The sequence below is a fragment of the Ptychodera flava genome, chromosome 15 (genome assembly GCF_041260155.1).
Source record: "Ptychodera flava strain L36383 chromosome 15, AS_Pfla_20210202, whole genome shotgun sequence".
NCBI lineage: Eukaryota > Metazoa > Hemichordata > Enteropneusta > Ptychoderidae > Ptychodera > Ptychodera flava.
Window position 1 is genome coordinate 37,655,755 of NC_091942.1, and position 63,771 is coordinate 37,719,525.

A 63,771-nucleotide genomic window follows, 5' to 3' on the forward strand; every position below is an offset into this window, starting at 1 on the left:
CGAAAATAATAATATAAATAATCCTAGAGAAGAAACACTCAAATCCTGCATTCAAATGTATCAGCTAGGAGTTTTAGTAAATAGATGTGTAATATTTCCACTTGTAATGATAAATCTTACCTTTTACGACCACAGTTTGTGCAGGTTGCTTCGAAATCTAAAATGACAACAGATTTTTTAAACGTGAAGGAGGGGGTTATTGACAGATAATTACAATGAGAAATATCAGGTTATTTTAATTTCGATGTGTGACATCTAAAAGTAAACTTGTATAATCGGATTAACCTGTTAGATCTGATAGTGGATTAATAGAAGCGTAACCTCCAACGTATATTGTGTGTGTGACTAAAACGACAACGACTAAAACAAATGTCAATAATCGGGAAAACCGTGATCACCTAGTAATAGCAAGGAACAGCATTCCATACTGTTGTTCAAACCATGGATATATCAAAGGAACACCCAATACATCAGTTACAGAGCTGTCGATATTTCTATCCTACTCAGGTTGTAACATGATGCAGTGGCTACTTAGTTGTCAACGATTGCGTAAAGTTTTGTTGACAAATCAAAATTAGCCTTGACGGAGTATAGGCGAAGTCTGCGGACGGAAAGTGCGATTTGAAGCCGATGAGCCATGGAACACGCGTCGCACACATGTGAGACAGAAATAGAATAAAATACTTAAACTGACAAAAGTCTGCAAGTTCACGGCCGATCAAGTACACACAAGGAATACAGCAGACAAAGACGATTACAGCAATGCTGAGATGGACGGCGTTTCGGCTATCTGATAAGAAACAACGTAGTTTTAGACTTTGGACCGCTTTGAACTGGAATACAAGGTGATAGTCTATTGAGAAACACGCAGAAATAACAAAGATAGAGTTACAGAGGAGCAAGAAACCCACATCCACATAGCCAATTAAACAAGAAAACGTAACAAGATCCAGTCAGACAAATATTTCTCGCTTGCAAATCCGTAGCGTTCAGAGAATCGCCAACGTTGGCATATCACGTTCAAACTGTGCCATTTATTTTTTCGAAACATAACATGGTGGAAAAACAACAAGATGTATGTAATATATATTATCTTTCAATCTATGTGTCGCCATGATGCATGTACGTTGCTAGCCGACAAATACTGTGTCATCATAGATCGATGGCAATCGATATAGTCCGGCAGTTGTTACTCCTTTGGATTTCAAACATTTTTACAAGTCATTTCGTCCGTGTTTACCTGTCTGTGAACGTGTCTGAAAAGTATCAGGTCAGTTTTAGGAATGTCGAGGTTAAATGTATGTACTGCAGTGGTTTCATGAATTTAGTAGCCATGGGAATGGCTGAAGACGCCCCTGGAAGAAAAATAGCAGATGTATCCATTAGTGGGTAATGACGTCACCGTTTATCATAATATTTGGCCAAGTCGCCGATTTAGCCCCGGGTAAAATTGCTAATGAGGAAGGCCACACCTAGATCTACAGACTGATGTACTGGTTATTGCCATAGCGTCAGTGCTGACATACACGGACTCGCATATTGATAGTAATAAATGTCGATAATGTTCTTTCCCCGAGTCGACATATTTGTCCTCTTGAATCTTAGGATGTTTAAATGTATCAAATATTTATTGATATTTTTTTGCATTTCAAATTATGTCAAAGAAACACGTGTTCCGTGTCAACAGTGGCAACATGAACCTGTGGTCTGATCTTCTGCACATGGTGCAACAACTGTTACCCATATTTGACGTAAGAACACCAGCCACTAGGGTTTAAATCTGATGTCGGGCAGGATAAACCTCATGAGAGCGGAATTTTCTTGTTTTTAAACGTTCCCTGTGAGTATTGCGTACCAATTGTGTGCGCAAGTTTTCCTGTGCAAGAACAATCACTACATGATGTTATTTGTACTGCGTATAGTACTGCATACAGAACAATATTGATCCAAAGGCAAGAGAGTCTGTGAAAAATAATTTGATATACTTGTATTCATACACTAAAAGAGAATAGGTTTAACATCGTACTACAGACAATATTTGTTCTTGAAATTACCGGGTCGGAATTAACACGGATACTATAAATATACTGGATTCATTCTGAGACACTTATTTAGTAAAGTTACTATTTTTGTCTTCATTGATGTAGGATTTGCGTCCTTTACAATGGTTTTACTTCCAAAACATACGAAGGAAACAAAATCAGGAGGTACTTTACACGATTGGGTGTTAACAAGATTACATAAAAAAAAACAGGAACATGACTAAATGTAAAATTTCGAGGGCCACTGTTTCTCCTTCAAACGAAGAAATAATAACGTTTTTGAATTTTGAATTGTATCAACTTAGTAAGTCAGAACACCGAGGTAGCTGACAGTTGCGAATATTTTGGAGTCAATCCTTTGGATGGTTTGTAAAAGTTTGAATTTCGACATCATATGAAAAAGACAAGAAAGTGAACTTAAGTTGACGAAAGGCTGCTCTGTCCAATGTTACTGTGCAAATATGGACACAGTTGCAATATATATCACATGTCGCAAAATGACAGTTAAAAGAATAAGTTCCTTCATTGTGACAGTCTACAAGTGCACAAGGCCTTCTTCAAATTCGTCTTCATAGGTATCTTCTTCGTCTTCCGTTCCAGATTGATCTGTTGTTATAGAGTCATCGGCATTTTCATCACATGGCAGCCTCTTACCGTTCAGTGCTAAGTCATCTGCGTTTGCGTTCATGATCAAACTATGACATTCTGTCATTCCTTCTTTTTCAAAACAAACATTTTCTGACATATTATCAATGCCAAGGTCATCGTCATCGCTGTCACCACTCAAGCTATCACCGTCTGTGATATCGGTTTGATTTGGTGTATCAGCCATGAAGCTTACTCGCTTATCAAGTGATGCCCTGTGTTCAGATTCGAAGTTATTGCTGACATGGTTATTATAGTTACTTTTGCCTTTCGTTAGGTGGCCATTTTCTTGATCTGAGATTTCAACATTTGTCGGCAAGCTTAAACCACTCTCTTGCAGACATTCAACGTCATCGGTGTTATGGATTTGCAGCCCACAATTCAAAGAGTCCATGCTGCAGTTTGATGTTGTACGCAGTGTCGGGGGAGGAGTGGCCGTTTCCCGAATTCTCCTATCTGTACAGAGATACGACGTCGGTCTCTCAACTCTCATCGATGTATTTGAACATGAACTCTCGTTTTCTATGTTCAGAGTGGTTTCATTGATCGTAGTGAGCGCCGCTATACGCTGTTCAGCATCATTACCCAAGTGCCTTTCTCTCGACGAACCTCTAGTAAAAACACTGTTAGAGTTCGAAGAGTGATTGTTGTGGTTAACGTTGGTACTCCTAGATGGTATCTCTGTCATTTGAATTTGGCGCAAACTCTCCCTCTCATTGTGAGATTGGTTTTTATCGGCGTTTCCTTGGCAACAGCAACATTGACAACAAGTACAAGTAGTTATGCTTCTCCTTGTCTCTTGACCCATGCACAAATACGAACAGATACAAATTTCTAGCAAAAGGAGAAAAGTTCCAAATGCAAGACAGACGGTGCTGACGATAAAAAAGATTATTCCGTGTCCAATGAACGATGATTTGTCGGTGAAGAAACCACCTATTACTAGAAAGATGGCACCAAGGAATAGCGGCAGTCCAACACACCATTTCGGTGTGGTGTCCAAGCAAGATCGAGGTCTGACTATGACGTCACGATTTACGTCAGGAGACCATTCGAAGTGATGATGGAGTTCCACATCGGGTTGATGATCAGGATGATAATTACCACAATCGCAAAGTCGACCTTCCTCGACCAATAGCTGATTCACTGAAGGAGGTTGCTGCGTAACGTGATTCCCATGGAGGTGTCCGCGAGGTGACATCACGCGGGGTGAACCCGAGAGCATTGCCATCCTACGATCAGATTCGCTGACGTTGTTTCCCCACTGGCTTTGAATTGGGATAGAGTAGTGGATATGTTGAGACGGGTAAGACTGTTGCAAGGGCTGGCGGCCATGGTATGGGGACGCTAAGTGCCTATGGTACCTGTTCATTCGTGGAGATGGTCTATTTCGAGACCCTGGGAGCGCATACCTGCTGTCAGGATGATGGTTATATCCGGAACTAGCCCTTCCTCGCTGTACCTTGCCAAGGCCCATCGCTTATCAGCTAAATGCGTTTAAACTTTGAGAAGGATTCGATTTGTGCTTTATCGTCTTTCTGTACGGCCACACCAACAGCGATACTTCAAAATTGAGACAGCCCGTCACATTAGTGTCACGAACAAATTTACTCCAGTATGATAGAGGGGTACTTGTGTTGTAAAACGGCACGTAGTACGGAACACGCTCACATATTCCAAAATGTCATTTTAAAAGTCGATGCCGTAGCATTCCAGACAAGATTTAAAGTTAACAATGCTCTCGGGTATAGAACTAGGCAATTCCAAATCCTGAATAAGTAACCGATTTGTCAGCAAACTTGCCCCCGTTTCTCAGCTCCCCATGCAATTAGTTCGACCGGAGTGATGTATCTACATTTATACATGCGTTACTATTTACTCGACGGCGAGCGTGCCCTTGTCTTCGTTTAGCAATATCTCACCAAGCCTTTGATAAATGTGCGTTCCCTTTTCTCTTCACGCTAATGGTCTGCATACTGACCTCCAGCACAGAAACACTCATTATTTACGTCGAGAGGCTTGTCAGCTTGATGCAAAGTTCCCTCCAAAAATCCCACGCCAAAAATGGAGACCTTTATGTACACATTGACGTTCGTGCAATGTTGTTCTTATATCTGATTCATATCTTGTGTTCCATGGCGTTACCTGAACACTGTTGGATTGTTCAGAGTAACCGCTGCTAGACTGCACTGCTACGGCTTTAGCATAGGCTACGCCTATTCACTCTCACTTTCTCACCTTCATAGGCTTCAGTACCGCTATTACAGGACCATAAAACAATCAACGTCGTCCAGTTTACGAGCCACGAAATTATGACCGGTGTTTACGTAGCGGCTAGTCAATGAAACGGTGTTAACTGTGCGGAAAAAATAACTCAGTGGTAATCATTAACTTGCCGTGACCTCCTAACTCAGCTTCCGTACTCCAGCTCCAATCTGGTGATGTTGGATCAAACTTAGACGTACAGTTGGCTTTAGAAGTGAGATAATATTTGCCCTCTGAATTCTCCTGCTATACTGAGGAAAATCGAGACCTTGCGTTGTTTCCGTCGGGTTCAGCCAAGGGGCGGGAGATCGGACGAAGAGCACTGTCCCAAAGCTGCGACATATGCTTCTCACATCCACTTAAACGCATCATGTATATTTCTCTGTTCAAAGTTCCTGACAAAAAATCAATTGGTTGCCGAGTGACCTGATACGACCTCTAGAACGTGACCCCCTAGGAGAAGACGGGATTGTATTTCCAGCGCGACAGTGCTATAGTCCCCAGGCGCTGCCTATACGGAACCAGTAACAAGCGCTTTTTACTATTACAAATAACTTTCTAGTTTAAGTGCTCCTTCAGTTGGAATAACCGCACCTTGATTTCAAAGCGATCTTAATCCTTTAAAAGTTTCTCGGATTAAAGGCAGGGCATAAAAGAAGACTCTGGAGTGGCTACTCAGTGCACCATTCTAGCAAAGCCGTGTCTACCACAAGACAGACCAGTCTCAGCTTATTTAAGAATGATCCAACATTCATGAAATTCAAGAAAGGGACGTGTCCAAAAGAGTATCTACATTTCTGTGAGATAGCGTGAGCTATTTCATCCGCAGATACCTAACAAATCAATTATCTCTTTCAGAGTTTTTATTTATTGCTTCCCACTAATACTGCAATCAAATACTAGATAGAAAGCCCCCACGCCGACATTGGATTAAATCTTCATACGATTTCACGGCAGCAGCTTTCAGTGCATACTAGTGTACTAGTGTTGAATGCTATGGCAAAATAAATTGGTACCCTTTCCTGTGTGGAATTTGAAGACGTTTAATCACAATACTAAAGCTTGATAAATGAATGCAATAAAGCTGACAAAGGCAGTCGATCTTGCATTGAGTAACATGCATATGCTAGTATAACAGCCACTAATACCAGTGAGCTGTAACGTACACACACACACACACCACTCTCTCTCTCTCTCTCTCTCTCTCTCTCTCTCTCTCTCTCTCTCTCTCTCTCTCTCTCTCTCTCTCTCGTAAAGTCGCTACACATCGCCAGGAGTTGCCATCAAAATAATGTGGCTATATGACCTATGCATGAGTAAGGGCATAAAATCTATGTTACAACGGCAACAAGCAACATTTCGCGGAAATCATAATCCAATGAATCAAAAAAAGCCAGAGCACGTAATTTTACACCGTCTGAATATTTTGATGTACTAAGAGGATTGATTGATGACAGTTGAACATTCCTCTCCTAAGTCTTGCTTGTTGTTGAATTATGCTGGTTTGTATGCATTGGCTGATAAGGAGTGAATAGCGCCATCTCGCTTTGGTTAAAGTACACAGATCATTCGGAGAGATAAGCGCGCACCTGGTACGTAATTTCCATCACATTACAACATTTTCATTTGAATAATTATTTATTGACTGTATTCACATGTCTCCAACTATCACATATAATTCTGTTCTAGAAAATTGAACGTTGACAAATCTACCGATGCATAAGTATGATATTATCATCGTTTCTAGACCTGTAGCTGTCTCATCAGTGAAGTACTTTTGTAAAGTTTCAATATAAGTCTGCATTTTAGTGCGTTTTATCATTTTGTGTTGTCAAGATCTAGAACCCCGTGTTTTATTTGGTGCTGCTTGGCGGGTGATAATTGCCAAATGACAAAAGGTCTATCACCTAAGGATGTGCAGAGATTATTGCTTGGTGCGAACAGGTGCGGTCAGTTTTCTTTTTTTTTTTCCAGTTCAGATTTATAAATCATTTAATTTGAATAACTATTCGGTAAGGCAAATAAAACGTGTGTATACTCATATAATCACCATAGATACCGAGATAAAATGGTGAATGTATACTTGATTTGAAATGTGTGCAAATAGTCCAGTGGATCATGGTACCATTGAATCACAGCCCCTCCATTCAAGGCACTCTACAGCTGAAATGACCCTCTATAAAATGGTATTATCCTAGCATTCGGAGATTTCTTGCTGCAGCAGCAGATATTGTATTGAAGTGAGGATTATGAAATTGTCTCATAAGGATGATGCAAATTACAGTTATACGCCAAATCACAGTGTTGTTAACATCGTATCAGATGAATTGACAATTCAATTTCAACGCTGAAGCCTGTCATGGACTTTGGACTTTACCATGTCTATATCTACAGATCTAAATTGAATCTGTTGACAGGGTGCAAGAAACAAAACATATTTCATGTAACTGAGAGACTGTTAAATATTCAGGTCGCTAGTGCGAGAGTTTATGTCGTTTATATCTTCATTCGGGTTTCGTCATCAGGTTTTCATATCGTATTTGATATGTGCAGCAGCCAACCATTGCACTGTAAACAAACAATCTGTGCCACACTACGGCATGACAACAACTAAAAATAGATTCCATATCTTCCAACTATGAACTGCAAACATAACAGTCAGAATGTGTGTACATTCACGCGGCAGTTGTTAACTCATCGCAAAGTCATGCGTGGTTTGCAACAGATGACAAACTGACACACATTGTCAAGAAAGTTTATGGCTCGATGGAAAAGGATAATCGTCCTGCACTGATCAAGGAAGCCATAAAGAGACGAAACACCAGGCCATTTACCATTCAGTCTGCACTATCTGTTTGGTAAGGATAAAAATGACTTGAAGTAACTAGGTAATGGTCATAGTCGTTTGTTCAGTTCGGGTGTCGACATCACGCCATGTCAATATTGGAATAACACTGTGACAAGCAAAATTGATAGAACAGGGGTAAATTATACAACAGATATTAAACAGAGAGTACTGTTGTGTAAAAAACTATTTTTATAGTTAAATATGGAGAGATGGAGTGCAAGCGTAATAGTTAGGGTGTATGTATGTATGTATGTATGTATGTATGTATGTATGTATGTATGTATGTATGTATGTATGTATGTATGTATGGATGGATGGATGGATGGATGGATGGATGGATGGATGGATGGATGGATGGATGTGTATAATATATATATATATATATATATATATATATATATATATATATATATATATATATACATACATTGTTCATTAATTAAGAGCGATGATTTCATCTGGTTCTGAATTTGGGTTTGTTGGATCTTTTAGATAGTGTAGAACTTTATGAATGATATCAGTGATATGAAATATGAAAATAGTTTGTAAGCTTATGTGTAACTGCTTAGAGGTAACGACGCGAACATTAAAAATCATAAATTGAAATGCCATGTGCCTAAATTTCATAATATTAATTATATGCCCAGATTTCATAAACATAAACTTTCATAGAATTAAATAATGAAACATTCATTTGTGTATATTTGAGTAACCATATCAAATATACCTATACGTCCATGTGGTATTGGTAAAGCCTGGAGCAAATACTTAAATATGGAATTGTAGTCTGACATGAACATGAAGGTACTGACTGCGACTGTTTTGTGCGTTTTAGTCACGTGATGGCTTAGATTTGCATGTATTGTGGGTAATATCAACACTTTCCGCAAACATTAACAGTACCATGATCTGATTTGCATTCTTAAGTGATTGTCATTAAAATATGTTTTAGCGAACTGTGATAAAATGTGATTTAATTCACCAAAACATATCTCTGGTTTATGCCCATTTCTGAATAAATACTATATTTTCTGTAAATAGCAACGGCAAAGGTATTTACATAATCAAACAGAATGACATTTGCAGTAATGATCAAACAATTCCTTGAGATATGTAGATTGATATCTGCTTTGACGTACACTGAGCGCAACCAGAGCAGTAACATAAATCGTCAATATTTGATCTAACTGAATATCTCTAGTGTAGCAACGCCGACTCAAAATGTCCTACAGCTAGATAGAAATAAACGTAACACGATTGACGGGTTGATTTACGGTAGATATTGTGTTGACGTATTGAACCGAAAAAAATACGCAAAAATAGTTGGAAATGTAAGTACTTTTCATATATTGCCTGTTAATTTCTACGGTGTAGGGTGGACTTCAAAGGAATTCGAGATTCGAGCATTGGGTGGTTAGCCTAGGAGATTGATATCATCAATGGTGATTTTTTTCAGCAGAGCCTATAAAGAAACCAATTTATTCCAGGAAATTTTGTTTTCGTTTCTGTCTGAGACAGGTGATTTCATTTCCCCTCGGGGTCAAAGTTTACAAATAAAGATCGTATAGACGAAAACAATCAATTTCAAGGTTCACATTATGCGTTCGATGCTATAACGTAATCTTACCGTGACGACATTTGACTGTTACTAAAGACATGTATACCGTAGTGTGAATGTGGTCTTGAATGGGTTTGACTCTCCATACGATTTCTGGACGTAATACAGTTATGGCAAAAACTTTGTCGACTTTAATAGAGTGGTTGAGTAGCGGAAATGATTGTGGGGTGTAGCTAGCTGCACAATCATGATTTGTATACATGGTCTATTCATGATCTAAAATACGGAACGTTTTTGAGAAGGCAAGTGGGTTGCCTTTGGAATACTCTTCCACTGAACGAAATTACCCTCTTAGAGTTGTTCATTAAGGCTGAGGGATGTGGAAACACTTTGACATCACCAATTTGTACTGAAACATCACGCGTTTTGTTTTTCAAGAGTGCAAGAGTCTAAAAGGAAAAGCGATGTGCAATTATTTATTAAGTGCAGTACATAGGGAATCTATATATACACAATGAAGTTGAAACTCTTCACATTGAGAAAAAAAAGAGGAGACTGCACTACCTACCAATTTATTTATTTATTTATTTATTTATTTATTTATTTATTTATTTATTTATTTATTTATTTATTTATTTTTATTTATTTACTTACTTACTTACTTATTTGCATACGAAAGAGGAACATAATAACAATAGTAATAGTACTGAAAAGACTCACCCAAATAAGGTCTGAAGTATTGGTATATCAAAATGGTTTTCAGTAATCGATAAATCTAAATACGATAATGCATGTACACGCTAATGAACAATCAGTGTCTAATTATAGGAGATGAATTTACAATATAACTTTTGATATTTCGAAGTGTTCGGGCTGAAGGTCGCCGGGAACGATGCAACATTATGTTGTTTGTTTTTGAACAGTCGTCTTTAATATCAATGTAAATGAGGAGTGTGTTTTTTGTTGTCATGGTTAATGGCTTGTTGGGGAATAAAGCAACGCAATTTAGTGTTATATACACGTGAACATTCTAGAGGGCAAATTTTGTTCGCCAAATCTTTACTTCGAAAAGGCCTTTTCAGAAATCATGATAGAATAAAATGTTATCAGAATACAACACTCAAAGGCGTGGGCAAAATAAGATGAAATGCCTTTATTATGAAATCACACCCAAAGAACGCCCCTCAAATAATATGATATGCCTATAAGAGATGATTAATATGTTCATGCATTATTTTTTTTCATTTGTATCTCCGTATTATTTTCCTTCTTTTGTCTAGTGTGACATTTTTTTCCCAATAAGGCCTCCTTGAATCCCTCCACGAAATATTCCATCTCATCCAGAATATTAAATGCCCAGTCCATTCTTCAGTATATCATTTGCTAGTTTCCTTTATTCTGTGTACCTCCTTCAACTGTCTTTCCTGTCCGCTGGTCCTAATAGATCCCATACTTTGTTTATTTTCTAACAGGACTTTGATTTATATCGAAAGCGGAAATCTATCGAATTACACTTATATACTTTACAATACTATATAGTGCGTGCGCATCCTATTTCTTGGTAAACTTTGAGAACAAGTCCCCCTTTCCATTTGGCACTCGTACGACCAAACTACATATATAACAGACCATTATGTTAAAAGGGCGTGCCGTATCTCCATTTTTCATATCCTAACCTCGTTTTAAGTTTGTCTCTCTGCAATCTTCCTATTTCTGCTACATAAGCCTCTATTGGAACCATTCGCGCTTTCCTGTATGCAGGACTAGCATTTCCTCGAACGAGGACATTGAACGCCACCCCGTACAACACGAGATGTCTTTCGCTTCCATGTCTTTTCAGGTTAGTTCATTGCCAAGACAACAAGTCACTCGCTACGACCTTTGTACGTAGTTGCAATCCCCACAACTGCCCACATTTCATCGTTAGCAAAATGTCTTTGGGGCCAAAGTTCGAAGCATGAGAATCCGCTCAAGAGGCAAAATATGCGTCTGGGGTACTAGTGCTTCGATTTGTGAAATGGGCTGTTTAGAATAGATTAGCTGACAATTAGTCTTACCTCACTAGGGCAGAGTACACAAGCTATGCTGATTTATTACCAAATACCGGATCAAAAGTCGTTCACACTACAACAATATTTCAGCATCCCGGAGGCACACATTTTGGCTGCACACAAATAAATCGTCTCAGAGAAAGTTTACCTTACTGCCACTAACGCTGCACATGTTGTAGATGTTAAAAACAAAATCTCGTTTTTATGTCTAACAGTGCGTATTTTATGAAGTAGTTCAAAGAAAACCAAACAGCCTTAGATAGTTCATCATTAGCAAAATGTCAGATAAGTGTAAGTAATTATGCATGCACGTGAGAGACAATTTATTCATATCAACGGTCGAGTTCATGAGCTGGTTGCCTCATATCCTGGACATAGGTTCAAATCTATACCAGCTAGCATAAAGCTAAGCTATTAAGTGGGGATTTAATGTCTCTCTCTCTCATTCATATATATATATATATATATATATATATATATATATATGTATGTATGTATATTGGTCATAATAGACGTGCCAATTACGCAGGACAGTCATACGGTTGACTTAACAAGCATTACTTGCCTCGAGCAAAGATGCTTTGTTAGATTGGAAAACAAAAGTTGACAGACCAGTCAGGCGAACAAACAAATTGAAAGGAAGGACAATGACCTGCAGAGACTTGGAAATTATATCGATAGAGTTAGCACTTTGCAAAGTCTTGAACACATATCGTTCTGCCGTCACAAAGATTTACAACTTACAAAATCATTCAATGACTTATTTCAAAATTATACATCCGACTTCGGAGACTGCGACTTGGCTTGACGACACATTTACACTATTTATTTTATGAAGGCGAAAAGAAAAACAAGAATCTTTCGTCAATAAAAGACCATGAATTTCCGCCTGCACACAGCGCCAGACCAAAGCATGACTTCGTTTTTAGCGAGTTGGTTTTTTTTTTGTATGTGGGCGTGCGTTTTGATGTAAACGTCAGATGGTGTACTCATGCGTGTCCGTGGAATGTCGAAATCCTGTAGCCAGATCCCACCCTGCTGCCAGAGCTGCAATAAACCTTTCTTCTGTCTTTAGGGCAAATTTTCAGAGTTTGTTTAATATCAAGCAGAAGTAAGCTTATTTACAAACAGTACAGTTGTCATATCACGTCTATTCAATATCCCGTCGGCTTCCTTTGGCATTTTTTAGAGTGTTCAAGAAAATATCACCTTTCATATATACCCCTTTCTTGAGTTGAGTCTGTGTCCTGCCACCATGGTCAGTGTTTAATAGCGCCCTCTTGTTGCCACGTAATTTTCCACCGGCACATTCGAACACATATTCACAAACGCATATTATTGTCTCCTTACACAAAGTGAAGTGATGCGTCCAAACATACACACACACACACACACACACACACACACACACACACACACACACACACACACACACACACACACATATATATATATACATATATATATATATATATATATATATATATATATATATATATATATATATATATATATATATATATATATACATATATATATATAGAAGAAACTTGGGTTGAAACACACTACCACACCTGGTTGTTAGGTTCCAAACGTATTTATTATACCTCAAACACAACGTTTCGCTCTAAATTTAGAGCTGAATTCCTACAGTTTCTTATATATATAATATATATATATATATATATATAATATATATATATATAATATATATATATAATATATATATACACACATATCAAGTTATTCAAAGAAATACACTGACTTTATTTAAACTTAACCTTTAAAGGTGTCCGTCGTTTCCCCAGAACACCATGTTTATATTCTTAGATGGTTACGCAGTTGTCAGACAAGTAGGGAATAAGTATATTGGTGACTTAGGGGACCTTAGATATAACTCACAGGCCGATCAGTGGAATATACTGATAGCTTTACAAACAAATTTGAACTGTATGTGACCACAAGCGATTCTAGGAATCATAAGAATGTGTTTTGTGGACCGTGGTGGCGCTATAGAATTAACAATGTCACTGTACCTCGTTTTGACACACAAAGGGTATGTCAAGACAAGGGATGCAGCAAATGCATATGATCTGTGAAGATGACACCCTTGTCGGTACATGACCCTAAATCTAAGACTCAAAATCTTCATAATGTATTTGTTTTGTATGGACACCCCCCAAAACCAGGTTCTTGTCGAAAAGTCCGAGTCCAAAGTATGACACAGTGGAATATCTAAACTTAGAGCATCATAACTTTTTACATGCTAAGATGCCTTGAAACCTGGCGACTGAATCTAGAAAATAGTCATCCCTGCTCGGGAAATTGATACCTTCTTCATTTGTGTGTGTGTGTACCCGGATGTGTACGCTTGTATAGGAGTATTCAGCAGCACAAACCTCGTTTAATGTGAGATGAGCCTGGCTGAATGAGAGCAGGGCTATGATTTATTTGACAACAGTGAAGTAGCTAGGAATCATCCTTCCTTTCAACAATCGTTAAGAGGTGCTCGATAGTTTAATATCCACTAGAATTCTTCTCTGCACATCAACTTCTGATCTGGCTTTCCGAATCACAGAACAGAACATGAAATAGTTGTTGTGCAAATCAAACCTATGTACTATATAATGAATGCACGATCCTTCGTGTGTTGTTTTCATAAATGAACTTCATAAAATCTGGAATGGGATGATTCCATCGTATCTCATAGCTCATGATTTTTCAATATCACATAAAAGATTCTTCATATAGGAAATATCACAAGTTAAACGAAGCCGTACGCCGGGCGATGTTTACAAGCTTCTGTAGGCCCACAACAACGAGTGATATTTCCGACTTACACCAAAATATAATCAATTTCAATATTAAATTGTCATTATCGTCAATGACAACATTATATTCTTCAATAAATACTAATTTACATATGAATCAGTGGTGCCTCGAGAAGGAAACGTGCATTATAAACAATGCTTTTGTTCGGATTGGTCAATCAAAAACATTCACACCCGGTAAAATTTATTTGGGATGTTGCTGTATGGGATTCGTAGGATTTCATGACAAACAGATATTAACATAAAACTAATTCGGGAGTGGAAAGCTGTGAATTAAGTACAGTCATGCTTGTTCTTAGTCTTACTGCAGATATTGAAGCATGCGAGTCATCTCATCGAATCTCTAGTTTCGAAAGATAATGCCGAATCTACAAGTGATGGTATTTTTATGCGGAGGATGTTTCAAGAAATATGACCCCGTATATATATATATATATATATATATATATATATATATATATATATATATTTTCTCTGCACATAAACTTCTGATATGATTATATATATATATATATATATATATATATATATATATATATATATATATATATATATATATATATATATATATAGTTTAATTTATATATATATAGTTTAATTTATATATATAAGGTTTAATTTGCACAATTGTTTTTGTGTCTCTCTAAGCGAGTAATAGTGATGTACGACTTCTTCGGATACAGATTTGTAAGTCCGAGGTCCTTTTATAGATTAAAGTCTTCATACTTCATGATTGAGAAGAACTGCTTTCAAGAAACATTTCATGTAAAGCAATAAAAATTAAATCCTTCATTGTAACGTAAGTTTTTTGCAGAAGTCAAAATGGGTTAAGTTTTCTAACTTAAAACTGAGTTTAAAACACACTTAAATATACAGCCAGAACAATTTCTTCATTATTTTCATGACAATTCCTGTGCTATGTGAAACAAATGGGATTATCGCCTATCAGAAATAGTCGCGAGTTTAATATATCGCAGGTCTGTCAACATGGAGTTTCAGATCATATTCAATGTGTCTTCTTCATAGTCATTAAAAACATACAGACAGCGGAATTTGTAAGAACGATTCATCAGGGCACTTTTTTCTAAAGCAAAGTCAATTCAAGTAAAAAGGAATGCTCAAAGTTAAAATAAAAAAAAAACACGTTTTGTCTTTTCTTTTGAATAAAACAAATTTATAGCTTCCGATAAAAAATTGACTCGGCGGCAGACCTTCCTGTGACGTGAATAGAGTGAAAGAGGACACCCAGATAATTTAATGCAAATAGAATTAACATCAAATAATACACAACCATATATCACGACTAAATAATTAATTACGATAATTTTAGGTGAGCAGTTTTAGAAATTCAGTTATTATAGAATACTGCCTTTTTTCTGTTCCAATTCATTTTCCTTGTAGTGACTTGAAAAGTGGTTCATTTTGCGATTGAATAGGCGTAACACAAGTGGAATTCTTTTATTGACTCTACGTAATAACAAAGGCATAGGCGACATTGCAACGTTAAATTGGCAATGTCCTCCTTGATGATGGGACTATGGCCGTGAAAAAAATTGTTACCCATCCTTTAGAAATTGACGGGTACCGGTAGCTTAATGTTGTAACGACGCCCGTGTGACGTGTATGAATTTGGCTCCGTCCTTCCAACGCCCCTCTGTGCATTAATTCGTTCAGGGTAATAACCCAGTCAAACCAGAACTTATTTGGACAAAAACCTAAGAATAAGAATAATGTGTTTGAATGAATATGCACATCTTCTTATTTCGCAAGAATTTATTATGTGGCGATTATTTTCAAGCCTGGGATGTCATTAGGTAGATAGACTTGCCTCTAATCTTGCTACTACAAGCATGCAATTTTGATATACTTGTGGTAAAATATTGACACTGAAACCTTATCTGTTATACCTGTCAGTGCATTTTGACACCGTAGCCATCGAAACAACAATTCGGGTTCCTGTATTGTTTTATATAACAAGGACAATGTACTAAAGCATAGATGTGATACCACCTGTATGAGTAAACCACAGCCTGTCAAATCAGCATGTTTAATGATTCAGTATGTCGGTATCATCTTAGAAATTTTAGAATGTTTACGTCTTCCGGATGCTTCAACGGTAATTGTGTCATTGACGATACTGCTTGCCTCGCCGATGTCTCATGGGTAGTGTTCTCGAAGAATTTGAAGAACAATATTCACCAGTAGGGACTAATGTGTGAAGCCGCACGACAGTCAGTGTGTATTTACCTACATGTGAAGACATGTGCTAACCAGATATGAACTGTAAATGCTCACGTGTTTCATTATATATTGCAGTTATGTATAAATTTGAACATTTGCCACATGTTTGCAACTTCATTGAAAGTATTATGATCAACATAATAAACAATATTCACCACAGATTAACTCTATAGGTCATTAAGAATTAAAATGTGTAATTAACTGAAATAAAAATTATTAATTTCTTTGACTGCTATAATTGTATCACCACTTATATAGCAAGTGTAATTGCCTTTGGTCAAGTCCTTCAAACTATATATTCCAAACTTTGAAAGCTCATTACATATGCAAACTATTGATTAGCTGACATGAAAACTTAAGTGCGAAATGACTTCCAATATTGGTATAAGCTGGTATAATCATCAATGTCATAGCATGTTATGCCAACTTTGATCAAATAAATCCAAGAATATATCCCTAATTAGGAACGTTAATTAAATACACACATTAGGAATTGGCTGAAGACAAAATGCTTAATGCCTTTCAATAATGTTAGCTTACATAATAGTATCTTAATGTACATAGCAAGTTCATCAATTTTGGTCATGTAAATTCAAATATATATCCCTAATTTCAAAAATTCATTAAATATGCAAATTAGGAGCTGGATGAAGTAAAAATGCTTAATGACTTTCAATAATGTCGTATCGTAGCATCTTTAATGTACATAGCAAGTTTTGTCAACTTTTTCAGTCAATACAGATAAATATCCCTGATTATGAAAGTTCATTAAATATGCAAATAAGGAATTGGCTAAAGTTCAAATGCTTAATGATTTTCAATAATGTTCTATCATAGTATCTTTAATGTACATAGCCAGTTTCATCAACTTTGGTCTCGTTAATTCAAATAAATACCCCTAATTAGGAAAGTTCATAAAATATGCAAATTAGGAATTGGCTGATGTAAAAATGCTGAATGACATTTAATAATGTTCTATCATAGTATCTTTAATGTACATGGCAAGTTTCATCAATTTTGGTCATGTAACTTCAAATAGATATCCTTAATTTCAAAAATTCATTAAATATGCAAATTAGGATTTGCATGAAGTAAAAATGCTTAATGACTTTCAATAAGGTTAAATCATAGTATCTTCAATATGCATACCAAGTTTCGTCAATTTTGATCGAGTATATTCAGATATATACTCCTAATTAGGAAATTTCATTAACATGCAAATTAGTAATTATCTTTCACGTCAGCCCTTAATATCTTTCAAAGCTGATATATCTTGGTGTGATCAACATTTGTAGCGAATCTCATCAAATTGTGTGCTGTCGTTGTCAATATATATCAGTTTTTTCTAAAATCATTAATTATGCAAATGAGCAAAAAGTAAGCAAGCCACACCCACCAAAAACTAATCAGTTCTTGCCATTTGCAAACTGAATATATGTACCACATTTGATTCTGATCTGATGAGCCGTTTTTGAGATATTGAGTACACAGACAGACAGACGGACAGACACACACACAGACACACACACAGACACACAGACATCGCTGCGACATATGCCCACGTGTGTCAACACGTGAGCTAAAAATTCATTGCATAATATTTTATAGAGTATAGCCTTGAATGTCATTTGTGAATTCCGAACGTAAATTGGTTGAGTAGAGTATGTGACGAAAATTGGCCGGGGGAGGGTTGTTACAATACCAGTTTCATTGCTGGTGATGTTGTGAATTTAATAAGTTCTTGTTGTTGTGCTGTTCCTGAGCCCTTGGGGAAAATTATACCCTCAGCTGTCTTCCAACTGATGTTGCTGAGACGCGAATACTCGAGTTCCGTGATTATGTCAATATACCGACTGCGTGTTCGATCATGTGGCTGAATAACTCTATGCTCTATGGTATAAAAGCCCCACATTCAGAAGGGGGTAACAGCCTACTTGAAATGGGTAACTGTCCCCAGTGTCCCCTTGAGAAACGATAACAGCCCACTTAAGGAAGGGTAACTACCCTCTTGAAAAAGGTAATTGCTTGGTTGAAAACTTGGAATATAAGGAGGTATACACTTCTGAGCGACGAAGCAACTTTTCAACTTGAAAGCAAACATCGTAGCAGAGAAACTCCATGGAAACACGTTGACTTGAACCGAGGTAATTATCCATACGAAACTAAGGTATCCAATCTCCAACATCAATAGCCTACGTGCTTGCTACTGTTTTTGTTGAACAGCCTCTTCTGTCGTGTAGTTACCTTAGTAATCCTGTGAAAATACGTTGTCAAGGTACCCGGATGATGCAACTGTAAGATGTATTCAGGTCAGCGAACTTTAGCTAACAACGTAGCCCTCTTGTTTGCCATGATCCTCAGTATCCCATTGCATTCGCTTACTTTTATTTTGATTTTTTTAGACTAAAAAATACGTTTCCCATGTAAATCTTCAAAAATTGTTCTCTTTCTGAAGAAAAGAATGAGAAAAATGAACACATGTATGTACGCCCGCAAAACGTTAATCGCATAACTTACTCGCTCCGTGATATTGAACCAAAACTCATTGTATCACATCAGACCTTTGGACCAAACGTTTCAAGATGACATAGGTTGCATACCACAGTTACGTGTGGTTCGATACATAGCGGCCGCCGCGTGGTATGCTCTTTTTCTATGCATACCGCGCGGCGGCCGCTATGTATCGAACCACACGTAACCGTGTTGCATACCTTGATCAATCGAAAAAAAAATCCCATTAAATTCTGACAGATAACAACGATAATTGTGTCTTGGGGTTCTATAAACGGTGATTGAGGTGATTTTAGATGGTTTTTATCCAAGTATTGATGGCGTATGTTCAAGGAGATAAATCAACAGTATAGGAATTGCTCGAAAAGTAAAAAGTACGCTTTACGGGATAAAGCATTGACCATGAAACGGTCCAGAGATGCTCTATCCTTTACATTCTTCATAAATAGAAGTTGTAATATCGAAGATAACCTATTGCAGTCGGATGTAATCCCCAGACGATCATCAACGACATTTTTTACATATAAAAATCGATGAAGAATATTGATAATCTTCAACTGAATATGTTGAAAAAAGAATAATTAGGCGTGGGTTGGGTTGGGTTGGTGTCTTGGTATACATGTAGACGAAAGAAGCTAATATAGCGCATCAAGGAAGAAGTAATACAATTAATCATAGAAAACGATTTTGTTTCATAATTATATGACTTTGCAGAGCCGAATTAAGGCAGCAGCTCTGATTTATGGAATTTGTACTATGGTGTAATTGGATTATTATCAATGAAATACTTTTCTTCAGTAATCAAATCTGGCCGTGGTTGTAGTCGACTTCGATGTGCATGTGCGTCATCGTTGAAGGACCCTAATGGATCCTAGGATAGAATAAGAAATAATATATCGCAGTTGTTACGAATATTCAAACTATTATGTCGATATTCCGAGGAAGGGTTTGTAGCATATCCTCCTCATTATACTGCTTGAACAGGTACCCGACGTATACGTAAGTTCAGGATTTACCCAAGCAACCTGATTTTAACCACTAACCTCCCACCCCACCCCACTTCGGAACACGACTCTTCCCGCATTTTCTGAATCAACGCGATTTCTTGTACGTGTCGGAGCGGTATCGCATAATATATAAAACTCTAAGGTGACGATTATTCTATTTATGAAGCTATGATGGCCATAGTTGAACAGAATCTGGTCGATTTCGTGTGTTACTTTTTGCCGTCCAATAAGTAAAATCAATTCTTTAACATGCAGCAAAACACACCTACCCTTAGAGAAATTAAAACCTGTCCAACACAAAACGATATGTTTAAGTCTTTGAAACTCTCCAGATGCCACTGTGAGGTTTCAACATTGCTTTTCTCATATCATGGACCAGGGAGAGGGAATATTTTGAAAAATTACTGTAAGAACATATGATAACAGAGTATAACGTTTTCAGATCTTTCAAAATTCTCCCAAATGTCAGCTATCATACAAATTAATGCAATTTATTAATATCAGTGATACATACAAATTGCATGATGAGTATTTAGATTAATTACATGTATTGTAATAGAAACTGATAAAATGTATTCTTGATTTAATTACACTCTACATTCTATATACAATTTATAAGCTATTCATCACAGTACAGACATATTCGCCTTTGCCTGTGTAGAAGCACTTTGATGATAACATCCAATATCTCTATGTACATGTATATGAATCAAACTTGAGTGGGTCTTATCCAGGGAGTACAGGCCTCATTTCAGTATAACAGAGCAGTGTAAACAGAAATAAATACACATGTACACAAACCATAGGCAAACCATAGGCATTCCCATGGGCACAAACTGCGCCCCACTTCTTGCAGACTTATTTTTATATTCGTATGAAGCAGAGTTCATGCAATCACTTCAGAAATCTGGGTGTAAAGGATTGCCAAGCGATTTAACACACCCACAGATATATTGATGATCTCATCAGTTTAAACAATCCTGGTATATCCAATTATCTACACCCATCTACCCGGATGATTTAGAAATAAAAGAAACAACTGAAAGTGTGGACTCGGCATCATACCTAGATGTATTGTTTGAAATTAGACATAATACTCTATATACTAAGCTGTATGACAAAAGAGACGATTTCATTTTGAAATCATAAACTTTCCCTTTTTGTCGAGCAATATACCATCATCTCCAGCTTATGGTGTGTATATTTCACAACTCCTCAGTTACAGTAGAGCATGCCATTCATATGAAGACTTTCGAGTTAGACACAGCCTATTAGCTCAAAAGTTAGTGAGGCAAGGATTCTCAGAAAGTAGATTAGTGAAATCATTTAAGAAGTTCTACGGTAGATACGGAGATGTTGTATCCAAATATGACCTGTCTGTTTCTCAAATGATGAGTGACAGCATACCAAATTTTGACTCACAAAAGTAATTTGGTGAATTCACCAAATAACAATGAATTTGTCGCTTTTGGTCAATCTTGACGGGTGCGGCTAGCTGGCAGGGTACGCTTACCCATTCCGGACACCTGGTACCACCACTATTTCGTGGTTCAAGATGGCCCCATTGCCTTTAAATTTGTCATCATCTACATGTTCCTTGGACCTGGTAAATTTCATAGTTTACCTTGAATGATAACGATTATTGGACCTGATTTGATGTCTATGTACACAGAATATCCATTACTTGAGTTTCTTGCAGTTGCCAATTAATCGCAAGTGTATGAAACTGTGAATGTGGTTGTGTCTGTCTGTCTGTGTCCCATCCGTACATACTGTATCTAGTATTTTTTGTCAAATTATCTTTCAAGACATATGATATTACCAGATTTTGTAAGTCTTGGCATTCTTCACCAGATAGAAATATTTCTACGATAAGATTTCATATCACTTGCAGTTATCTGTGGGATATAAGTACTGAGAAAATGTTACTTCTTAAGGTAGTATGCGCCTTGAAAGTGAAACACAAACTTTTGCTAAAACTTTCTTTAAGAAATCTTTCAACAATTCTCTTTCAAAATCAAGAATAAAACGCGGGGTTCACCGGGCAAAATTTGGTACTAGAGACAAATAACCCAAGATTTACCGATATTTAAAATTCAAATGGCCGCCATCCCTGTGTTAGTATATAACTCTATGTAAATGAAATTTTAGAATTTTAAAAGACTAAGCCGGTGAAAAGTTTTCTTACACCAAGAGATTTAAAATGAACCCCAACAAGTGGTATATCAGAAATGAATTGTACAAGTTTAAGAGTGACCTAGCATTTAATATTTGCTTGAACGAGGATGTCTTTTATGTTTTTATTCCTTTTATATGTATGACACATTTTTCTGGAAATGTTGTGGCCAGTGTTTGATCGCGCTGAACCCCTTAAAAGTGCATATTTAAAAATAAAAATATTTTGAAAAAAAAATCCCTGCCGATCTACCTACTCTATTTTTGAAAACCATGTTATCGGAACAGCACAATTTATTTTTTTGGCCTAAGGCTGCGTTCACAAATAACGATGGGGGGGGGGCGGAGGAATCGCGATTAAAATTTTTTTTTTTCAGATTCCCCTCAATACCCTACACAAAAATTCAAATCCCCCCTCTACATCATCAAAATTGCTCAAGTCCCCCCCCCCCCCCCCACTATCACAAGCCCATATATCAGTAAAGAATGTGCGTGCAGAAAAAATACATTTACCGCGCCATTCCGCTCACAGATGTTCAACACTACCTGTTATTAGCAGTTTGGAAAGTTCTTAAATTGATTCATTTTAAACGCATCAATGAACTTTTTGGTATTAACAGTCCAAGTCAACTTGAGTTAATCCAACTCTGAAACTCTGAAATTTTGGGTGTAATAATGGCAAATTTGGTTAAAAATAATTCAATTTAGCCACATACATTCTTTACTATTCAAAGTTTTACTTTGTATTTTGTATTATGAGAATGTAAAATTTAGAAAATCAAGCATGGTGACCCTATCTTTTTCCTTTAATATTTGATTATTCTCATATGATAGAATTCAAAAATCCCTGATAATTTATACACTTCATCAGTCTCCTGGTCTTCCATGTGTTACTCTCTGGCCTGATTTTGTGTAAGTATGTTTCACTGTCATGAGTGTTATTAGACCCAAACTTCTTCAACTACCGTGTACATCAGAGTCAGAGCTACACTGTATCTGTAACACTGCTCAGGTATGCAGTGACAGTGGCATTGCTGTAGCTGGTCAGTACCTGTTAGTGACACTACCTGTAGGGAGTAGCTGTATTAACTTTGATAATTATTTTGACAATATTTTTGTTCAATTTATACAACTGTGTTCTTGTTCTACTCCCTACAGCATGTTGAACTGTCCAGTATTCCGCTTGCTAACACAGCCTGTGTATGTGTACCATGCATTTGTATCATTCACTGACAACTTACTGTCAGTCAGTCTGTGGACTCTAATTAAATTATCACCTAATACATATTTATATTTAGAGGCTTTGTGGACAAACTGAATAATTTTGAACGTGCTGTAGGGAAACAGCAGATAACTGTAGTTGATATATTGCATAGAAATAATGCAAAAATCATCAACAGTTGCAGCGTCTGCCCTGTTTCTAGGCTAGTTTGGTTTTTTACGACAAATCATACATGTTTAGATTTTTTCAAGATAAAACTTATGAAATGTGACAAAATGGTTCAAGATTTTGTTAAAGCATTATAAACATTACAACAATTGGATAATATAAAAATGGTATTCATTTTTCATTGAATTACCTGCAAAAACTTGGAATTGGAAAATTTAAAACGTAAAAGGAAATTGAAAAATTTTCAAGTCCCCCCCGCCATTATATAGGCAGAGCAAAATTTTCAAGTCCCCCCTCCACTACCCCCAAAATTTTCAAATCCCCTAACCATTTTTTGTGAACGAAGCCTAACCATAATCACTAACACACAACAACAGATACATCTCTACAGTAAAATAATACTTCTTTATTCCAGAGATTGATAAGGACTAAAGGACATACAGGGTACACATGTATTGTAAACTATAAATGTATCAAATATGAATAAAATGAAACTAGCCTTACTTCTAGAATATTCCAGATGATGTAATTTACAGCCATTCAGCAGTGAGGTTTGGAATTTCATACAGAATCACATACAAACATTAGCTAATGTTCATCATACTGAGTATGTTAAGGCATGACTCCCTGTATATGCAAAAAATACTTGTTTTCAATAGTTATTGTCAGATTTGATTGAAATTTGGTCAACTTGTTCATTATAACAGCTTAAATGTGAAAAATGTTAACAAGTGTGGCCATGCCACCTAAAAATGATATTTTCTGCCAAACTGCATTACTAATAAAAAGGTAACATTCCAACAGCTAAAAATAAGTGTTGTCATTTCTTCATATTTGGAAAGAGTGAATGCACTCTATCACTAATCTCAAAAGACATTGGACCATAAAACAATATGATTTGACATACATGTATCGTCTTAACATCTAAAAGAGTCATGTGAAGGTGTAAAAGTGCAAGATTTTTCAGGTTTTGGAATACAAATATTGTTAAAATTTAACTTATATAACACAATGGCTGTTACGCAAACTTTAATGCTATTTTTACATCAACAATAGGCCTTTTAGTTTGAATAAGTTTGTGTTTAGCAATTTAAATATTTTATTTTTCAATATATGTGATTTTAGCAGGAAAATCAAATCTGTTAGTCATGTGACTTGGTCAGAATCTCAAAGAGCTCAGCAAATTTTTTTTTCATACTAAGAAATGTATTGTAGCCATACTTCACATCATTTGGACCAGAACTGACTTCCTCAAAATTGACCCCTACCAACTCTGAAATGTTAAAAGTCTCAGCCCCAATTGCCTAGTAATTAACATACATGATGTGCTGTCTATACTATGTGTGTGTGTGTGTGTGTGTGTGGTCTGGCGTACTTTATTTTCTTTCCAACGTAATTGCAAAGTCATTGCTCAGGACATGCAGTTTTATCATTTGTCTTGCTATGGAGAGACCGTAAGATTTGTGATGGTGACGAACTGGTCTTGACAAGATAATGATGAGTGTAATCCAGTACCAGTCTATGGTGTGCATTGCACTGTGATGACACAATACGGATTCCCCGGAGAGCATTAAAATGAAATATGAAGTACCAGCCAAGGAATGAGATGGTAATAAGAGCTGTGTTATTGCTGATATCAATGACCTTACTTGCACCCAATGCCACTGGGTTTCGTTCATGTGTTAGTCTGGCCTGGAATTTCTTTATCAAACTCACAGATAAAGGCAATGTCTGAACCAAGCAGATCTAAAACTCAGCTACATGTGATAAGATGGCTGTGCATCCATCGAGCACGATACTATTAGATGGAAACATTATTGGATGGCTAAGACATGCAGTGTATATAGTGACTGCAAGCATGGAGGCTGTTGAATGTAAAATATGTCCTAATTACTGTGTCCTTAATTTTACTTGATAAGCTGCAAAAATTTAGCAATTAATCAACTGTCAGGTCTTCCCTCTAGACATTGTCTGTGATATATAGTTTGTAATTCCACAGCCCCTTTGTGGAGGGACCAATTGCCCTTAGTGGTAATTCTACTGTAGGTGCAAAACATCATTAGGGACTGGTCAGTTTCTTCGGCCTGGGGGGGCCGGTGGATTATTTTTTGCCGACGTCAAAAAGTGGCTGACCCCCCCTATTCCAAATTTTGAAAACAGGGTGACCCCCCCTATTCCAAATTTCTAAAACAGGGTGACCCCCCCCCCCCCCGGGCGCGACAAAGGTAAAACAAAAGATGGACATAAATTTTATATATATATATATATATATATATATATATATATATATATATATATATATATATATATATATATATATATATATATATATATTTTACATATATTTATATTTTAAATAGTCATTCTATGTTTTAGTGAAATTGTTGACATGTCAGTTGTAAGATAGGAATTTCAAAGTGTCAATCTTAAAGTTTAAATACAGTACATTTTGAATGAGCTGTATTTTGAATGAGCTGTGAATGTATTTCACACTTTCTCTGCTTAACCAGATGTCCTGAACTGTTGTACAGAAATGGATGTCAATCATTAATATCAAAGAGGAAAAAGCAGTGAATCAAAAACTTTGATGGGTGTTAAGACTTGCAAACCATTGTCCAATTAAAACTACTGAGGAGCCATAGAGAGCTTTTTTAGCCAAATCTGATGTGTACAGTGTCTGAGAGGACCTTTTCTTGTGTAACATTGAAACCATAAAAGCACAGCTAATAATGACAAAAACTGCCTTTTTTAACTGTTATTTTGTTCATAAAAAAGCATCTTTCTACAGAAAACCTATGAAACAAAGAAAATAATTGCATCAATGAGAAGGAAAGATATCTTGTCATTTTTCTATCTCTAAAAGAAGTCACTGTATCAAATATATATTGTGAAATATTTGTGCATGTTGCTTTCTCATACTGAATTCTCACAGAGAGAACAGAAAAGTATCAGGAATTTGTCATCCTTTTCATATGAAATGCAGATTTATAATGGTACACTTTCACTTAGCAAACATCAAGATATCTCTGAAAGTATGGCGCCCGAAGGGCGCGCCAAAAAATATGAAACATCCTGATATCTCTGATATATATGCCTTGTATATTAAAGTCATGCACCTGAAGGGCATGCTGAAAGATGTATGATATATTAAAGTAATGAGCTTGAAGAGCACGCTGAAAATATATTGAACATACAGATATCTCTGATGTATGTATGCTTGATATGTTAAAGTTGGGCGTGCTGAAAAATATGACTGATTATTAAAGTTACGCGCCCGAAGGGCGCGCCGAAAAATACAACTGAATGATGAATTTTGTGGCTGACACTAGCATTTTAGGCAATGATGAGCCTGTGTCAAAATTCAAAAACACACTGACCCCCCTATTGGGCATTTCAAAACATGGTGACCCCCCTATCACCAAAGTCAAAAACAGGGTGACCCCCCCCATGAATCCACCGGCCCCCCCCAGGCTGAAGAAACTGACCAGTCCCTTAGTGTGACTGTACATGTTGCTTTCATGATATGTGATGTGCAAACAAAATGGGCGCCAATTAAGACATGAAGACTGACATGTTGCCAATCTAAAAAAAGTCCTCTAGCATCAGAATGGCAAATATTAATTTATATTCTGCAGCTGTGTTTCAACCACGTTACAGCTGTGATGAAGTCTTAAAAATTTATGGAAGGTTAGTGTTAAATGATTATCAGTTAAACCAATGCTGCTATAACATCAATATTCCTGACAGTTTGAGGATAATACAAAAATTCATCGAAGGATCAGCTTATAGTTTGGCTGAGCTTGAAATTTACATGTGTGTATCCTGCACAACTTACAGGACTTCTTACTTCCAACCAATCAAAATATAAGTTTCTGTCTCTCCACAAGTGCTAGGAAATGATAAGAATAAAAGTGAACTATTGAATTCAATTTTAGTGAAAAGTACAGAGCCGGTGCACGATATGGTGATAACTTCAAACCCAGTGTGTAAAAACTGTATAATTGATGAATCAGAAATGATCTACATGTAAAGGAACTTCCCTTTTGACCTCAGTGAGGTCATGTCAAGAGTCAATTTGAACCAATCAGTTACCAGTATGTGTTATATAAATGCCCAATCTGGCTACTGGACATGTGATCAAATGATTAGAATACAACGCTCGACAATGATGCAATATCATTTCATAGAAAAATAATACACTTAAAGACCTGCCCTAATAATGGCATGGTGTCAAAAATATACACTGCCTTTGTAAAGAAGTTTATAAGTACCTGGTATGAAAATAGCCATAATGCATTCCACATGTACATGTATGTATATACCATATGTGGTCTTCAAAGCATACACACTTACAGCAGATCATAACCAACACATATTTCCATTTCAAAATATTTGGAGAAATTTTTCAATAAGCCCTTTTTTTCACACAAAGTATTTCTATTCTCAAAAAATACATAAATGTCACAAACACCACACTTAATATGATTTGTTTACAAAACAAGAAATCAGAATTTGAAGACCAATTGAAATTATTATCAATACTACATATGTCAATGAACATATTTCTGCAATTGATTAAGATGTTATAAATCAACATGAATTTCAATCAGTATCTTAATTTACAGATCTGCACCAAGGGTTGATGGTTCTTGAACAGACAGATGAAGCAAATTTTTATTTTATTTGTTGCGTACTGATCTGCATAAAAATATCAAAAGTTTCCTTCTTCTTGAACAGCTTGTATGCTGCATTAATTGCACTTCAAAAATGATCATAAATGATATTTTGTTATGAACTGGTGAATATTACTTTTGCTGACAGTTAATAGTGTTCTTGGGTACTTTGGCATGATAAAACCCTAGGGAACAACATTCAATGCATTCAGATTGCAGTACAGTAAAACTTTAATGTTTACTTAAGGTAGAGAACTACCCATAGGCATTGCAGTGTGTTAGCACAATTCCATGATTTTCATGAACTAACTTGTATTTAGTGTAACAACATGGAACAGCATACTGTCATTTTCTTGAAACTTTCAGAAAAAATTCGCTACTAGAAGCAATTTGGAAAAGTGCATTTAATAAAAGGTGTTACCATAGTTACAATCCAAGATAAATTGGTAGGATTATTCCTTTCCCTACAAAAGACCAGATGAAAAATGCTGACTCAGCAGTTTACTCAGTGCTGGTTGTGAATGCATCATTGTTTATCTTCGGTTACACAATGTAGAAGTCATTTGTAAAGGAATATTTATTTTTCTATAAAAGGACACAGCCATGTGTCAGTTTTAATCAGTTCCATGCCGCTGAAATTTATCATTTTGCACTGAATGTCAATGACTTAAAATCTGAGAAAATCCAAGGGTGTGTTGTATTTCTACATATTGTATCTCAGAAAGTAGCATAAATATACTGCTGTTTTTCACTATATCGTTGTCAACCGTGACTTACTAATCATGCAATTATAAAGAAAATGACAATATTGTTCCTGTACATGACACAGTACACCATGAAATTGTGATGTAGCCTTCATATTCCACTCAAAAATTACAATTTATTAAAATAATGAGTGGTTTTGGATACAAGCATATTACAGTACAATGGAAAGATATCTCACAGAAAGTTCCCGCTGCACTGCATGTGGTCAAATCATGGTCTTTGCATCTGTAAGTGACAGAATTTCAAAATATCATATCAATGTTTTCTATTCTTGATATACAATGTAGGCACAGGGAGTGTAAAATAGACTTGAACTCTGAGGATGAAATAACATTTCCTGAATTAAAGGGATTATGGGTTGACTGTACTTCGATGTACCATCTTACCAGTCATCTTTTCAACTGAATTTTAAATCCTTTCAAGCAATTAGCTTTGTGTCGCATTTCATCAACAATACACCCCCTTTAATTAGTTTCAGATTGGAAATTTGGATCCAATTACTAGATGTGAAAGTAAATGGAATAGTCAATCTGTTAATGGTTTTACACTATTTTGTGAACACCTGCTAATTTTGGGGAAAATGACGACTTATGCTTTAATTATTGCACAAAAAACCAGTGGCTTTACACTACACTGTAGATACAACTTGCCTATATGCAATTATTTTGCACTGTAGTGTATTCAAGATAATCATGTAATCATGTGAGGATACAATCACTTTTATCACCTGGTGCACAGTGTGACCATCAAGCATGGAAATTTTACTGTCTGTTTATTTGAGTGATCTATCTCAAATACTCTAAAAAATAAACTTTCAAAGGACTCATTGAATATGACAAATCAAGCAAACTTACAGTTAAAACATGATTGCCCTTAGTTTCAAATTCATGGACATAAACTGCATGCACTCCAATTACTGTAAAACATGTCTTTTTTTGCTAGCATCTTTTAGTGAAGTACATGTAGCTACATGTCAGTCAATTTAGTAAAAGATGCCACTAATTTAAACTTTCCCTACAATTAATTTGGTATAGGGTTTTTTAGCTACATTAAAACCTTCTGATTGCAATGAAAAATCCGAAAACACTAAGAAACATGCAAATTCAAAGTGTTTTTTTACCATATTCTTTTGCTCTAATGGATAAAACAGTCAAATTCTTAAGTAAAATAACTTTCACCTGACAATACGGCTCCTCATTTCCATGGAATGTGAGTGTCTGTGGTTGAATTTACTGTCTATGAATATCAGGTGTCTCTGGCTGGATTTACTGTCTATGAATATCAGGTGTCTATGGCTGAATTTACTGTCAATGAATATCAGGCATATTGATGTTGTGGTTTTTGCACAATAATCATCTGCGTGCTCAATACTTTTTCAAGCTCCTTCGATGAGCTTTTTCAAACACAGACTTACAGAAATGTAAACTGAAAGTATGATTTCATCAAGAAATCAAATTAATATTGTTCCAGTCAAAGATATTTGTAGGTAAAACTAAGAAAAATCTACATCCTTAACTTGGTAAAATTACAAATTTGAAATTCTTTGACTCTAATATTATATGGCCAATCACTTGTAAATGAGTCTCATAAGGCTAAATAAATGTACAGACATTTTACAAGGATATTAATGTATGGCTACAACTAGACCTATAATGGCTGCATGTACAAATGAATTCAGTGATTGTTTGCTTACATGTACTACTTTAGTGCAACACTGTTTTTCGAAATTGTCACACTCAAAAAAAGACCTAATGAATTTCTCATTAAATGATTGAGGAATTTATTGCTGTAAGAAAGGTCAGTGTAAATTCACAAAAAAATGACAGTGAAAATGCTTTTACTATCAGGAGTCAATTTTTCAACTTGTGATGAATACGATTGATATTCAGAAAAAGTATCGTCACCTTGGTTACAGATCCAGTCAAATATTGTTCCTTGGCTGGAATGAAAGAAAAAATTTGTTTGTTTTTCAGAAATAATACCAGCTTGATTTAAGGTACAGATTTGGGATTGTTTGCAATTTTTCTTACTCCTTGATAAATTCACACTGTTATTGATACGATACACTGAAACTCTTCCAATTTACTGCTTGCAAAATTAACAATTCAAAATCACTCATGACAATCAAAATAATTTGCCTGTTTATGAGGCCGACTTAACAAAATCATGCTTTCCAGGAGCAGGTAGAATTCTAAAATTCTATTGCATTTCAATGAATGTCACCAAATAGCTGCAAATAATTTGAAAGATATCTAATGAAGTAAGATGTACTGAACTTAAAAAGTTACTGAAAAATTGACATGTCCTATACTCTTTCCATTATGCACTATTCATTGTCCTTCCATGTACAAACTTTGTCCTTCTTAACTCCTTCTATTTGGTAAATACTTGAGTGGAGGCATAAAATCAATAATTTTTCATACCTTTGGAAGGGGCATGAATTATATCGAAGAGTTTATGGAGGGAAAGTGAAAAGTTTGAAACAATTAGAAACTATGTTTTAATAACACTTTACATGTTGTATTATTCATGAATCATCTATCCTTGGTACACAACTTGACAAGCTGTCCTTGGTACACAACTTGACAAGCTGTCCTTGGTACACAACTTGATAAGTCAGTATGTACCTCTACCAACTCACAATGTGATAATTAAGCTGACTAAGTATTGCATCTTGCTCCTGATCATGTGAATTCCTATGTGACATACCACAGAGAATGATGGAATAAAAATGTTTTAGAAAGTGAAAACTTTTATAAAGCACTAATAATAATAAATATGCAGGATATCTGTCTTTTACTTTAAATGATTTTCATTTTGTTTATTGCTTCTTGCAATTCAAATCGATTGTTTCAAATGACATACTAGGTTTCATCAACTATACAGTTTTGCTCATAATTCATTCTCTTAGGATAGGTACATTTTGCAAATGAAATCATTTTATTACCTATAGCATTATTTGTGCTAAAATCTAAGATTTGAATTTTGGTTTTAAATTTGGACTAATTTTTTCTGAACAGCAGATGTAAAAGTTGATTATGCAAATTCCCATTGATTATTCAAGACACAACCATAACAAGTAAAACATTCCTCCCATTGGACAAAAGTATCCAATTATAACGGACTTTTCATATCAGTCAGTCAGTCATCCTTGATTTATTGATTAAACAAACCACTTGAACTCACATAAGTCACAACATTTTCCGTTCCAAAGGCCAGTGTACTGAAATTGATGATATCTATAATTGATAACGCCAGACTTTGAGTACTGCCATGAATTAAAACAACTCCAAGCTGCACTTTCAGGATTACCATTAAGTTTTAAGCCCCACGGGATTTTCAAAAGCTTGTGCGATGACTTGGAAATGATAGCAATTTGTTTTCATCTTAAATATGCCTTTGTGGTGAGTGAATGACTGATGCAAAGTCAATTTCAATGCAAAGAAAGAAATCATTCAACAGATTCAGTCATTGTACACAGTCCTGGTATTAGTAACATTAATCTCACTTTTCTCACATACAGACATCAAAAGTTGATTTGCATGATTGCATGCCCTATGATCATTTATGATCATTTAAGTTGGCAAAATCTTATCATATATCAAACGGCTGCTAGACCACCAGACGATTTTCCTTCAAATTTCTAAACACAAGACCGAAACATACCTTTCCTTTAAATGTTCATAAACATGAATTGATCTGAATTGATAACATGCATAAATCTAATTTTTTGGCCCAACATATTTCATAAGATGATAATGCCAGCTTGAGAAATACAAAATATGATAAAACTATGATGCTTCAAATACTGGCTGAATAAGTTTGAAAATTCAAAATAATTACAATTTTCTTAGCAGATAATATTTCAGAACCAACCAATCGTCTATGTGATATTGGTATCTTTAAATACAAAACAGAGAGTGGTCAGTTGTAATATGCAAATATTTTCAAACTAAACAGCATGGAAGTTTTGTTACGTTGCCCCATCTTCAACAACCCTGTATTCACACTGAGTCAATGACATACATGCCAACCACCATCTATACCATCTCTTTGGAGAAATTGCCTACTTGAAGTCTTTAACTTTTACCACAAGAAAGACAACAGTATCTCATGTAATGTCATATACCTTTCATTCTCTTTGCTTTCTGTATTCTATTATTGCCATAGGAATTGAATCCTGTTTTTAACCTTTGACCAGAGATGATTGCTTGACGTCACTGTTCACCGTATACCACCTAGCTGGTAAATGCTAGTCTCAATCACTGATAGAGTCAAAGATTCACAGAGCATCAATTCTCTGTTTTCATCTCTGCTCACGTTTTCTCTTCACTTATCTCAATTGATATTTTCTCTTTTTTATCACTACGACTGCCTAATTCACCCTTGTCTTCATCCTGTTGTACTTTTTTCTTCTTAGTGTGTCCAATTTCATTGACTCTTTCAATGGAAGCCGCTCTAGCTTCTTTTTCAGAGATGGGAAATGCTGGTCCCACTGGTTGAAATGGTAGTCTTGGTGACTTTGGAGATGCAGCGCCCCCATCTGCCGGTGGAGTCACAACTACCATTGGTTGATTTAGTGATACACCATTGCCTGGACTTTGCGGTGTGCTTGGTGTAGAACTTGCTACACTGAAATCCAAACAGTAAAGGAAAATAAATAAGTGCAAGAAAAAAATTTAATCTCATTTATAAATACATGTACAAAGTTGCAATTAGCCTGATAGTAGTCTGGGAAAATGGCAAAAAATTTAAAATATTGCCAAATTCCAAAATGTCAGTGCAGCATGCTCTAAGATAACAAAATCTTAATGGTCGGGTTGTCTAAATTTCTATAGTATCAGCATTCTTGTAAGCTATGCAAATACATGGACACAGTAGTTCTTAAATCTCTCACTGACTAAACTTTGACACATACTTTCCTTAGAGGGAAATCAGTTATTGAACCACTCTTTTTTGAGAGTGGGGAATTGCCAGGCAGAGCAGTTTTGTCTGTGGCTTCTCCACTAGGTGACCAAGGTGTCATATGTTGTGAGTTCAAACCTGATTGAAAACACTGTATTAACTACATCTTTTGAAAACCAAGATAAAAGACATTTTGCTTAAGGGGCCTGGCACTGCACCCAACACAGCAAATTTTGCTAAAATATCACTTTTTTTGCAAATATTCATGCAATTTTAATTAATTTGTTAACCCAAGATTAAAATATTGGTTGGGTTCACCTTTTAGGTTGTCAAGCTGTCGTAAGTTGTGTGATATAAAAGTGTTAATTTGTGCAAATGTATGCAAATCACAATTTCTTGGTTTCTTTTTTCTCCCAATTTCAAGAATTCCAAAGAATAGAGTCCACTATGGCTGGGTCAATTTTTCCGAAATTTTCATAAATACTATATAACAAAACGACTTTTTTTTTTGGCAATAAAAATCTTACATTTTGAATAAGGGGCATTTTAATTTTGAAATTCATGATTTTAATCACTTTTTGGAACGTTTGTCATTCAATCCAAGCCATTTTAGAATAATGATAGATAATGCAAAATAAAATAGTCCTTTTTTCTACATATACTGTTCTTTCAAATAAAATATTACATTTCAGAATATAGTATCAAGTTTTTGACTTAAATTAACTTTTATCATTAAAACCAAAATTAAGGTTTTTTACCCCGAATATACACACCCACTTCATCCATAAACAACTTCTATCATACTAATCCTTTGAGTCTATGCTTTTTGAAAATACATAGTATTAGAGGGCGCGCTAGCGCTAAGCCTTGTCATCTTTGATGAGAAATACTGCTTTGAAAAAATCTGTGTTGGCAACATGCAGCTCTACCTTAACTCATCAGACACTATCAAGACTTCAAGAAAGTTTTTTTTCATTGGCAACAATGATGAAAACCTTTACAAAACAAATAAACAGAACATTAACAAATCTTACACTGGTAGCAAACTGAAGATGTTATCATGGTAAATGAGAAGGGTCTGTTTCATATCACCCTTGTCTAGCTAAAGAACTATTTTTCAAAGGTCTTGATAAATGTGACTCCATTAACGAGTGAAATCCACAGCTGACTTAATTATTCTGAGAGAGAGAGAGAGTGTGTGTGTGTGAGTGTAAACCACAGAGTATGCAGTCACACTCTGGGTACATCTCAATATAATAGTGATTTGAGTCAATTCTCTTGAGCAAAATACAATACATTTTATGTGAGTGACTATAATGGCCACTTTTGTGATCTCAGTTTTGTCAGTCCGTCAAACCAAATGCCACAAATATGTTTGGGAGATTATGTTACACATACCAGAAGCTTTGTGTATGACAGAAACTGCCTTTGATATATAACATGGCAATTGAATGACGTACACAGACCTTGGTGTTACCCTGATGATATCAAAGTAAAAAACATCCTTTTAATCTGCCCACAATGGCATTTTAGTCTCTACTGTATCTGATTTGATAGTTTCCATGGATATTGTGGATAAAACTAGAAAATGTGTGCAGTCAGTTCTGATGTCGCCAGGAAATTTTCAAACATTTAACACTACAGAACTGATATTCACAGGGAGCATTATATATACACAATTGGGATATAATTTCAATAAAGGCTTATATTCACAAAAATTTAGAGTTGTTGGTGAGGTCTAATGGAGCAGTTCGATTTGTAGAAATGTTGTGAACTTAATTATTCTGAAGTGTTGGCATAATTTGACTTCCAGGGTCATCAATGTAAAGTAAGGACAAGCTGCCAGTCAAGCAATAAACCTGCCATGTGCCTGTATTATTTATCTCTATCTGTGGCATGTAGAGATTAGGTTTCAGTAAACAATCTGAATCATTTCACACAATATATTATTTGATCACAGCAGATGTTTTGAAGACAGACTATGACCTTTCAAAGGTCAGCATATTTTCTTTAAATTAACAGCTACTATTTATTTAGATACCTATCACCTATTATATAAATGTCCATATTGAGTTTGTCAAAGTATTTCTCAAATATACAATCATACTTGAGAGAATAATCATTGCAATTTTTTCTGTTATTAAAATTAAACAAGTGTTGTCCAAGCCTTAGGCAAGACTTAACATTTTTCATTTTAATGTGCATACAGTGTACATAAACTAAGGGTTAAACAATGGATGATGCATAAATGTGGAATGATCAAATTTTCCTGGTAACAACATTACAATGTTCATCAATGAATGTGTCTGCATCATGAGTTCAAAGGTCATTTACTGGTACGACAGCTGGTACACACTGGATAAATTTATTATTTTAGATCTAGAAAACAAGTGACGATGTCAACTCTTCACTGCAAACAACATGATATGTATAGAATATGCAATATTATTGTTGACAAATGAATTTCAGTATTGATTAAATTTCATTTGTAAATAGTACTGGATGTTACACATAAAATGTAGATTATAGACACAAAAATGTACACTAGAATCTTTGACATTATTTGGGTAGAAGAACAAGAAATTAAAATTAAACAAACAGGACAAAAATATAGTGAAATACTAAGTAAAAGTTAATATATGTAACAGAACTTTAAAAATTGTCAGCACAGTTGCAAAATTTGACTTTCTTCTGAAAGAAGTTACAATTTAGTAAAATACTCTGAAATTTTGCGGATTACAGTTTTTTTAATGTAATTTGTGGTAAAAGCAGCAACTTATCAGTGTTGCATATGTATACCAGCATTCATAGATAAATTGTTGATATTAGATAAAGTTACTCAATGGTTTTACCAAAGAAGCTTGACCTTATTACACTAATTGCCAACCAATTCAGCCTGCCAACTGATTAATTACCAGCTGGACATTAATATTTTATTCTAGAATGTAAAATAGTTTTTCCGTAAATCAATGTTTAAAATCACACTTCATGTAATTCTTGATTTACTACAGTACCACAGTGTGAGATGCACAGAGCCCATGCACACAGAAAATGTAAATAACACTCTTGAAGAAAGTTCACTTCTACATTCAGCAGAGGTTATAGTGTACTTTTTAACTTGCAAGTGTAGCATAGAATGGAGGTGCATGTCTCAACCCAACAGTGAGATAAAAGATTAAATTTCTAGCCAAGACTTTCATTTGACCCCATATGAAATCTGAGAAATTCCACTTTGTAAATACCATGATCTGTTTCTGATCTGTATGTGAGTAGATATTGTGTTCCTTGGCATTAAACAGTATTATTACAGCTTAGCACTATTAATATTTTGTATTTGACTTTTAAAAACCTTTTTACTTGCTAATTTTTAATGTCTGAAATTCTAAAATAAAAAGAATATTTCAATGGTTTCGTTAAGCCTGCACAAAATATTGTAGGCTTTGCATGAATTACTTTTTTGTTGAAGTTGTTAATTAAAGATCCAGCTCAGCCCATTGCCAGGGTCAACCCAGTCTGTAAAATAAATGAGTTAATTACCCAATGAATGTCTAGTGATGAATTTACATCAAAGAAGATACAGGAATGTTCTGTTGAAACATCTGAAATTCACATCACAACAAGAAAATCAGAAATATTTTACAAGCATTAATAATCAGACTGAAAAACACAAATCTGTCTGCCAGTACCACTGCTTTGAACGGTTGATGTGATTTAAATGGAATGCTTAAAATACTAAAATTCTTTAAAATCTATGGTTCAACATAAAAATTTAATAGAATTGTGATCACTTTCCTATGTGTAAAAGTACACGGTTTGCAAATTTGAATTTTTTAAATATCAATAGCTACCATTTCACCGTGTGCAACCCATCAACACCAGTCAAAATTAGACTATAAAGAACTCTTTTTTTTTTAAACTTTCTGGTTTTTTCAGTTGTTAGGGTAACTTTACTGTTTTTTCAAATCCACCATAGAGCCTCTTGGGAAGAGGTCAGATCACAATGTGTCAGATATTTGGCACAGATTCTGAACATACTTGCAATTCAGCCAGCCGACAATCTCATAAATACATGATAGCAATGACAGCAATGTCTCCATGCATCTGATAACTGCAGTTCTCATGAAAAAAACAACAATGCAACTGACATTATAGTCATGAAAACTAACCCGGATACAGTTTTGTTAATAATTGACACTGCTGTGCATGGTTTTTAAAATAAAAAATGTAGGTTATGACAAATGCACTCCAACTCAAACCTGTTTCTTACAGATTTATTCACTGTCATCTAAGTCACTATCAAAGGTCATACTGAATATTAGGCATTGAGACCATCAATTAACATTCTAGATCAGTCAAAGATCTTGCTGCACATGTTTACTTCAATTATACACTGCTATCTGTACATATTTAAGCCGTCTAAATGCACAGACTGCTGTTTATCTCTGTACATTACACAGTGGATGATGGAAATGCTGAATGTAGGCAAACAGTTGTGTATCACTGTATTGTAAATGTAGGACACAGTAGCTATACTGTACAATGAGCTACTTGAAAACCTTTGAACTTAGGGGAGAACCATTTTATTTCTAGGGGGGATGGAGGATTTTGAGAAGAAAAAAAAATGTCACCAGGTGAAATAGAAGAAAAATAAATTGATCCTTTAATGGCTTGAGAAAAAAAAATTGTCATAACAAACAGAAGTGAAAAAAAAATGCACCTGAAATGAGCAAAATTTGGAAACCTCATGTATTCGTTGCCGGCGCGCCGCCATAGGCGGTGCAAAAATAATGTTTTTACCACAAGCAATTCTTATGTTTTTTATCCAGCACTTATGGTATAAGCATGCATGACAAAGGTCTAATTTACACCTCAGTGCTCTCAATGTTTTCCTTCCCTTTTCTGACCCATGAAATCATATTTCAGGATTTCTGTTGCACAATGGCATAGGCAATATCTAAAGGGGACTATTTGACTTCTGTAAATTGTGAAAATTTAAAAACACAAGACAGGAGTCAATAAACTAGTGTTAACACCAATATATGAGATATTATGTGAAGTTGCCCTCACTTTCCTTTATAGCATGCTGCAACGTATTGGAATATGGGTCACATTACACATGCAAGATGTTTTCTTCTGGTTCCTAGTGCTACTATGAAGGAAAGCAATTCACAGGGGTCAGGCTCAGCACAGCACTCCCTAGATCATTTAGCTCCTCAGGGATATTTTACCAGTTATCTCTTGTACATAAAAATTTAAGTGGCAGAAGTAAGGTTGGTTAGACATCTTTCATACAAACTGCTAGTTCTTTCTACATGCACAGAACAAGTTACTTATAGGTACAGTTGTGAACCAGTGATGTGGTATAGTTATGAACAACGCATTACAAACTTGATGACAATTAAAAAATTTGCACTGCTACTCCATTTGAAAAAAAAATTGATGCAGGTCTGACAGTAGAAAAAAAAAATTGCTGTCACTCTGACTGGAAAAACAAGCGACCTAACGGCCGATAAAGCTCCCCTGTGTTTATGTAGAGAATAACTATTTTTGACACATGTTGATGAAGAAGGTGGAAATCTTTGATAGCTCATTTCAGTGGCCAGAAAAAAAGTGGCTAAAAATAGCAGCAAAAATACACAATTGAAGATTTCATCATAATTTGAATATATCACATTGGATCATCCCTAAGAACATGTCAACCAAAGCTATCTGACGAGTAGTTTTTTGAGGATGAAATTTTTTGACCAAAAATGGCAAAAATTGCCCCCAAAAATAAAAATTGCAGATTTCACCATAATTTCAATGTATCATATAATAAAATAATCCCTTGGGACCTGTAAACCAAATATCAAAGCTATCAACTTGCAGTTTTGGAGAAACACATTTTTTGACCAAAAATGGCAAAAATTGCCCAAAAAATTTAAAATTGCAGATTTCATCATTATTTCAATAGTTATCATACAGGTCATCTATAGGAACAAGTATATAAAATTTCAAAGCTATCAGATGAGTAGTTTTGGAAATACACTTTTTTATCCACAACTGGCAAAAATTGCCCCAAAAATACAAAATTACAGATTTCATCACAAATTCAATATATATTTCTTAGTTTATTTGTAAAACCTGTATACCAAATTTCAAAGCTATTAGACCTGTACTTTTTGAGAAACACATTTTTTGACCAAAAATGGCAAAAATTGCCTTAAAAATGCAAATCTGCATATTTCTGCACAATTTGTACAAATCTGAAATAGATTATCCCTAGGGACCTATGTACCAAATATCAGAGATATCTGACCGGTAGTTTTAAAGTGGAAGATTTTTAAAGATTTTTTTACCAAAAATGACAAAAATTGCCTTAAAAATACAAATATGCAAATTTCACCAAGATTTGAACAAATCTGACTGAAGTCACCCTAAGTAAACTGCATATCCAATTTCAAAGCAATCGGACAAGTGGTTTCAGAGAAGATTTTTTTACCAAAAACAGCAAAAAATGCACCAAAAATGCAAATATGCAAATTTCACCACGATTTTAACAAACTTAAGTGAGGTCACCCTAGTGAACTGCATATAAAATTTCAAAGCAATTGGATTTGTGGTTTCAGAGGAGAAAGCAATTGTTGAGGGACGACGGACAACAGACAACAGACCACGGACGACGACGGAAAATCAACCTATTTGATAAGCTCCGCGTCCCTGACAGTGGAGCTAAAAATTGCTCCCACACCAACTTCCTCCATACCTCCATAAGCAAATTTCACCAAGATTTGAACAAATCTGACTGAAGTCACCCTAAGTAAACTGCATATCAAATTTCAAAGCAATCGGACAAGCGGTTTCAGAGAAGATTTTTTTACCAAAACCAGCAAAAAATGCGCCAAAAATGCAAATATGCAAATTTCACCACGATTTTAACAAACTTAAGTGAGGTCACCCCAAGTGAACTGCATATAAAATTTCAAAGCAATCGGATTTGCGGTTTCAGAGGAAAAAGCAATTGTTGAGGGACGACGGACAACAGACAACAGCTGACCACGGACGACGACGGAAAATCAACCTGTTTGATAAGCTCTGCGTCGCTGACAGTGGAGCTAAAAATTGCTCCCACACCCACTTCCTCCATACCCCCAGAAATCAAATGTTTCTCTCCTTAAGGTTTCAGAGAGGGACATGACAATGAATACAAATGGTCAGACACTACATAAACAATTGGCAATACAACAACATCATAACAATGTACATATCTTGATGCATTTTCTCATCAAGGGTCAAAATTAAAAAAAATCCTACTAAAATTTCAACAGCATATTATCAGCAGCACAATTTATATAGTGGAGGACTATATATTGTTGATATTGTAGAAGCTATTGTAGAGAGTTGTACTTTATGTATAGCAGTCGGGTAGGATTGCAAAAGCCATTATGGTTACATGCATCTAGTATCAAGACATTGACGGCGCCCCCATTTAAGGATTTAGGTGGAAATCCTTAAATAAGGTTACCCAGATTTCACTCTGAAATGGATACCCTAGGATATTGGTCTATAATCATTTCAATGTATATTACATGCAAATGTATTTTAGCACTGTAGTTCAACTAACATTTACAAAGATATTATTGTACAAATTCAGACTTCTTGTTATCGATTACAGAACTTGTATGTGTACAGACTGTATGCATATTAAACAGATCATTGCTAAAATAAATTTCTCTTTGACTATAAACGTGTGGTATCAAATCCATTAGTATATTTTTACTAAAAAAGACAAAAAGAAACTATAAGCAGAGGAGAAAGTTTTAAGAAACTGCTACACTATGGAAATAAATAACTCTGAATGATAACTTCCCAATTGCACATACCGCTATGTCAGCTGATATTGAAATGTATCATTATTTATACTCAGGAACCAGCTGGAAGTAGATATTATTGTTGATTTTTAGGAGGCTGTTAGTCTTCAGCTTGTCCAGCTAGGTCAAGGTCAAAACCTGTATAGTCACACAATCTTCCAGGCCATGAACCTGATAACCTCGATCAATAGTAAAGTATCAATGTAACTTACACTACACTTATAAGTGTCTTTACTTTACCCATGGTAGACTGTGTCAAGATCACAAAATCTATGTACCGTCTCTAGTTCCCTGAATGCTCCCCTGCAGTGTTAGTAACAATTTGAAATTTCCATTCTTGTATTCCAATAAAATTCATTTGAAGTGCATAATTGCTTTAACACTGAAATTTACACCATATTATAGGAGCCAACATGATAACGACTTTTGTTCCTCAACTGACAGTTGAAGAAATGACATTTTGTACAATTGATCTTTATTATTCTGCTTTATAATTTGATAGCAATCCACCAGAGGAATTCTGATGAAAGCTTGAAACCACAATATGAATACACCTTATGGAGACATGTCAATTCAGAATGATGAAGTGTGGCAAGTGAAGACATGACATGACGGTATTTTCTAAATTATCAATAATGACTGCCTTTCAACAGAAGCACAACTATGAAAAACAGAGTCCAGTTTCTTTTTTTATGAACAGTACGATTTCATTCAACTCATAAATTTTAATCTGTAGTACAGTCTGCCCGTCAACTATAAAAACTTTATCATCCTGAAATAGAATACACTAATTCTATATCATATAACATGCAATACAAAACATATGTGCTTTATGATTCAGTCCATTATTCTTGCAATACTTGTCAATGTTTACATAGTACGTCAACACTATAATCCATGTATTGTCATCATACCCTAGAAATGTTCCAATGGATACAAATATTTTCATTGGCAAGTGACATGTACTGTTTTGCTAAAACTGGACATTTGAAATTAATCACTTTAATATAAATTAATTCAGTGAAACTTACGAGGACCGTTAATTTCTTTATGCAAAGTTGACAGCAGTATTTTAAATATTGGAAGTACAAAATAAAATTGCTACTGTAGGTCTATGAAAGTACTTGGTGAGAATAGCACTGATTTGATTTTGGCAAGACAGTTACAATTGCATGATGGGAAAAAGTTCATGATTCATTTACCAATGACAGAGTGACTGAGCTCTAACTGGATTCAAAAGGGCAAATTTGTCCAGGGCTAGTCCTAGCACACCAACCAATTACGGATCAAATTTAGTTCTTTTAAGACATGATCACGAGAAAAGAATATGCCAACATAACTTTACAGCTCTGGCTGTTCATGCTTTCCGCAAGCGCACAATACGCACAAGAATTAGGGCTAAGTACCGCCACTGACTATTTTAATTATCAGACACAAATTCAGCAAATCTTTATTGAGTTTGCAGCAAGGATTAGGTCAAGTGCCGTGCGCAAGAAAGATGGTAGCTAGATAGCAGATGCTAAGTTGTCTACGTCAGCAGATGAGTAGATAGATAACCAGTATAAGATGTCTACGTCAGCAATGCAAAGTGACTTCAGGACATGTTGTTCTGCAGGCAGCCTAGCTCCGTGGACTTACAAACTGGATTTGTGTTAACACACAATTCCTTATTGAGTGTATGCAGGGGGCAAGACTCGGACACATATCAGGCAGTTGAGAAATAATCAGTACATATGGCACAAGTACCACAGGTCGATTAGGCATTATTTGTGATGATTTTTCCTATTATTATCATAACAAATGATTATGAATATTAATAAATTATTAATATGAATGTTACAGAATATTAACTTTTATTTACAAACAATACTGTCTGGAAACCCCATTCTTGTGATAATTATGATTATTAATAAATTATGATTATGATTATTAAAATCATATTTTACACATTGTAATCTGCATATCTGAACAACCCTCCTGAAACCCTTATATAGTTTGTATATTTTGCATTTTACACATATAGACCCTATGTTATAATAATAATATAATAATAATATTTTTATTGCTTGCTTGTAAATATAGGATTTACATCACATTTGTGGCAATAAAAGTGTGATACAAAAATAAGTTAAAATTTTCTTCAATAAAGATAAAGTATTACAGTATAATAATAGTAGCTAATAATAAATATAACTAGGTATTTCTTTGTTTATATAAAGTAAAAATATAATCAGCAAGTTGTTCATTAAAAGATATGTTGTATGTTGACAAGTGAAATTGAAGGTGTTTCAACATGATTTGGGGAGTAGAACAAGAACTTGTAATTGACAAACATTGTACCTTTATTGTATTTTCAAGATGTGAAAAGGAATACTATTTCATTAAAGGCTTTACTTTACTTTACTTCACTTTACTTTACTTATAAACTTTACAACATTTTGGTAAAAAAATCATCAAACAGTTATGTGGGCTACATAACTATATCTAGACCTTTAAAGTTTGTCTATAATCAGAAATGCATGATGCTTGCAAAGGTATGAGAGTATAAGAACAGTGACATACAGGTACATGTACACACTCACACATACATGTACACACTCACACATACAGGTACATGTACACACTCACACATACAGGTACATGTACACACTCACACATACAGGTACATGTACATGTACACACTCACACATACAAAGGTACATGTACACACTCACACATACAAAGGTACATGTACACACTCACACATACAGGTACATGTACACACTCACACATACAAAGGTACATTCTTAATCAATAAATTAGTCACTTTGTTGCTCAAAAACACATTCAGGGAGTGCAGTCACACAAAAATTACTGCTTTCAAAGTATGTAGTTTAAGCTAAGTTCAATAAACTGTGATAGCATCTAATGTAATTGAAAACTGGCTGACATGCTCTGTGGATGTAATTTCTCTGAAATCAGATACCATTTTCATACACAAGCCATTAATACCGACTGAGCAATTCACATCTAGGATAACAATCACACTATACAATTGCTAAAAATAAATATTGGATAAAATCTAGATTGTACCAGTGCAATTGTATATTGGACTTTTTCCATTTGACTCTGTGAAGTCCACATCATTTTCATTGCGATTAAAATTAAATTTTGCTTTGAACTGGCTTCTAAAGACTATAATTCAATGACTTCATCAAGACAGCTAACAATTAAATTAATTGTACATAATGAATACTGAAGGAATAGTAATAACTTGGCCTTAGTTTTGAATATAATTGTAACTGTGACATAACTTTGCACTACTAAGGTTTGTCTGTACAATCTTTGGTTAAAACATGCATTTCAATTCTCCAAGCTGATGTCATTGACTGATTAAGAAATGCTCAGTAAAATCTTAAGGATCAAGGTCAACATGCAATGTTCATGCGATCAAGATTGAGGCAAAAAAATTTACACTCCTCACAAAGCTATCTTTTATTGGCAATTATTATTATCTGTCAAAGCAAGACACAGTCACATACTCAAGTAATTATTTTGATTTTCAGTGTACATGTTATTTTCACACATGATCATCTCCGGTAGTGGTAACATTTGATTCATTATCTAGTATTTTCTGTACATTTCTTGTTTTTATATAAAATACTGTTTCTTGTTCTACAGTGGAAATCATGTTGAAATGTGATACATTTAATTTGTCAACCTTAGAGCCCCTAGCTGTATCTTTTAGCATTTTTTATATGATTTTACTTTAAAAGCCAAAATAAGTTTTTGAGAACGTACTAATTTTGGTGTGTGTATACACTTATTGTTAACTACCCTTTATGCAATTTTGAACAAGATGCAGATAACACTGTGATTAAATCTGATAAACATTAAATTGCAGCCCCATGCATGCACAGGGGACCAAACATGCACTCTCTTCAGAGAGTAAAGTATATGAAGAGAGGGTATGTTCGGAGAGAGTTGCATCAGATCAAATAATGCTAGTGTCCTTAGCGTTTCTGATGACATAATCTACATTACGTTTGAAACAACAACACAACTGTTATATTCGTTGAATTTTATTGTCAACAACGTTACAACAACACAACTTACATAAACATAAACAACAATACGAACAACAACAACAATACAAGTTTGATGTTCGTTGAATTTATTGATCAACAACAATACAGCTAATATAAACATAAACAACAATACAAACATTTACAACAACAACCAGATCTCTGGGTCCCCTGTGCTCCATACAGAAAAGCAAAAACTGTGGATACTGTGCATCTGCACTGAAATCTTCACACAAACTGCACAAAGTATATATCCCGTGTAATGCATTTAGGGGTGAATGTTTTCAACTGTGACAAGTATGTTCTCTTTCCTTTGTATTATTACCTATTTTTGAAAATGGCAGGAAATCAAATCTTTGACGAAGGAATGGCAATGCAGTGAAAGCGATTTTCCCTTCATAGGGTGGAATTCAGAGAAAACCAGGAGAGAATAGGAAGATATTTAGAGGTCAACAAATTTCAAGAGTTACAGCTAGTGGGGCTTTACAATTCACACAATCCGATGTACACAGCACATTGTGTCAGCTATAAGGCTTGTTTCAACTTATTTTGGAACGAAGAACAGGAAAACAGTCTTGAAACAAAAATTAAACCAAAATTTTATCCAATATTACAGCTATCATCCCTTTAACAACTTGACTTTCAAAGTTGAATTGCAGTGTCCTGTGTCAATATTAACAAACAGCAGTTCCTTTTCTTATTTTTAACTTTTGATTAAATAATTTTTTTAAGATTAATTTCCTAAAATCGTGTTACCTTTCAAAACTGAATCATCTTTAAAATATCATTGCATGTATTAACATGGTGTGACAGTATAAACACTAAGTTTTACTCACCAAAATTAATTTATGAATATTTAAATACATCTGTACATCAAATCTTTACTGTACTGGCTGAAATATTCATTTATCTGACATATCCTGCAGTATGCCATAACTTGGCTGCGTCATTCTAGATTCATAGAAATACCGTTACCTGAACATGGTGCCATGAGGTTGTCTGCTGGTTGCCATGACATTATTTGTTATCATGTAGTTGTCAAAAGGTTTGGGGAAGCCATTTCGGAACAGCAACTGGAAATATTAAACAACTGACACTTTTTGTTCAAGAACTCTGTTTGATGACATGTGTTTAGAATTTCAACAAAGAGTTTCTTTGAATTACTCATAGTCATACATGCAGTTAAATATTTTTCTCTACAGTCAAATAACAATTAATCATTTTGCATTATTTTTTGGCTGAATATTCATGTTATCATTGAACAAGACTGCACTAACTGTAAATTATTGTTGAGTGTTATAATCTGTTTGTTGTCTTCAAAGAAAATTTCATGAGATTGAGCAAATCATTTCTATTATCCTCAGACAAAATTATCTCCAGACTTGCTAGATTATCTGAATCTGTGTCATGTCTAAGCCAGGCATGTATACTCAGAGGGCAATGGTGACCAAAGGATGTAGCTGCCAATTTAAGGTAGCTGAATACAAAATAGACACTTTCAGATTTTTATTTTTTTCTCAGCTATAGAAGTCCCAAATCCAAATAAAGTATATATCTGAAAGCCCTGATATTGGGAAATCCGACCGTGCACAGTTCATTATTTGCATAATAGTAACATGACAAGCGATTTGCTGAACCTTCCAAAAATCGGTTTTTCCACCCTTTAGCGAACACACTGCAAGATTTCCAGTTGAAATTTATGCTTTGACAAACCTTTGTATCCTTCAAATCTGTGTCTGGGATTTCCTTTGTGCCTTTGTTTTTTTGTTAAGCACTATTGAAGGTGTCATAGACTAAGGTACTTTTCAAGGAATTGTACTTGTCGTACGTGTCATATAATTTGAATGGAGACTCCGAGAAAAAATTGCAGACAATGATTTGAAGGATATATATCGCTAATTAAGGCTAAAATCTGAAAGTGTCTATTTTGTATTTGCTACCTTAAGAGTAGCAATAATGTGAACATCCTATACATGTACATGTATGTACATGTCATCAGTCCCTCTGTGATCGGATCATTAATTAATTTACATAAATGACTAATATGTTTTGGTTTTCATGGAAAGCTTTCCACTGATAAAACTTAACATGATTATCTTAATGGACCCGAAACAAGTGAAGCATACAGTATTTACACTGCGATGTTTCTGGGCAGATTCTCTGACTTAATTGATCAACCAATGAAAGCTACAACTGTGGATATATTATGATATCTGCATCTCGATTGTCCCTTTTCTCCATCACAGCTGCATGGCCGTCTAACAGAATCAGATGATGCGTTTCAATGGTTCTACTCCGGAATAAAAAGCGGGACGCGATGCGTACGCCGTTCTACATACTCAGTACGCCCAAATAATCACGTGATGCGGTACAAACAAACCCACATGTGTGTACTGAACGCGTATGGAAATACAAGTACGTCTGTGCGCGTTTGCGCACATGGCTTTGTTTGTACCGCGGTCGATTCTAATTCCGGGTTTGGCCAATTAGCACTGCAGATCAAGGGGTTAGTGGAAAACTGCACAATGAAATTTGAGGCAGTTAAATATTTCATCATACTAGATATTATCAACTAGATATAAAATGTCTTTTGAAATTATTTTCTGGGTTTTTTTGCTTGGGATATATTTCAAGTCATCACAATTAGGTAATAACCACGTCAATTAGACAGAGCAATGCACAGCTGTGCTAATTAGTGAAGTCAGGCATGTCCATTATTGATCAGCTTCAATTGTAGTAACAATAAAGATCATTGTAAAAGTGAAACCAATTGCTGAATTAGCAATCAATGTGTCGATATAACAATCTTTTTTGTGGCATATTTCACATCTAATTATAAATTTGAATAATGAAGAATGGTTACCCAGATGTCAGTGAAATTTGACAGTAATTATAAGAAAAATTCATTACTTAATGTTAAATTCTTATCCTCAATTTTTATTCTGTCACCATGGCATCATGTAAACATACATTCTGATATGATCTTAAGGAATATGCATGCATAAAAACACATTAAAATGTCCAAATTACAAAGACTGTTAACTTACTAGCCCTTTTTCTCTTAGCTCAACTGTAATCATTCAGTTTGTAATATTACCAAATGAAACTTACCAAATACATTTCAAGGACCTGCAACTATAATGTTAAAGAGCCTCTTAAATATTTGAGTATTCCGTTTGAGTCAATTTTCCAAAGTTGATAGGCTATATTAATTAGCTGCAAACTTAATTAGGCTGCTTTGATATTTCTGTTGGTAGCTCAGCTTTCACATGCACCTTCAGCTAAGCTTTACAAGCATTAACACCTCTTTTAATTGTTATGATGATATTGTATATCAACACCAATTGTCATCTTAAGTGGCACTAATATTACAACCTGATATGGGACTCTTATATCCAAATTGGTCACTTCAGGAATCAACAGGCTTTAATACCTGCAGCTTTGTAAGTCAGCATTGTGGAAAATACAAGACTGTCAAGTTGCCCAGGGGTCAATAAACTCTCAGTGATCTCTCTTTAATCGTCCACAGGGAATGTTTAAAATGACAGGAATCCATTGAGCTACTTGCATCATCAGCTTCTGTGTAGATCAATGTTGATCAAGTTACAAAGGAAAGAAGTCTTTCATTTCATATTGTATGACTCCCAAAACTTTGTCATTTTTTCATATCAAGAAGATCTAAATGAAGAAATCACAAATCAGTTTCAGTGACCATCGGTAGTAATAGCTAGTTTAAAGCATTGACACCTACACATCATTTCTTTGTTCAGGCTTTGTTCATTTTAGATTTTAGAATTGGCATATGACAATTTACTTAATTAATAAGTGTTATATCGGTATTGATGAAATTTTACAATCAAAGCAACTTGATAATTTCCATCAATATAAAAACTGCTACATGTACAAAGTTACAGTGCCTTTAAAGATTACAGGAAATTACCCATAGTGCAACAATATACTATGATCTGAATTTGTAATCTGAATGACAATGCAAACCTGTGGTGTAATACCATAAGATGATTTGAATTTGTAATCTGAATGACGATGCAACGGGGGAGTTAATTTTAAAAACTCCAAAGCTTTCCTTTTTTTCTCAATTATTTTAGAATTATACTTGTTAAAAAAATTACATGACGTCAATTTGCCGCAATCCTTGCATTGCCTGTCTATCATGTGGTATTTTTGTCAGAGAGATTTGTTAAACACGGCACAGATAAACGTTGATTGATGGATGAAAATTCAAGCTGTTATGCTGATTAAGATTCATGTGTGCATGAATGCAGTCAATGATTTGGTGATATATACTATAATGTAATCCCGGGTGTAATCCGCCCCTTAGCATGTTTCTTTTTGACGATATTGTTTTGTTAAATATCATAGCGTACGTCATCAGGGACAAATGATGTCATACTGATGTAAATGAAGTTCACATAACAAATATAACCATCAAGATATCATTGGCAAATCTCAATATAATGATTCTTTCAATGTTAAACAACTCAATTAAACAAGAATGTATTAGCTTCTACAAATTTCTAATTTCCTGCATGGTAAAATTTTCAATATTATCATCATAAAAGTATAGCACAGAATATTTATTTTGCAAACACAGTTCACACTTATGTTGTAAACAGAATCACACATCATGATCAATGATATGATATGATATGATATGATATGATATGATATGATATGAGATCATGTGATGTGATATGATATATGATATGATATGATGTGATATGATGTGATATATGATATATGATATGATATGATGTGATATATGATGTGATATGATATGATATATGATATGATATGATGTGATATGATGTGATATATGATATATGATATGATATGATGTGATATATGATGTGATATATGATATGATATATGATATGATATGATATGATATATGATGTGATGTGATATGATGTGATATATGATATGATATATGATATGATATATGATATGATATGATTTGATGTGATGTGATATGATATTAGCATTTCAAATACTTCATTAGAGACAATTCACTACAACTGATTGGACCCAATTAATTATTATGTTCTAAAGACAGAGACAAATGTCTATATATTCTATAATCACTGTACAGGAATCAGTGTGTCATCAGTGTAATATATTGGAAACCCAGTGACACTTAACTGTCCATCTCATCAATAGACACGATGAAGTACAACTCAGAATCATATTTTTGATAAGACTTCTATGTGCATTCAATATTCAAACATTGCAATATGATTTCTGAAATTTAGTTGATGTCATCTTAGTACATGTAGTTTGAGCTAGCAGTATCTAGAGCAAATTGACAATGAAAGTCTATCTTGTAATAATTACATAATGTCAGTTGCTATGGAAACCATAGTTATGATACATTTAGGTCACAACTGAATCCCTTAGGAAATCCTAATCATTTCTGATCAATGAACACATCCCCTGATTGCAACATATACACATGAGTACTCCTACTTTTATACATGTACATACATGTATAGCCAGATATTTGGATTTCGGTCTGATTTTATCAATAGAAAGTAAATATATAATTGTACCTTCAACAACAAAAGTACGTAATTACCCTCACTTTAAAATACCAGATATACCACATAATGGACAATGAAATGTTTAAGTGTGCAAAGTGGAAGACATATAACTGCCATCACAATGGTGTATCTCTGTTGTAAATATACGTACACTGTAGAATACACGCACTGGGTTTTCACTGAATACCTTAAGATACCATTTCTACAAGTAGTGTTTGATTTCAAAGACTGAACTAAAAAACCCTATTTACACTAAAATGCTGCACCTCCATATTGAAAGTTGCTAAATGTTTTTTTTAATTTTTTTAGCAGCAAATTTCAATCTTGAAAATGCTCAATAAAAACCTGATATACATTCAAGACAATTTCCATTATAATAATCTGTTTGAGTAATTACTTATTATCATTAATTGAATCACTTCGATATGTTATGCAATATGACATATTTCATTGAGATTAATACAAAAAACATTTATAGATGTGAAATGTTGTGATGCTGTAGTTTTGAAGAAACTGCACATTAATTGCCTGATGTTTGAGGGTGATACAGGATAGAGAAATGCGTTGTCACTACAACGTTTTCACTGGCCCACTGCATCACAGTCCCTGATCTGAGTCCGACTTAAAAAATACATGAGAACAGTTAATTCCAATGCCCCGGTGGGTCAGCTTTATTTAGGACGGAGTCCAGAGGTGGACCTGAGTTCGAGCTAGGACTTAACTTCCGCATTCACAGTGCGTGCACACATCAATCGCAGTACGTGTGAGCATATCTAAAATTACTGACATTGAAAAATGCAGCGATTTTTGGGCATATTTTTGAGGTACCATGGCCTTTGTTCAGTTGTCGTTGAGTTTTAAATCATGGCAGACGTGTCCTACGCAGCCAGACATGGAAATAATTTGTCCAAAGAGGAAGTGGCGCAATTTTGCTTGGCGTATGGCGAAAAGAGAGCATCCAGAAATTGATGGACAGCACTTCCAGAGATAATGCAGTTTATTGAACAGGACTAGCAGACAAAGCAGCAGCCAAGCCCCTGGGTGGTACTCCCATAGAAAAGTTGTAAGGGCATATGTGCCCCCGAAATGGGTCACTTTTTCACAAAAATATCCCTAATCATCCTTAAAACCCTAAACATTGGTTAATAACAATTATTAAAGCAGAGGTCCTGTTCTTTAGGAAAACCTCCACATGCAACCAGTGTTGCAGCCAGGAATCTAGGAGACATGCGTCCCACTACCGCTTATTTTGGGGGACATTTTCCACATATTTGGGACAACATGTGTCAGTTGTCAATCAAATTTTTTGTCAATTTATAGCAAATTAGTTTCACAAAACAAAAATTCAAGCCAGGACCACGTCACTTTGCTTGAATTTCAGGCCATATACGTAGCAGTGAGTAATCCCATACATGCCTCCCAATCGAGCTCTATAGGCAAGTTAAATTATAACATCAAGTGCAGCGTTTTAATTTCTTCTCATCACTTAACACCCACTAAACACAGTGGTCTCACGAATGTGCCCAAGGTGACCCGAGTACACGAGAATGGACAACGGGTTCCATTTTGGGGACATTGTCACAAGGGTGCGTCCTGGCTGCAACACTGTGCACCAGAATAAAGATGAAAATTTCAAGAAATTGTCAGGCAAAATCGCTTTCAATGAGTCAGGGTATTTTAGGAATATTCAACATGGTCGATTTTTTCAAATCGGGCCACACAACCTCCCCCCCCTGAAAGTAAAAAAGAGTAACCCCCCTGGGGCAGTCAAGGGACAACATAGAGAAACCCCAAGCAGTGTCACTGAAAAATAAAAACCATGAAGACAAAATTCAAAGATATCATTGGCCACAATGTCCAGAAGTAGTTGGGGAAGGAAGACCATGCCATTCTTTGATGAACTTTGTGAAATCCTGGGTAATCAATTGGCGATTAATCCATAAGGCCAAAAAAATAAACTGTGCTGTTCCGATAACATGGTTTTCAAAAATAAGGTAGGTAGGACGGCAGGAATTTTTTTTTTCAAAATACTATTTATATGCATTTTTCAGGGGTTCAGGGCGGCCAAACACTGGCCACAACATTTCCAGAAAAATGTCTCATACATATAAAAGGAATGAAAACATAAAAGACATCCTCGTTCAAGCAAAAATCAAATGCCAAGTAATGAACATGTGATTTTACGGGTTTTTTCTTTCTTTTTTTTACTTCCGTGTTAAACATACCTCTAAAAAGTTTAGGGTCGCCAGGTAAAAAATAGGGTAGGTCGTGTTATCGGAACAGCACATTTTTTTTTGTTCGGCCTAAAGCCACTTTTGTTGTTGCCATGATGCCCAACATATCCAATGAAGTCATTTAATTAGGTCGGTGTCAGTTTCAAAACAAAGACCTAAACTTTAGCATGTGGATGCATGTAAGTTTCCTTGGACTAATCCCCTGTATTTGCAAAGTGTCAACACAGACTCTGCAAAGCCCAAGAAACTCACAGTGAGAAGAAGCCTTATGACACCATTCTATGATTACAGTATTTATTTAAATGCTAAGAAGACTGATAAGAAATAACAAAATGAGTATGTTGCAATAATTACCAGTACTTATTATATAATTTGTATATGAGCGAAATTACTTGAAAGATTCAATTAGTCAAATCAATCATGGACAGCAACTTATGCTCCTACTTTGAAACAAGCAGAGTACTTTATTGTCACTGTGGATATACGATAGTGCTGTCCACTTAATCATACTGATCTGTCACCCTTGAAATCTGGATTGTCATTGAAACACTGAATTGTTACCATGAAAGTTTAAACTCAGAACTGTTACTATGGAAACACTTTACTGAAAGAATGGAAGTTCAAACATTGGACTAGCTGTTACCATGACAACAGTGAACTATAAACACACACACTCACATTCCCATTTGTGGAATTTTTTTCTACGCTAATGATTTCTTGCTAGTCTATTTATATAGATGCATCAATTAGTTTATAATATGAGCATCGATCACTTCATATTTTCATTGTGTTTTGAGCAAATAAAGATGATAAGAAATTGCATGGCTAAATGGCTACATTTTAATTTGATAGCAAACACTGCCATTGGACAATACATCTGAGAGTTAATTAATCTGCAGCACAGCAGTCAAATTGATCAGTATATGGATTTACCACACAGAATGACATACCCTTACAGATCACTTGAAACACGTACTGCACAGACATTGGTACACTAGATGATTAATTGATTAATGTACCAATGGCAGTGAGAGTAACAAACAGTCCAGAGTACACCATCATATACTGTAAGTCACAGTGAGATCAATGACATTTCTTAACCTATATGTCATCTTTGTTGATTTTGAAAACAGTCAGAGCTTGCAACTGTTTTGTTACGGTATGTTAATGTCACATGGGGGGGAGAGAAGAAGCGCGGGGCAGACAATCAACAAAGCCAATAATATCAGTATTACTTGCTTTTTAAAGAATTACTAGTCAATGAGTCAGCTGATATTGGAAGAAAAACATGTACAAAGGTACAGTGACACCTGCCTTACAGAACTACATGATAATGTATGATATAAACTTATGACTTAAGGGTGATCAAGTCACTTGCTAGTACGTCATCATAGCTGCAAACAATAGAACGCACACTCTACAACACGCACGTCCACTGTACGACACCATGCTCACTGTAAAAATTACACTGTGGTTTTGATGAAAACTTTTCTTCATACAATTTATAGTCAGAGCTTTTAGCATGAAAGCGGACGTTGTTAGTGATGATTGAATGCTAATAACATTATCTTCGAGTTTCAAGTTTTAAATGTTTAAATGTCGATATATTTACAAATTATTTATAAATCCCAACAAAATAATTTGAAAAGGACATATTTCTCATCAAATTGTGATTTTTCACATTTCATATAAGGGGAGGGGGTGATGTTAAGCGATATAGCATTGTAAATAGACTGGTGGCCCCATATTTTTATTTGATGCATATAATGTGCAATATTTGAACAATAATTTATGAAAAATAAACAAAATTGTTGGATTAAAAATCAAAATCATTCTACAGTGGTCATTACTTTTAAGTTTGCAACAGCATTAACTGTTGTTTTGGAAGGCCTGAAAAGTTATAATTTTATTCTTATGCACATTTTCAGCGGAAAAATAGCGAAAACTTTTATTTATTATTCAATGTGGTTTACATGTGAGTAAAACAAGTGCTGCATTTCAAGAAAGGAACTGACAGTAAATATATTGGGTTGGGCAACGCTTAAAGGAGATTATAATTTCTGTCATTCGATTGGGATAAAGCGGGTGTATTTCAAATACCTCTAGCTGCCAAATTAATCTGGTGACATGTTGATGTTTGGTCTCAATCTCATCCTCACATATAAATCTTACTGGTAGGGAAAAATGACGAAAATTGTCGGCAAAAAATTTAGTCGCTGGATCACCTTTAAATCACTTCAATTTTCAAAAGTCCTGAAAATTCTTCATTGTTGCTTTTTGTTTACCATTGCTTTAGTATCAAACACTCTTAAAAATTCTTGCCGAACTCCTAAACTCAATAAGGGCCCAAGCTTTTCATTAACTAATTGCAACTCAACTTCAAGCCTTTCACATATCTTGCCCTAATTGTTATTCATGGATGATTTTCTAATGAAGTAATGACTTCAAGCCGAGAACTAATTTATTCATTCTCAACATGACCTCTGATTATTTATTGTTTATATTAATACGACAAGTTTTCAATCGGGTTCGAACCCACAACATACGGCATCAGTCGCCTAGCGGAGAGGCCACAGAGAGAACCACTCGGCTAAATCTCCACTCCCAAAAAAGAGTGGTTCAATAGCCGGCTAAGTTGTTACATTTTTTCTGACTGAGACCGCTCCACACGTTGTAGAGTTCGTGAAGCATGACACGCACGCATGCTCACAATCACACATCGCACACACAAACTTTATCGAGGCGAAGAAACTTTCCTAGTATTCCATTCATTATTCATTAATTACACCATTATCATTAACTCATTATGTCTAACAGAAGAACTGGTAAAATAAAAAATCCTGAAAATTCAACTGTTTCAAAATGTATACTTGTACCTTGACTCTTTAGTCCTCTTGTAGTTTTGACGCGTTTGATGTTAATTTCAAGCGTCAATTACCCAGATACACCAAAATGACTTCATTTATTTTTTGCAAGCTGCCAGCTATGTATCACGTTTCCCAAAGAAACTGTTAGAATCTTTTCCACCAGGGAAATCAGAAATGTAGATATGAAATTTCATGGTGTTCAAAATGTTTGGGCGTAATATACTGTAGGACGTATACAATAAATACATAATCCTGAACGACACAGGAAATGTCATTATACTAAGACTGTTTTTCTTGCAACTACCACTTTCAACTAATGATACATCAGATTAAGTTTACAGGGACATTTGACAATAACGAAATGACAGCTTCATTCGGGTCGACTGCTCTAGTGTATTCAAGGTATTGTAAGTAAAATGAGTAATTCCTTCGCTAAAGAACTAACATGTTTCATTCTCAGGACAATCATCATTTTCAGATCATAAAAATTTCATTGACAATAACATGATTCGATTTTGAACATATGCAAATGAACAATAAATTAACAGGAGTAGTTTGTATATTTTTCAAAGGAGACATTGGATTGACACTTAAAGAATAAATTTGATTGATTTTGTACTCAGTGTTTATTTTCACTAGGGAGTTTATCGTCTAATTGGTGATGGAAGAACAGAAACGCATGAAATAATATTATGTCTACAATACTGTGTATGAAACATTACAATGCTTTAGTGATACCATGACAACCATATTGAATACTTCAACAAGAGATGTCAATTTCATTCTTACAAGTCACGCAATAAAATGATTATCGATTGGTAGTTATGGCAACTGCACAAAAGGATCTATTGGTAACTGTTTGTATCATTTAAAATACATGTATGTAGCTTAAAGCTGTGCCAAGGGTCCTGTCTCTATGTAGAGTTATTTTTTTAATATGGTGACGCATACATGTAATCAATATAATTGTTATAATTATCAGTCGATTGTTAGGAATTATCAAGTTCTGACTTCTGAAGTTCCACAGTTGATTTTTTGAAATTTTTGGCAAGGTCATGGTAGTGAAATTTTATAATCTTTTCACTTGACAAATGTCTTCAACAGAAAAAGATTTTAACAATATGTCACTGTTTGCAACAGTGCCAATGTTGATCATTTTGACCCAATAGATCAAGTATTCTAACTTTGGATTTAGGATTTATCTGGGGAGTGTTATATTGTTTCTATAAGACCAGGATTACAAGGACACTAATATTTCAATTATAGCCAAAACTTTCGAAGATTTTCTGAAAGATGCATTCTGTTTGCTTGTCATTGATATTTTCTTGTACTGTTATAAAGCTTGTCTTTGTGTTGCATTGACATTATATCTTTGATGGGTAATGCTCACGTACTACTCTGCTGTCAGCAAGAATACATGCAATATGTCTGGCTTTTAATTCTAAACTGAGACAATATATTGTTCATTCTCAGTGTAAACTGCACTGAAATGTTTTAAGAGAAAAGCACTAATTTATAATTAGCAACAAGTACAACTTAACATTGTTTTACACAAACACATTCCATTTAGTAATATCACATACAGTAACTACATTTGATTTAGAACAAATACTTATATCAGTTTGCCAGTAAATACTTACAAGTTCTATTGTCATCAAGCAAAATTTTCAATGTTTATCGTAAACTCTTTTCCTCATATAATTGATGATATGCAATGTTTTACGGCATATTGTACTGTTATTTGATTTATTGGCTGACCAATATAAGTTGTTGTCGGAAATCAGTTCCAACCACTGTATATAATATCACTAAATGGAAAGTGTTTCTGCAAAGCATGGTACTTGTTGCTAAGTGCTTTTTGTTAAAACATCTCAGTGCAGTTTACACTGAGAATCAACAATATTATCATCACATGAAAACTTTGAAAGCATAATGATTGAATGCAAAACATAGGAATTTACTGCTCTGTAATAAATATCAAGTTATATCTGGCATTCTTAATTACAGTTATACATTATTCAACACAATAAGAAAACAATTAGCTTTGGTTTTTCAATAATTGTGCTGATAATCTGATGATTGCTTCAGAATTTTCCCCAGAGCCAGTATAGCAAAGGGAAAGATAAACAATTCATTAACATAACAATTACTTTCATTGTCATGGAAATTCCTAGGGAAAACACCAATGTTTGTGCTAGTAATAATTCCTGCAAATGATGATGCGATACAAACACAGAGAATCTCAGCATTAAATTTACAGATTTGATAATTACAATAGCTCATCTACAACTGACTAGCCCCAGACTCTTCATTCATGAAATAACAGTATGGAAATATAATTTAGATATTTAACATCTTAATACAACTTTCATTGCTGATGACAATTCTTTAAACTAGGTCACAGTCAAGTCTGTTGGTAGTCTTTGTAGTAACTCTGATGATATACATGTATGCATGGTTATTGATATCTGATGTATCCCTGGGAATAGCAGCATTGCAAATCTGTTCTTTGATACTGTAGGTAAAATATTGGCATTGATCACTACATGCAGTTATTCAATTTCTACCCAGCATCCTCAGAACTTGTGCCATTGTAAAACTAATAATGATAAATTGCAGCCTGTACTAATGACTGATACAGAAAGTCTATCTGTAACACTTGACTTGATGATTTTTATTTCGTAAATAAAAATGTAAGGAAAATGGAATATACTACAATTGAATATATTGTCCCTACTGAATTAAATATTTTAAGACAGCAACTTTCTAAGTTATAAAATCTGCATTATACTGTTTAGGAGTACAATATTGACAGCTGATAATTTCAGGCTTTTTGCTTATTAAAATATTTGTTATTTTTCTCCCTACAATATATGTTGAATGCATTGCACATAATATATTATGCGTTTCAGAAAATGTTTACTTTACAGCGGTTCTGAGCTTCTTAACCATTAGAGAATTGTCAGATTAAAAAGGTCAATTTCTTGTCTTGGAACCTTAAATTTTCCTAAAATGATGATTACATTAAAGTTTGTAGTCTAGATAAACACAACAAATATTCTTTCAGATCATACAAGTCCAACTGTAACATCCTCATTCTACACATTTAGCACATTTACCTGTATAAAGGCTTGATGAAGCCAGCTTAGCACTGCAAAAAGTAATGCATGATAGCAGATGTATAGTACACCTCATATCCACTTCATCGGTCATGATTAAAAAAACAATGCATTTGATGACACCTGTGACATTTTTTTCTGTACATATCATAATTTGTATCATATGTACATACTTTGTGTGCCATAATTGTGCCATTATTACAATGAAGCTTTAAATCTGTGTAGCATACTCTTGCCCTTTAGAAATTTAAATAAGGCAATTCCGTGGTATTTTGTTTATATTTTAGTAAAAAATGACCGTGCAGAGACTTGAGTTTTAAATACATTTCCAGCAAAGGTGAGAAGTGTTGCCTTTAAAATGATACTACAGGTATTGTGGCATCAATTATACATTGGATTGTTACTATGGTTACACAGATATAAAAGTAACACTGCTAGGATATCTCACCTTATTTGTCGATATGTGGAGGTACTAACTGTAGAGTTACCATTATTGTTCATAATAAGTAGTAGTGGTGGTTTGCGGGATCCAGCTTTATTTTTAGATTTCTCTTCCTTTGGCGATTCTTCGACAACTTGCTCTTCATTATCCTCATTTTGGTGTTTTTGAAATTCTCTCTTCACAACCATACAAAGTATACTTCCAAAGCAAACCATGATGATACCAAATGCCAGAAAGACAGGTCCAATAATCTGAAGAGATCTATATGAGTCATTGTAGCCAAAACCTGCCATAAAAATCCCGGATATGACAAAGAATATTCCAAGAAACAAAAGGCACACAGCTGTAGCACCTTTGGGATTTCCAGAATACACAACTTTCTGTTTCTTGGAGTTTCTGTATTTCTTCCTTGGTTGACGAAACCACCAGTATTGCCATCGTGGTCCAGCATAGTATGCGCGGGGCATACGTGGTTGGTGGTATGTATGAAACATGATGATCAATGTCTTGATTGCTTCCAACTGTTTTTACCTTGTTGTCTGGTCCTGTAATTCATCTGCCAAATTCTTTTCTAACATTGTCTTGTCATATTCTTCTGGAATATCTGCAAAAAATAATTGTGAAAGGCAATAGAAAATTAAAGTGAGAAAGTAATTAAACAATTGTGTTCTTTTAAAAAATAAAAAAGTACAGATGCATAAATTTTGCTTTATACTTCATTTCATTCGAAACTACAACAAGGGCTATATCGTTGATCTCCACAAACACACCAGTAAGGTTTGTAATAAAATGGATTGGAATTTCACTGCTGTGACAGCGAGTATTCCTTTCCAAAGAGAAATTGCATTGCACAATCATTAATTTGTAATTAACAATGTGAATTGCAACAGTCAACAAGTAACTGTACACTGACTGGTATCCATGGCAACACACAACATGAATTATGAAAACTGATGTGTCACAACATTTTATACAATTGCAATACAATATTGAATTCATAGAAAACAGGCAACTACATGTCACAGTAAAATCCCATGCCGCCTTTGATTTCCTTCAAAATGCTGCAGATTATGAGCCACAAATGTAAATATCTTTATTATTTTAACCATTATGTTCTAATTTTCTATTCAATTTCTTTAAAAAACCTAACCTAATTTTTTTTATTTGAAATGTGGTTAAAAGACCATAAACTGGAGGCTGCATGAATATCCAAGAAGATGTGTATGAATCATGACAATTGGTAAAAAGTAACGGCACTCTTAAATTTAACAAGTGTCTGAATTAGACTTGGATAACGTCATAGAAGATGAAATACTAACGCATTTGAAAACAGCTGTTGTCATGTGTGACATTTGTCTTAAAAGAATGAAAGATACTTGTCTCATGAAATCTCTCACTGCAGCTGGTATTTGAAAAATAATATCACAGATTACATGACTGAGAGGCCCAGCCATTCATATCTACATCACATTTTTCCCAGTTTTTGCGAGTGCAACTCACTGAGGATAGTATTTTGGATACTTCTACTTATTTGACCAAAATCATAAATTAATTAAACTTGTAAAGAGCATTAAAAATAATCATCCAGCCGAATCCATGGTAATATTCTGAAAGTCACCTGAATTTCCTAAAAGAGTTGCACAACTGTTTTCCTGGAAGAGGCAAAGACGTGTTCTCAGGTGGAATTTTATATTGCAAAGCAATAAAATGCTTGGAATTGAAGAGTTTATGTGTAAAATGAAATCATCATATGAGTATAACGACACATGTCAAGAATACCAGTGGGTTACTAACACATCCTCTTCTAAAGAATTTTTGAAAAAGTTAGTGTACAGATGTTCACCAGTTGCCATATGTGACACTCAGAATTATAGTCTGTTTCACACAATACTGGAGCAGGTGTTTTTGAAAATGTACAGATCCTGTTACTCTTTGAGTAGCTAGTTTGGATGAGTTTTATAGAACAGCAGAGAACAATCTAATAAAAATGATCAATTTAATTTGATTATTATGACCAAAGTAAATTCTTTGGATCTCAACACTATATACTTTAAAGTTTATCCCTACTAGTAGAGTACAAACCCAACACAGGCTTTACTTTCATTGCTACATTTTGTTTGTTTTGATATGCTTGTTTTTCTCCTGTAAGGCTGTTGCTCTATCATAGCCGATGTACAAGGCCTATCACATGTTACAGATTTCAAAGGGCCCCTTTGGGTGATGTGGCCTTTGACAAACCTGCACGTAACTCCTCTGTCTATATCACCAATTGATATCCTTGTCATTTGGAATGATCTAAAACAACCGATGGTGCTTTCCAAGACAAAAATGTGGACACTTTCACTTGAATTATGGAGATGTTTACATAAGTGTTGCTGAGAGATTTTAAGAAAAAATTATACTACAATGATATTCAGCACATTATCATTTTATTTTCACAGAATAAAACACTGCCCTCTTTGATTTTCATTAAAGTAAAAGTTCTCACCAGAACCAAACCACTGAACCTTGACTTATCTGTCTTACCAACAGACTTCCAGTATTTGTTGAGCAATGGGTGATTCAGAATAATGCCTTGACCAGAATTTCAAATCTTTTTTTCAATACTATTGATCATAATAACTGTTGATTCTTTACCTTGGAATTTCATTGTTTTTCACATGGAAGACTAGCTTGTCCTCTAAATTTTGCAAATTCTGAAATCATTGAGGGAACTTCTGAATTCTTACAATTCTTTGAGCAATTCCTATACCAGTACATGTAATATGTACAATTTTCTTAGGAGAAATTCTCCACTCACTAGTGCATTAAATTGGCTTAGAACACTAGAGCATTTTGTTTGAGTATTTATCAGCCAGAGTTTTTGTAAAACATAAGATATCTTGATTCAGCAATTTATAGTCATCCAATCTTTCAATTTGCAATTCACCTACTTCAATTCCCCGGCTCAAAGTTGCAAGAAACGAAACCAAACATCCTCTCTCTCTCTCTCTCTCTCTCTCTCTCTCACACACACACACACACACACACACACACACACACACACATTTTAATGTTCAGCATGAAGAACCTTCCATCGAGTCTCAGGAACTGCGACTGTCGCTTTTTCCACTGCAACATTGGAGGCTTAGTAAAGTAGATTGACCGGGTTGAATTCACTGAATGTCGGCAACGCTTTTTAATAGCTCCGTCAGACTTCGCGAATGAAGAATTCACAAAACACACGATACTGAATGCCAGAAGATATACACGTAACAGCTGCAAAATGCGTCATTGACTGAGACAACACGAACGGTAACCATGACAATGGATGCCCTTCAAAAATGACGCGCCAGTAAAAATAACACTGTAACAAATCAAGTACGTAATTGCTCCTGCACAACACTCCACCATAATATCGGAGGTTGTGTTTCCAATCACATAGCACAGTTTAAGAAGGGATGTTTCGATGAAACCAACGCCACTAACAATTGTTTAATATAAAAATAAACTGCACGGGGCAGAGGGAAAAAAACCTGAGCGGATGCCTGCTCATCAACGATTATAATAGCCGATACACTCGATGATAATTAAAGCAACATGTGCGCGGAGCCACTGTCAGAAGGAACCAGGTGCATTTTGCCCAGAAGGCAATACCTTCCACATTTCCCGCGATTTCTGTTAGACGATCTATAGTGGAATAATTGCAAATTAGACAAGAAGTACTTCAAGACGTGATGTACAGCATGGG

The 63,771-nt window shown here is 35.0% G+C and overlaps 1 protein-coding gene and 1 pseudogene across 1 annotated transcript; one reads left to right on the forward strand and one right to left on the reverse strand.

The window, feature by feature from the left end:
• Positions 1-29,835: 29,835 nt before the first annotated feature.
• On the reverse strand, positions 29,836-60,645 carry LOC139152096 (uncharacterized; the record flags this gene model as incomplete). Its single annotated transcript, XM_070725198.1, is given in 2 exon segments — positions 29,836-33,634; positions 60,048-60,645. Coding segments are annotated over 2 exon segments (804 nt in total). The 3' UTR covers positions 29,836-33,318.
• Positions 60,646-63,102: 2,457 nt separating this feature from the next.
• LOC139150786 (nucleosome assembly protein 1-like 1) overlaps positions 63,103-63,771 on the forward strand; it is a 12,019-nt pseudogene continuing 11,350 nt past the window's right edge.